This window comes from Gallinula chloropus (genome assembly GCF_964237585.1).
Source record: "Gallinula chloropus genome assembly, chromosome: 22".
NCBI lineage: Eukaryota > Metazoa > Chordata > Aves > Gruiformes > Rallidae > Gallinula > Gallinula chloropus.
In genome coordinates, this window is record NC_140107.1 from 1,496,401 (window position 1) to 1,568,004 (window position 71,604).

The following is a 71,604-nucleotide window of genomic DNA, read 5'->3' on the forward strand; positions in this document are numbered from 1 at the left end:
TGAAGCTCAGTCCCCACCCCAGCAGAGGTCAGCTTCCATTACCCTGTGCCGGAAAGTGGAGGCTGCATTTTCAATATTTATTTATGAGCCTGAGGTCCTACAGGACAGTAGAGGGACAGTGAGCTTCCCATCTGTTTGTACAAAGACAGTCCATGGGTGACAACCAATGGGACCCTTGGCCTAACATGGATGTGCCTGTCATGGAGCTTGAGACCCACACACCTTTAACATAGGTCAGCTTGGGATACAAAGACCTGGCTCTAGTTTAAGTGGAGTTCCTGGAGTCTAAATGGAGCTGAAATGGAATTCCAGGGGTGTAGATGGAGGCCCCAAACTTTGACAGTTGCTCACTACTCGGTTGTCAGCCTCAGTCCTGCAGGATCACAGGCTGTCCAAGGAAAACATGTTAAGGGAGAGCCAGCACAGACCAAGCTCACGCTTTACCTGCATTTCCCAAGCACTTCTACGCCCGTCCAGTTTGCCAAATAGGATCATCCTATGACCAAAGTCTGGAATCTGGTGAAAAAGAAAGTAAGGAACACTGATGGAAGCGCATAGATCAAGGCATTCTTTTGCCTAAAGCCAAAATAGAAAGAGTCTCTCTTTGCTGGATGTAGAGGGGTTTCCCTTGAGGGAACTGCTGATGCTTGCACATCTCTGCTTGGGGCCCATCCCCGCTTCTCTTGCAGACTACACAGGTTCTCTCTCGGGACAGAAATCTGCAAAAAGACAAAAGAGCAGACAAGGGTTTGCACTGTTTAGCTACCTTCTGTTGGAGGACAAGGTGGGATGAGGGGCATTCCTGCTTCTCTGGCACTATGTGTTGCTGAAAATGCTGAAGCCGGAATCGCCAGACTGAGATGTGTGTCCTGGGTTTGGCCAACACAGAGTTAATTTTTTACCAGACACTGGGATGGGATGCAGCCAGGACAGATGACCCACTCTACTGTGTCATCTGCACCCTCCAGCTGGGTGTCATTCGTGAACTTGCAGAGGGTGCACTTGATCCCACTGTCCGTGTCACTGACAAGGATGTTGAACAGGGGGACACTGTTCAGAGGGCACAGGATGGTCCAGAGGTAAGATTCACTCCAGGGTTCATGGCAGGGCACTTGCTTGGATCTGTTTGCATGGAGATAATTTAGCTTTACTCAGTCTGGCAAAGGCACCATTTGTAATAATAAAGGGACCTCCCAGCCAGTCTCTTGGACAGGCATCTCACCCAGTGTGTCTACTTGTCACAGAAAGACAAGTCCCAAGAACCACTGAACCAGGAAGATATTCCAGTGTCATGTCCTGGTTCTTGCCCAGCACCTCATCCCTGGTCTCATCAACTGTTCTCTTTCCTCTCTTCTTCTGCAGCCTGTGACATGCCTGCAGAGCTGCCACTTGCTCTGTTAGTATAAATAATGGTGGATGGTTGAGAGCCCAACCGACTGGGGGCAAAAGGGGAGAGCAGAGAAGGAAGGAAAATGTCTGCTACTCATGTGGTGGTTTAGCCCTGGCTGGAGGCCAGATTCCCACCAAAGTCCCTCTATCACTCCCCTTTTCAGTTGGACAGGAGAGAAAATAGATATTGAGAGACTCAGGAGTGGACATAAGGGCAGGGAGAGATCATTCCTCAACCAGTGTCATGGGCAGAACAGACTCAACACAGAATAAAGGACAGAAAACTCTAATTTATTACTCAGCCCCACACCCCCAGTGACACCAGAGAAGTGTGACCAGATCTGAAAGCACCTCTCCCCACCCCTTCCTTCCTAGCAGACTTCTCTCTAGTCATGGTTTCACTCCCTTCTTGCCCCCATTGTGGCACAGGGAGGGGCAGGGACTGGGAAATGGGGGCTTTGTCCACTTCCTTGCAAGCTGGTTTCCTTCTTGGCTGGGGGCTGGGAGGCATTCATTCCACACCCCCTCCCCCTGCTGCACCGTGGGGTCCCACCCACGGCAGACAGTCCTTCAGCAACTTCCCCAATGTGAGTCCTTTCCCACAGGGCTCCAGCTCTTCCCCAGCTGCCACAGCGTGGGTCACTGCTCTGGGTGCAGTCACCAGTCACAGTGTATGTCAGTCCCAGTCCTCCACGGGGTCACCAGCCTCCCCCCAGCAAACCTGTTCTGAGCAAATCTCTCCCTTGCTCAGCTCTGTGTCTCTGTCTCTCTCCACGGGCTGCAGGTGCTGGCAGGGACTTGCTCCAACGTGGGTCACAGCATCTCCTCTGTGTCTCTCCCTGCTCCAGCGTGGGGCCTCTCCAGGGGCTGCAGGTGGGGTCTGGGCCTTTTCCATGGGCTGGGAGGAGACATCTGCTCCACCATGGGTTTCTCCAGGGAGTGCTGAAACATCTTTCTCTCGGGCACATGGGATGCCTCCTTCCCCCACCTCACCAGTCTTGGTGCCTGCACAGCTCCTCACATCTTCTCACTCCCTTCTCTGGGGCAAAATGCAGCCTGGGACTGGTTGATGTTTACTCTCTGGTTCCTGCACAGAGCTTCTGGCTGCTTCCTGCAAAAGACACCCCTGCAGCCCCTCCTTCTCCACCAGGACCCAGCCACACAAAGCTGCCACAGCTCGTTTTGCATGAGGAAATATTTAAAAGTAGCAGCTTTTAGATGTTACCTCAACACTGTACCTTGTCATATGTGTGATTAGAGCAGAGCCTCCTGGAGAACAAAGGGTTCTTTTCTCCCCTGCTCTCCTCCCATCATTTGAAGCTCAGAAACCATTTTTGGCACCAGCAGCAACCCAGCCAGGACAGTTTCAGTTTCTCTGAATGCAATCTGCCTGCTGTTGGCTACAAACACTTGCTTCATTTGTTTGCACACTTGTCCTGACTTCTGGGCCATGATCATCAGCAGGGTGAGCTATGCTTTGGAGAGACTGCCAGGGTCAGATGAAGCCCCTACAAAAATATTCTGCCACTTCATGCTGCTGTGATACTTTGCTCAACCTCCAATCGCCAATCAGAGAGATCCAGGTCAGTATTAGCATGTGCACATCTGCTTGACCTGCAGAGGTGTTGCTGCAAATAGCAGTTTAGTCTCTTGCTGACTGTGCCAATTTGCTGCAAACTGAGTTTACACAGATTGGACATGGCAGCCATTGAAGATTTAGTAACACGATGATGTGAACTCACCAGGTGAAGTTGTGTGATATTTAGTGACACCCAATAATCAGCCCATTCCAAAAAGTGATTCAGCACAATTTGTTTTCATCTAAAATTTGTGACTGAGTTAAAGATTCAAAACTGATGAGGTGCAGATGAGAGTCATGACACAGGTTTCCAAATCCAATCCCATGCTCATAAACACACACAGACACACACAGATGCAGCCACAGACACAGAGGTTAAACCACGATCAAGAATTGTCTGTCTTCACCAGTTGTGGTGAACTACTCACTGCTTCCTTCATCAGCAGCTGTGGGCAGATGATCTTTGAACCCTTTTCCTTTGTTGGCATCTCTCAGCAGCAAACCTTTCAGTCCTCCTGAAATCTGCCCTGAGAGGTGTCTCAGCTCAGAGCAGATGCTGGGTCACAGCTCATTGCAACCCCAGCCAGCTCAAAGGGTATCACGTGGGATCACTATTTATAGGACTGTGAGATGATTCACTTTCTCAGTGTTTAGTGGCTTTTTTTCTGTTTGGGCCATAATTCCTGGGCTCCATCAGGAGAGGAGTGGCCAGCAGGGACAGGGAGGTGATTGTCCCTCTCTGCTCTGCCCTCCTGAGGCCCCATATGGAGTCCTGTGTCCAGATCTGGGGCCCCCAATACAAGAAGGATGTGGAACTGTTGGAGAGGGGTCAGAGAATCCACAAGGATGATTAGAGAGCTGGAGCACCTGCCCTACAAAGAGAAGCTGAGGGAACTGGGCTTGTTCAGCCTGGAGAAGAGAAGGCTGTGGGGGGACCTCATTGCAGCCTTCCAGTCCCTGAAGGGAGCTTCTAGGCAGGAGGGGATTCGACTTTTTAAAAGAGCAGATAATGGCAGGACAAGGGGGAATGGACTAAAGCTAAAGGAGGGAAGGTTTAGATTAGATATTAGGGGGAAGTTTTTTACAGAAAGAGTGGTGAGGTGCTGGAACAGGCTGCCCAGAGAGGTAGTGGATTCCCCGTCCCAGGAGGTGTTCAAGGCCAGGTTGGATGGGGCCCTGGGCAGCCTTGTGTAGCTCCAGGCCTGGAGGTTGGTGTCCCTGCCTGTGGCAGGGGGGTTGTAGCTCTGTGACCCTTGGGGTCCCTTCCAACCCAGACCATTCTATGATTCTATGATTCTATGATTCTTGTCAGGTAATTCTGGGGGGAGGGGAGCTGCACCACCACAGGAGTACAAGTTCAAGTGGAAGGGCAACATGCAGGCAACCTTATCATGGACTATCTCTGACCACAGTGGTGTTTAAAAACCTTGTTTAATGTAGGCAGCCATGTGACTTACCCCAAGAGATCCAGTCAGGTATAAAGAGGATTCTAGTGGCTCTTGGGCTGCCTGTGGGTGTCCAAGAGATCTGCTTCAGCTTACAGGAGACTCACACTTCTGCAGCAGCTTCGTGCTTGAGGCAGGAAAATCTCTAAAGCAAGGAAAAGAAGGAGGAAAAGATCTTGGCCCAGACAAACAGCACAGAATGTTTCACCTTTGTATTTCTCATGCAGAGACAGTGGATGTCCACTGCAGGCAGTGATGGGGGCCTGCTGCATCACACAAGGGAACATTCTGCTCCACAAAACCCTTGGGATGAAGTTGCTCTTGAGGAAATGGAAGAAATCACTGATCCAGTTGTCCCTCTTCTGGCTTCTCAGGGGAGCTGGGAGACGTGAGGGCCTTTCTGAAAGGAGAAGCAGAGTTGTCCATGTGACCTGTGTCACCTGTGACACTAGAGCATCCGCTGCTTTCTTAGCTGAGGACACCTTTGTTGCTTATTTTCTGTGGCTTCATTGATTGTGCACCCCATGATTAAAAATAACCCAAACCCTTCCTGGACAGGGCTCTGGGAGGACTGTTTTGCTCACAGCACAACCAGAGACAAACAAACTCTTTCCCTTTCAGGCAGCACTGCTCACAAGCTGCTGAGCAGAGCTCATTCTCACTGCTGTGGTTTTCCTGCCCCACCCCCACAGCTTGCACAAATACAGCAAAGGAGAGAGGAACCATCTGCAAGGTGCTCCTTCCCCTCGCCCCTCCATCCCCTGCCCAAAAGACATGTTAGCACGTGAAAGGAGAAATGGCCTGGCTCATCACCCTGAGAAACATCTTCTACTCCAGTGACCACAAATACATGGGTAGGAGACATCTCATGTGGGGGAGACCAGTACCCTTCTGGGTGTGCATTGAGGGACAGCCTGGGGCACTTCTCCTGTCACTAGAGGTTTTCATTTGAGAAGCTGAGTCAAGCCCCTGGTGTCCTTATCATGAGCAGTACCACCACAGAGGACTAAGGTTAGGATTAAAGCACCTTTTTCCCATTTAGGTTAAACCACACCTTCTCAACAGATTTATTTTGGGGGTTGTTGTCCCCTCCCATCATGTTCCCCCTATTAGCTCTGCACTGGGGACAGGAGAAAGATTCTGCTCGTTGTTAATTGCATCAGAATGGCTTTTCCCTTTCGTTCTCAGGACGCTTAGAGTTGTAGAGTCATGAAAGTAGGAAAAAACCTTTAAGACCATCAATGCCAACGGTTACCTCTACAACACCTTAACCACTGACCCATCACCCAAAGCACCTCATCTACCTGTTTTTTTGAACACCCCCAGGGACAGAGACTGCACCACTTCCCTAGGTAGCCTGTTCCAAAGCTTCACCACTCTTTTGGTTAAGAATTTTTTTCTAATATCCAATATGAACTTCCCCTGCTTCTTCTTCTCACCAGTGAGAAGAGGCCAGTGATTGCAGCAGGACCTCCATTAATAGCTTGAGCAGCTGGATGGGTTCACCACCTGTCTGAAACCTCCCACAAAGGTTCACCCTGGTTTGGTGTAATGGCTGCATGCCCCTCAAAGTGGTACAGCTGTCACAATCCACGGGGTGTGTCCATAATTCCTGTGTGTCTTCAATATCACCCATGGTGCATAGCAGGGTGGGAAGGTTAGTTGAGAGTCAAGGGACGAACAATCCAAACAATCTCCCTAGGAGTCTTCCCCAGAGTGGCTTTTTCATCAGCATTTGCACTTGTGCCTGCATTGTGCTTGGCAGAACTGGGTTGATACCTCTTTTGGGGGAGTGCACTTGTGTTTGTGCTGCAGAGAGACAGGAACTTCTTTGTTGTTTTTCTGCAGACAAACCAGCAGCACAAGGGAAGAACCTCAAGACAACAAGACAGCACCACATTTTTGGAGAGCAGGGATCTCTACTAAGACTGTTTCATACATCAAAAAGCACCAGCTAAATGTGGGCAAAGGACATGGGGAACACAAATCACCCCCAGTCACTGTTCAGAGAAACTTTGATATATGGTAGTCTGAGGCAGTCTGAGCAGGAAATGATGTTTCATTGTGAATTTGATAACGAGAAGAAACATGGAGTACAAAGTCCTGGGAGAGGCAGAACCCCGAAGTTTTACTCTTTTTTTCTGCTTTTGATTCTCTCCCCCAACACACGGGTTGTGTGGTTGGTTTAGCTGCCTTCTGAGTGATTGTTCCAATCACCTTCTTGACCATCATGTATTTGGAAATGTTTTCCAGGAGGACTGTCACATTCCCAGGCACTGCAGGGATGCTTTCTGGTCTGACTGGTCTCCTTCATGGAGATGTCTCCATTTCACATCTCCCCAAAACATTGCTAATATCATAGCATTAAGGCAGCTTAGAAATACTTCTGTCTCTATTTCAAAGAAGAAACAGCTCTGGAAAGTGATACTAACAGGCAAGTACTGTTTCAGGTCAGCTTTGTCACCATCCCAGATGTGGAACAGAGGAGAGAGCTCTCGTTTGCTGTGGCTGTGCTTACAGCCATCCATCTCTCAGGGAACAACTTCATATGCTGTCCTTCCATTCCTGAGGATATGTCTGCATATGATAAGAAGTGCTCAAGCTAAGGGTCATGGTCTTCTGAGAAGAACTCATTTTACCTCCAAAAGAGCCACAGGTGCCTTGCCACTCTGCACTTGAGGAATCCACCCCCTTCCAGCCTGAGTTTCTCTTCCCTGGGGAAGATGAGAAAGCCCTAACCCAATCCAGCTCTGCCATATCTACCCTTGCCAGAGCACCAATAGCATTCCTCTGTCTGCATGGGCATTTTGCAGTGGCACAGCTGCTCACCTGCTAATGCCACAGGGTTGGAAGGTGTCAAGGCAGGCTGGGAAGCTGGATGAAATCACAGAATCACTAAATGTCTCTGTACAGAATTTTAAGCTTTTTATTTTGCTTTTCCCTTAAAAATAATGCCATGATAATACCACTTCTCTCAGCCCAGCTTCTCCCTCTCTTCTCTTATTTTGGTCTTTCCAATTTCCCCAATGCCCATTTCTCCACAGAGAAAATTAAAAAAGAAAGAGAAAGTGAATGTGTGAATGCTCCAAAGCAAAATGAATTTAGATATATTTTCTTAAAACTAAATAAACTTTTAGAGAAACTAGGGAATAAACATTAACCATCTTCATGAAATCATTAATTATGCTTTCCTAAGTATTTTCCAAACTGATAATTCACCAAAAAGTGTCATGTGCTTTGTTTCTTTTCATGGTTTGGCATCTTTCTGTGGGATGTACAGTCTCACAGTCTGAAGGTGTTTTAACAGACCATTGGTGCCATTAGTGAATATTCACAAGTTTCAGTTGTTCACCATTCTCTGGCACAGGGATAAATGTTTGCCCTTTACACTAGTACATGTTCTGATTTCAGCCAGATGCTCACTCAAGTTTGGTTTCCACAGAAAATTTTGAAGGCACCTCTCCCCTGAATGTAATGGGGGGTTGTTGGCCAGGACAGAGTCCTCCCAGGTCACATCTCTTCCACAGAGCCTCTGGACACCATTGAGGTGCAATGGAAGAAAATCACGGATGGGCATACAGAGGATATCCACACAGACAGGCAGTCTGGTGGCAAACCAGTGCAGAAATACCCTGGGTGAACATCGTTGCCAACAGATGGATTTGCCACTGGGAATGTGTCCCTGACACTGAAGAGTATCCAGCCAGCAGATGAAGGAACATACAGCTGCTGTGTGAAGTCCACGGGCTGGAGTGCTGATACTGCCACTGTGCTTAGCATTGCAGGTTGGAGATTTCATGGGCTAGGTGGGGTTTTACATGCTGCCTTCTTCCCTGGAGACTGCTGAACATCCCTACCTGCCAGAGGGGGCACGGGCAAAGCTGTGCAGCTTTGCCAGCCTGGGTATTGCTGACTGAGTGTCTCGGGTTCGTATTCACATGCTGTTGCCTTCCAGCTGTGGGCTATTTCCTTCCGCCCCCCGATTATTCAGTGTACCTGTACACCTCCTTGCCCCTGCCTGCTCAAGTCACACAGGTCAGCAAAAATTCCCAGTGCTTCCAAGCTGTGCAATGCAGCAGGTCAGATCAGATGTTAGGAAAAAAAAAATCACTGGAGGAGTTGTCAGGGCCTGGAACAGGCTGCTCAGGGATGGGGTTGAGTCACCATCCCTGCGTGTGTTTAAGAAAAAGGTAGATCAGGTACTTAGGGATATGGTTTAGCATAGGATGGGAATGGTTGGACTCAATGATCTTAAAGGTCTTTTCCAACCTAGTCATTCTGGGATTCTGTGATTCTGTGATTCTGTGAAGGTTTTGCAGAGGGAGACCACTGTCCAAAAGTGCCCTGTACCCCAATGATTCCCCCCACCCCACCCTATATGACACAATACATCACTTCCTCACTATAAGCCAGTGGGCCACATGGCACCTGCTTTTCAATGAATGTGATACTTTAATTCTAAGTCACTGAGAGGTCTGTAAGGAGACAAGAACAGTTGAATCCATGTGCCACCACTCAGGAGAGAACCCAGGGATTTGGTAGTCTGACCAGCCCCATGATGCTCATGGTAGCCCTTGTGGTTTTAGGCAAGGAATCATAGGATCACAGAATGGTAGGGGTTGTAAGGGACCTCTGGAGATCATCTAGTTCAACTCTCCTGCTATAGCAGGTTCACCTAGAGCAGATTGCACAGGATCATGTACAGGTGGGTTTTGAATGAAGGAGGTTTAAACCTTACTTGTCTGAGACAGGCAGGGCTGGGATTTCAGCATGCATCTTCAAAGGCAGTTATATTTCATGGTGACATAGAGCATGCAGGAGCAACCTGCTAATGCTGTCAAGAGACTGGGGTGAGTTCCTGTACCAGAAGATGGTCTTCAGGCTTCATCCCAAGTCTGAGCCTTGTTGTGGCATGCATTGGGCTGGTGAACTGCTACATAGGTATAAGAGTACCTGATAGACATACAAGTACTCAGAATCCCTGACTGATGTACTGATGTGAATGGAGAAGAATGTGCATCTTCTCCACTGTGCTAAGGAGATGTCCTGGGATACCAGTTCACCTCCCAGATGGACTGTAGGCATACATACTTTGTTTACAAGTATCTAGAATGTCATGTGGATCTCCTGACTCACTGATGGAAAACAGCATTCCTTCATGCAAAAGAGATCAACAATATTTTGGGATAAGAGAGAGGAAAGTTTCCAGCTGGTGCCCATTTTCTACTATTTTTCAGGAAAAATTCCTGTGAAATCTTGCTCAGACTTAGAAGTCTAACTTGTGTGTGCTGCATGCCACATTGCCACAGTGGAGCAGCTTTGGTGCAGTCCCTATGCAGTGGCCATCTATGGCCACCTTTAGTGCTAGCATGGACTAGAGAGGTGTCAGGGGAAAAGCTCTCTTGTGCTGCTTTCTGCTTTCCAATGCCTCAGGCTTGGGTGATGATCCTACAGATTCAAACTACAAAAGGCATACAGAGCCAAACATCTTTTCTCTGCCTGATCCAAGAAGTAGTGGGGAGTGGAGAGGCAAACCCATCCCACAGTGTGTTTTTTTCTCAAAGACAAGTTGGCATATATGGCAGATAGAGTCTGGGATCTCAGCAAGACCATCTGAATGATTGGGCTGAGGACTGAGAGTGACAGTCAGGAAATTAGACCAAACTCTTGACTGAAGGCTGTGGATCTCTGGTAGATTTGCTTTCATGGAAATACGCTTCTCCCACTAACAAACTCTCTTGCCTTGAAGGTACCAGTGAAATATGCTTTGAGATACTGAGCCCCCAAAGGCAAGGACCCCAGCTTGCCTGCAGATCACATGGCTGGTTCTGCAAACCTACTGTCCAGTGGGTTACTCAGAATGACCTGCATCTGTCTCCAGCAAACGCAACACACCAGGACAGCAAGCAGCTCCTCAGTGTGCTGAGTCAAGTGACAGTTATGAGAGAGGAAGAGCAAGAAGTCACCTGTGAAATCCTGAATCCCCTGGTGCAGACTGAGAAGAAAGCTACTTTGTACCTCTCAAGTGAGTCACATCATCCTGAAAAGTCTCTGCTCATCGTCCTAGAGGCCAGGGAAAGAGAAGACAATAGCTGTCAGTCCAGCTAGAGGGATCCTAAACCACAATTCATTAGCTGCAGACAGGAGAGGTTACTGTGAGACATGAGAAGGGTCTTCGTGCCCTACACAACCCCCAAAATAAATCTGTTCTGCCAAGCACAATGCAGGCACAAGTGCAAATGCTGACAATAAAGCCACTCAGGAGCAGACTCCTAGGGAGATTATTTGAATTGTTATTTATCCCTTGACTTTCAATTAAACTTCCCACCCTGCTGTGCACCATGGGTGGTGCTGGAGACACAGGGGAATGATGGACAGACCCCCTGGGTTGTGACAGCTGTACCACTTTGACGGGCATGCAGTCATTACATCAAACCAGGGTGAAACTTTGTGGGAGGTTTCAGACAGGTGGTGGACCCATCCAGCTGCTCAAGATATTAATAGAGGTCCTGCTGAAATCACTGGCCTCTTCTCACTGGTGATTAGCGATAGGACCAGAGGAAATGGTTTAGTTGCAGCAGGGGAGGTTCATATTGGATATTAGAAAAAGATTCTTAACCAAAAGAGTGGTGAAGCTTTGGAACAGGCTACCCAGGGAAGTGGTGCAGTCTCTGTCCCTGGGGGTGTTCAAAAAAACAGGTAGATGAGGTGCTTTGGGTGATGGGTCAGTGGTTAAGGTGGTGTAGGGGTAACCATTGGCATTGATGGTCTTAAAGGACTTTTCCTACTTTCATGATTCTACAACTCTAAGCGTCCTGAGAACGAAAGGGAAAAGCCATTCTGATGCAATTAACAACGAGCAGAATCTTTCTCCTGTCCCCAGTGCAGAGCTAATGGGGGGAACATGATGGGAGGGGACAACAACCCCCAAAATAAATCTGTTGAGAAGGTGTGGTTTAACCTAAATGGGAAAAAGGTGCTTTAATCCTCACCTTAATCCTCTGTGGTGGTACTGCTCATGATAAGGACACCAGGGGCTTGACTCAGCTTCTCAAATGAAAACCTCTAGTGACAGGAGAAGTGCCCCAGGCTGTCCCTCAATGCACACCCAGAAGGGGACCGGTCTCCCCCACATGAGATGTCTCCTACCCATGTATTTGTGGTCACTGGAGTAGAAGATGTTTCTCAGGGTGATGAGCCAGGCCATTTCTCCTTTCAGGTGCTAACATGTCTTTTGGGCAGGGGATGGAGGGGCGAGGGGAAGGAGCACCTTGCAGATGGTTCCTCTCTCCTTTGCTGTATTTGTGCAAGCTGTGGGGGTGGGGCAGGAAAACCACAGCAGTGAGAATGAGCTCTGCTCAGCAGCTTGTGAGCAGTGCTGCCTGAAAGGGAAAGAGTTTGTTTGTCTCTGGTTGTGCTGTGAGCAAAACAGTCCTCCCAGAGCCCTGTCCAGGAAGGGTTTGGGTTATTTTTAATCATGGGGTGCACAATCAATGAAGCCACAGAAAATAAGCAACAAAGGTGTCCTCAGCTAAGAAAGCAGCGGATGCTCTAGTGTCACAGGTGAGCCATGGACAACTCTGCTTCTCCTTTCAGAAAGGCCCTCACGTCTCCCAGCTCCCCTGAGAAGCCAGAAGAGGGACAACTAGATCAGTGATTTCTTCCATTTCCTCCAGAGCAACTTCATCCCAAGGGTTTTGTGGAGCAGAATGTTCCCTTGTGTGATGCAGCAGGCCCCCATCACTGCCTGCAGGGGACATCCACTGTCTCTGCATGAGAAATACAAAGGTGAAACATTCTGTGCTGTTTGTCTGGGCCAAGATCTTTTCCTTCTTCTTTTCCTTGCTTTAGAGCTTTTCCTGCCTCAAGCATGAAGCTGCTGCAGAAATGTGAGTCTCCTGTAAGCTGAGGCAGATCTCTTGGACACCCACAGGCAGCCCAAGAGCCACTAGAATCCTCTTTATACCTGACTGGATCTCTTGGGGTAAGATTCACATGGCTGCCTACATTAAACAAGGTTTTTAAACTCCAGTGTAGTCAGAGATAGTCCATGATAAGGTTGCCTGCATGTTGCCCTTCCACTTGAACTTGGACTCCTGTGGTGGTGCAGCTCCCCTCCCCCCAGAATTACCTAACAAGGATCATAGAATCATAGAATCATAGAATGGTCTGGGTTGGAAGGGACCCCAAGGGTCACAGAGCTACAACCCCCCTGCCACATGCAGGGACACCAACCTCCAGGCCTGGATCTACACAAGGCTGCCCAGGGCCCCATCCAACCTGGCCTTGAACACCTCCCGGGACGGGGAATCCACTACCTCTCTGGGCAGCCTGTTCCAGCACCTCACCACTCTTTCTGTAAAAAACTTCCCCCTAATATCTAATCTAAACCTTCCCTCCTTTAGCTTTAGTCCATTCCCCCTTGTCCTGCCATTATCTGCTCTTTTAAAAAGTCGAATCCCCTCCTGCCTATAAGTTCCCTTCAGGGACTGGGAGGCTGCAATGAGGTCCCCCTGCAGCCTTCTCTTCTCCAGGCTGAACAAGCCCAGTTCCCTCAGCTTCTCTTTGTAGGGCAGGTGCTCCAGCCCTCTAATCATCTTTGTGGCCTCCTCTGACCCCTCTCCAACAGTTCCACATCCTTCTTGTATTGAGGGCCCCAGATCTGGACAAAGGACTCCAGATGGGGCCTCACGAGTGCAGAGTAGAGAGGGACAATCACCTCCCTGTCCCTGCTGGCCACTCCTCTCCTGATGGAGCCCAGGAATTATGGCCCAAAGAGAAAAAAAGCCACTAAACACTGAGAAAGTGAATCATCTCACAGTCCTATAAATAGTGATCCCACGTGATACCCTTTGAGCTGGCTGGGGTTGCAATGAGCTGTGACCCAGCATCTGCTCTGAGCTGAGACACCTCTCAGGGCAGATTTCAGGAGGATTGAAAGGTTGAGAGATGCCAACAAAGGAAAAGGGTTCAAAGATCATCTGCCCACAGCTGCTGATGAAGGAAGCAGTGAGTAGTTCACTACAGCTGGTGAAGACAGACAATTCTTGATCGTAGTTTAACCTCTGTGTCTGTGGCTGCATCTGTGTCTGTGTGTGTGTGTTTATGAGCATGGGATTGGATTTGGAAAACTGTGTCATGACTCTCATCTGCACCTCATCAGTTTTGAATCTTTAACTCAGTCACAAATTTTAGATGATAACAAATTGTGCTGAATCACTTTTTGGCATGGGCTGATTATTGGGTGTCACTAAATATCACACAACTTCACCTGGTGAGTTCACATCATCGTGTTACTAAATCTTCAATGGCTGCCATGTCCAATCTGTGTAAACTCAGTTTGCAGCAAATTGGCACAGTCAGCAAGAGACTAAATTGCTATTTGCAGCAACACCTCTGCAGGTCAGGCAGATATGGTGCACATGCTAATACTGACCTGGATCTCTCTTATTGGCGATTGGAGGCTGAGCAAAGTATCACAGCAGCATGAAGTGGCAGAATATTTTTGTAGGGGCTTCATCTGACCCTGGCAGTCTCTCCGTGGCAGAGCTCACCCTGCTGATGATCATGGCCCAGAAGTAACTGCAAGCATGAAAACAAATGAAGCAAGTGTTTGTAGCCAACAGCAGGCAGATTGCATTCAGAGAAACTGAAACTGTCCTGGCTGGGTTGCTGTTGGTGCCAAAAATGGTTTCTGAGCTTCAAATGATGGGAGGAGAGCAGGGCAGAAAAGAACCCTTTGTTCTCCAGGAGGCTCTGCTCTGATCACACATATGACAAGGTACAGTGTTGAGGTAACATCTAAAAGCTGCTACTTTTAAATATTTCCTCATGCAAAACGAGCTGTGGCAGCTTTGTGTGGCTGGGTCCTGGTGGAGAAGGAGGGGCTGCAGGGGTGTCTTTTGCAGGAAGCAGCCAGAAGCTCTGTGCAGGAACCAGAGAGTAAACATCAACCAGTCCCAGGCTGCATTTTGCCCCCAGAGAAGGGAGTGAGAAGATGTGAGGAGCTGTGCAGACACCAAGGCTGGTGAGGTGGGGGAAGGAGGCATCCCATGTGCCTGAGAGAAAGATGTTTCAGCACTCCCTGGAGAAACCCATGGTGGAGTGGGTGTCCCCCCACAGCCCATGGAAAAGGCCCAGACCCCACCTGCAGCCCCTGGAGAGGCCCCAGGCTGGAGCAGGGGGAGACACACAGGAGATGCTGTGACCCACGTTGGAGCAAGTCCCTGCCAGCACCTGCAGCCCGTGGAGAGAGACAGAGACACAGAGATGAGCAAGAGAGAGATTTGCTCAGAACAGGTTTGCTGGGGGAGGCTGATGACCCCGTGGAGGACTGGGACTGAGAGACACTGTGACTGATGACTGCACCCAGAGCAGGACCCACGCTGGGGCAGCTGGGGAAGAGCTGGAGCCCTGTGGGAAAGGACTCACGTTGGGGAAGTTGCTGAAGGACTGTCTGCCATGGGTGGGACCCCACGGTGCAGCAGGGGGAGGGGGTGTGGAATGAATGCCTCCCAGCCCCCAGCCAAGAAGGAAACCAGCTTGCAAGGAAGTGGCCAAAGCCCCCATTTCCCAGTCCCTGCCCCTCCCTGTGCCACAGTGGGGGCAAGAAGGGAGTCAAACCATGACTAGAGAGAAGTCTGCTAGGAAGGCAGGGGTGGGGGAAGGTGATTTCAGATCTGGTCACACTTCTCTGGTGTCACTGGGGGTGCAGGGCAGAGTAATAAATTAGAGATTTCTGTCCTTTATTCTGTGTTGAGTCTGTTCTGCCCATGACACTGGTTGAGGAATGATCTCTCCCTGCCCTTATGTCCACTCCTGAGTCTCTCAATATCTATTTTCTCTCCTGTCCAACTGAAAAGGGGAGTGACAGAGGGACTTTGGTGAGAATCTGGCCTCCAGCCAGGGCTAAACCACCACATGAGTAGCAGACACTTTCCTTCCTTCTCTGCTCTCCCCTTTTGCCCCCAGTCGGTTGGGCTCTCGACCATCCACTATTATTTATACTAACAGAGCAAGTGGCAGCTCTGCAGGCATGTCACAGGCTGCAGAAGAAGAGAGGAAAGAGAACAGTTGATGAGAAGAGGGGTGAGGTGCTGGGCAAGAACCAGGACATGACACTGGAATATCTTCCTGGTTCAGTGGTTCTTAGGACTTCTCTTTCTGTGACAAGTAGGCACACTGGGTGAGATGCACGTCCAAGAGACTGGCTGGGAGGTCCCTTTATTATTACGAATGGTGCATTTGCCAGACTGAGTAAAGCTAAATTATCTCCATGCAAACAGATCCAAGCAAGTGCCCTGCCATGAACCCTGGAGTGAATCTTACCTCTGGACCATCCTGTGCCCTCTGAACAGTGTCCCCCTGTTCAATGTCCTTGTCAGTGACACGGACAGTGGGATCAAGTGCACCCTCTGCAAGTTCACGAATGACACCCAGCTGGAGGGTGCAGTTGACACAGTAGAGTGGGTCATCTGTCCTGGCTGCATCCCATCCCAGTGTCTGGTAAAAAATTAACTCTGTGTTGGCCAAACCCAGGACACACATCTCAGTCTGGCGATTCCGGCTTCAGCATTTTCAGCAACACATAGTGCCAGAGAAGCAGGAATGCCCCTCATCCCACCTTGTCCTCCAACAGAAGGTAGCTAAACAGTGCAAACCCTTGTCTGCTCTTTTGTCTTTTTGCAGATTTCTGTCCCGAGAGAGAACCTGTGTAGTCTGCAAGAGAAGCGGGGATGGGCCCCAAGCAGAGATGTGCAAGCATCAGCAGTTCCCTCAAGGGAAACCCCTCTACATCCAGCAAAGAGAGACTCTTTCTATTTTGGCTTTAGGCAAAAGAATGCCTTGATCTATGCGCTTCCATCAGTGTTCCTTACTTTCTTTTTCACCAGATTCCAGACTTTGGTCATAGGATGATCCTATTTGGCAAACTGGACGGGCGTAGAAGTGCTTGGGAAATGCAGGTAAAGCGTGAGCTTGGTCTCTGCTGGCTCTCCCTTAACATGTTTTCCTTGGACAGCCTGTGATCCTGCAGGACTGAGGCTGACAACCGAGTAGTGAGCAACTGTCAAAGTTTGGGGCCTCCATCTACACCCCTGGAATTCCATTTCAGCTCCATTTAGACCCCAGGAACTCCACTTAAACTAGAGCCAGGTCTTTGTATCCCAAGCTGACCTATGTTAAAGGTGTGTGGGTCTCAAGCTCCATGACAGGCACATCCATGTTAGGCCAAGGGTCCCATTGGTTGTCACCCATGGACTGTCTTTGTACAAACAGATGGGAAGCTCACTGTCCCTCTACTGTCCTGTAGGACCTCAGGCTCATAAATAAATATTGAAAATGCAGCCTCCACTTTCCGGCACACGGTAACGGAAGCTGACCTCTGCTGGGGTGGGGACTGAGCTTCAAGTTCTGAACCTAGAAGCCATATGTGCCTGGTGCTGGTTATTGCTCATTTCCAACTTCCCTTCTTTTGAGCAACAGCCCAGACTTGCTTTTTTTGCTTCAAGAAAGCTGGCTACAGTAACTCAGAGAAAGCAGGTCCTTTTGAGAATAAATGGACAAGCCTAATGTATGCAGTCACCCTGTGATGGTCATACAGAGACTGACACGTGGCTTGTGCTTCGTGACATTAAGCACTTAAAAGGAGGAGTGATCCAAACCAACACAATGTTCAGGAAGGACCAGCTCATTTTGGTTCAGCCCTTTTATGAACTGAAGAAGTTTCTTCCTTCTTTCCTTATTTCTCCCTTTCTTCATTCAAAGGCAAAGCCTGGACTTTTGTGGTTTTGCCCCAGCCAGCAGCTGAACACCACACAGCCCATCTCTGGGGGAAACAGGGGATAAAACATAAGCAGACTTTGTTGGTTGGGATATGGAGAGTTTACTGGGACAGCAAAGGGAGGGAGAAAAAACTGTTACAGGACTTTATAGCAAAATACACAATGCAGTTTCTCACCAAAACACACAGCTTAGGCCATACAGCTTAGAACCACCTCAAAGCCAGACAGTCCCCGAAACACACAGCCTGGAGCCATGTGCTCCTTCGCCCATCCTTTATGCTGAGCATGACATCATAGTATGGGATGGCTCTTTGCTTAGTTTGGGTCACCTGTCCTGGGTGTGACAGCCTCCTCGTTAGCAGCATCAGAAGCTGGAAAGTCCTTGAATGCTTGACAACAGCTAAAAACATGAGAGTGTTACCAACAGTGTACTCATCCTAAATCCCAAACACAGCACGACAGCAACTACTAGAGAGAAAATTAACTCTATCCTAGCCAAAAGCAGGACAGTAGGGAAGATAGTCTAGGTAGCAGGATAGAACTGTCAGGTTTGAATACTGACATGGCAAAGATGGGACCAGAAACTCAACACTGGGGTTGAGACATGTTTCACCAGTTGGAAGGACTGAGGTGGGAGCAGGGTGGGTGCTTTCCCCAGCAAACTCAGGATGGGCAGATCAAGCATCCATGTGTTCCTGCATTGGCACCTGCTCTGGCCCTTTTGGCAATGACAGCCACCCACCTCTTCAGAACAGTGTTCCTAGCTGGGCTCAGTTGTGGGTGGTCCTGTCAGTGTAGCAGGTGGGAGATGCCCTTTGTTCAGCTGCTTGTTGTCTCACCTCCCCTGTAGCTCTAACAGCAAACTGAACAACTCCCTTTTTTTTTTTTCTGTGTTTCTGAAATCTCTATTTTCCCAGAAATTAACAAGCTGGAGAGAAGGTTTCACTTTCTGTTCCATTATCTGCTCTACACCCTCTTTCTTCTTTTCTTCAATAAGTGTCCTGAGGTTTTCCTCTAAGAAGGTCTCCAGCTCTCCTCTCTGATGCTCTTCTTCATAGTCACAGCAGAACCAGCGGGGCCACACGTAGCACACGCCATAAAGACAGGCAGCAATAGCAAGCATGAGCAGCCCTGCAACCTGGAAGAAAGAAAAAAAAAAACCAAAAAACCACACCAGAAATTAATTATTTATATTCCTAAAACCATTTTGAGGTGAGAATACTACTTTATAAGAAACCTTGCTGAAGCTGCATACTTATTTTCCAACACATTCCTTGGCTAGATGAAAACTGGTTGTAAGAGATACACTCACTGAAACAAGGAATATCATCTCTCTCTCTCAAGCAATACATTATCTTATTTCTTATTTCCATAAATCTTGCTTTGAGACCCAGCTAGAAAACAATGTCTAAACTTCCAGAATAATAATGAAGATACTCAAAGTTCCAGTTTGAGCCTCAGAAATCAGCAGGTATAGACATTGAGAATCGATGTAGGGGAGGAAGGTAATGCAAAGGTGGTAAACTTCCCAAATAATAATTGCAAATTAACATTTCACACACACAAAATAGGTAATATTAAAATACGGAAAGTTCTAGAATTCTAGCACACTTACCTGAGACATTATGAAGGATTCACTGGATAAGGCTGCTGCTGGGCTTTGGCCTGCATTTTGAGTTTTATTTCCTGAAGCCAAACAGTTTCTATACCTGCCATCACACAGCAGTATCACACACCAATCTGACTGCTGTTTTCCGATGTCACGTGGTCTGTCCAGAACCACACACACTTGTTGAGGTTGGAAGGGACTTCCAGTTAAACTTGACCTGCTCAAGCAGGACTACTGGGAGTTGTTGGCCCAGGACCTTGTCCAGATGGCTGTAGAATATCTGCAAGCATGGAAACTCCACAAGCTCTCTGGGTAACAATGTCTGTATGGCTCAGGGAGCAGTTTGGGGCTCGACGTCCTTTCAATTCCTTTCTGGCTATATGACATCTTCTTGGACAGGCACCTTTGTTGGGGAAGAGGCAACAGGCACAAGCTGCAAGATGATAAATTCCAATTAAATCTAAGGAATTATTTGGGGGTAGATTTTTACAATGAGGGAAGTCAAATAGTAGAATAAACAGAGGAAAGCCCATCTTGGAGGAATTCAAATCACCAGCATCCTCAAATAACTAGATGGCCCTTCCCAGCTGCCACTAGAAATTTAATGGCTTTCTGATAAATGCTCTGAACCCACTATTGCCATTCCCATTGGAACACAAAAAATATGACATTTTCTCATTGATTGTAGGGCCTCAATGTCAAGAATCACTAAAGAAATGGCATAGACCCTTGGCATAAGACCTTGGCAATGCAAGGTTAAAATCACAGAGATTTAGGGAATAGTGAACAAGTGTCCCACTGCAAAAGTACCTCTTGGGCTGCCAGGAGAGCACAGATTAAATTAGTTGGTGCCACACACACTGAAATTTTACCATTTGATGTACTGCTTGGGCAAATGTGGAAACACAGAGTCACAGATTCACACAGAATCACAGAATGTTAGAGGCTGGAAGGGACCTTGATAGACCACAGAGTCCACCCCTCCCACTGCAGCAGGATCACATAGATTAGCTTGCACAAGAGCATGTGCAGGAAGGTTTTGGATGACATCTGGGAAGGAGACTCCACACCTTCTCTGGGCAGTCTGTTCCAGAGCTGTCACCCTCACAGTGAGAAAGTTTTTCCTTTTGTTCACATGGAGCCTCCTGTGCTCCAAACTGCACCCATGGGAGGAGGAAAGAGAAATCACTTGCAACCCAGACTCTTTCACTAAACATCCCAAGGCCATAAAGTCTCTCTTCATAGACTACAGGATGCAGTTTCCTCTCCACCTGTCTGGAAAATCTGTAGTGAGAAACAGCCTGACAAATGCACCAGACTGAGTCACTGAAACACAGAATCGTAGGGGTTGGAAGGGACCTCGAGAGATCATTGAGTCCAACTGTCCTGCCAAAGCAGGGTCCCTAGGACAGGTCACACAGGTAGGCATCAAGATGAGTCTTGAATATCTCCAGAGAAGGAGACTCCACAACCCCCCTGGGCAGCCTGTCCCAGGGCTCTGTCACCCTCACTGTGTAAAAGTTTTTCCGCATGTTGTTGCGGAACTTCCTGTTTCCAACTTGCAGCCATTGCCCCTTGTCCTAAACTGGGGAGTTTCCTAGTAATACCCCTGGTTTGGGCTCCAGGAAGACTACAGACTTCCCTATGTAGAGGGACAACCTGGCATATTGGGCCTTCTGAGTCCTTTAGGAGTGAGTTTCCAACAACTGTTGAAATTATGTTAAAAGGACTCATTCACCTCACAGGTCACCAGTATGGCCAGTAAAGAAACCTACTAAGCAATTGTGTCTTACAGTGGACTATCAACAATTAATTGCTAATGTTATGCCTTTAACTGCTGCAGTTCCAAACATCACTCAGATGGTAAGATTAATACAGCAAGCTGCCTGTCCTTAGCTTAGAAGTTAAAGGTTATAAAGGTTAATATGCCCAACTGGTACAGTAACAACAGTGTTAACTACACCCCAAAAAACCATCCCTATGCATGCTAATCCAGAGATGGCTCAGGCAAAGTGCACTGGATTAGCAGTTGGTGCATGTCATTTTCTTTATAAACTGTCAATGAAGTAAGACAGAGCAAATGTTTTTCTTTCTTCTGTTTTCACAGGAGTTGCACGTGGCCGGATGGATTAGTTTATGCTGACCTTGAATGCATCCACAGACCATAATAGTGAGTGCTACAAGATAACAGAACTGAATACAGGCGGCTGGTGTAATTTCATCTTTAGCAAACCTATTGTATTTGGGTCTGCAGAGGCACAGAATCACTGTTTGGATTTATGATTGATACAGCAACAGCCATGCCAACTGTAACAGATGACAAACTGGCCCCAGGAATTTCTATCAATGGACCAACTCAGCCTCCCATTAGTCCAACTCCTTACACCTTCAACACTGCTCCTTACAGAATTAGGGACCTGTCCTATTCCCTCAGACAGGTGGGATTATAAATGCAGGCTAATATCTCTGCAGTTGAACCTAACTGTTCAATTCCTGAGTCCTTTTTACACAGGATGGTCAGCCTGGTTACACAGACTGATTCACACTCTCCAAAATATCCAAGAGATGTGACTAGTAATTAAGGAATGGGATTAGGAGTTTTAAACAGCATAGATTGTGAGGTACTTGATAATAAAGTAGGCACATGAATTCATTGAAACACCCTCTACAGTCTTTTAACTCTGTGAACTAACCAATGGCTTTCATCAGATATATTCTGAGTGGGGAGAAATAAAGGAGAAGGACCACCAGTTATTTACAGAGACTTAACATGGACCAGAATAATGTTTCTCTAGCGTATAACTGTATCCAAGCTCAGCTGTGGATGCCATCAGAGGAACTGCAATTAGATGGGAAGGCGAGGCAGGAAATTTGGAAAGTAATCTGGGATGAGGCAACTGAATGTAAGAGAAACTTCCAGTCCTGGTGGTATCTGGTTGATTTCACTCACAACCCTACAGACAGTAAATCCACAGCTTACTGTCCATTACTGTCCATCATAATGTGAATGGAATGTGACAAGGGTTAAGAAGACTCAGAAGAGAAGGAGAACATCCATCCCAAAAGCTGCCCACCTTCAAGGTGAAACCACCCCTCACTGAGCACGTGCTCTGAATTTCTGCTGGTCTAGACCCTTAAATGTAAAGGAAGGAAAATTTACACCCATCACAGCAGAGACACACATGGCTAGAGTCACTCAAGCTCCACCTGATACATAAAAGTAGTATAAGAGTGGCCTAAGAATGGAGGGATAACAGAAATGATACCATCACAGCAAGTCAGAAAGATACCGTCAGGAACCATCACTGAATTCTGGGACCACGGGACAGGCTGAGCCTCTCTTCCCCCACCCCCCATAGGGACACTTTGGGTGAAATTTGAACTCTTACTTATTGAAGTAAACTTAGAAATCTCTGTAAAGAGTGATTTATGTGGCCATATTTCTCAAGTAGTTTTCTGTTCTTTTATGTGCAGTTTTACCCTGTCTTGTGGTGCTCTCTTACTTGTAAGTGCTTTTATAAACAGTGGGTCATCGTTGGCAATCCAAAAGTCTCTGTACTCTGTGGCCTCAATAAACTGCCCTGTTCATTACTCTAGTCATGAGAGTTCTCCCTGAATGCAGCCAAACTCCTTCCATCTGGCCATGCTCGTTCATCAAACACAAGGAGACTGGAGGTGCCCAGAACTATTCCTGCATCTGTCATCGTGATAGTTCTGTGTGTGGAACAGGACCAGACCTGCAGTGCTGAACAGGGAGTCACTCAGAATTGGATCCCAGCTGCCCACAGCTCCTCTGACATCTGAGGACAAGCTGGAATGCAAGGTGGTTTCTCTTCTGAGAAATACCATTTCCCATTTAACGCAACAGAAAAACGTAAGAAAGAGAAACCTCACCTGGGATGTGAAATGAGATTTGCTCTTTGAGCCTGAGATGCCTTGTAGGCAGGTTAGGGGTGTCTCTGCTGTAGTGTTAATTTAGTTGTTAAAAGTCACAGTAAGAATATCAAACCATGAATTTTCCTTATTTCTGAACTCAGACTAATAATAAGCAGCTGTTCTGCCTTAGGGTAAACAAGGTGCAATACAGCAATATATGAGGAAGTGTTCTAAAACCACAGTGTAGGATTAGTTATCAGGTGGGAGATCTCTGCACTACCTGAAGGTGTTAAAAGCCAGGGCCATTTCTGATGAAAGGTCCCATCATTGCTTTCTTTTGAACCCCCCCTGCACACTGTTTCACCCTGCTGCCACTGCTCTCCCTTCACCTCTGCTGTGCAATAGCCAACTTCAACTGGGCTCCAAACTGTGTCTGTTTCATGCCCTGTGAAGGGGCACAGGCTGCACCACATCTGGTTTTCTTCTCCCAGTGCAATCACTACAGGGTGCTCCTGCAGGTCTGGCCTCTCACCCCTCATCTGCAACACACAGGTTCACAATCTGCAGCTCTGTGGGTTGATATAAAGACAGTTTAATAGAGCAGATAAAAAGTAATAAATTCTACCCGAAAGTGATGTACAGCACAATCACCCACCACCTTAAGCTGATACCTGGCAAATTCTGGAGATGAACTGCAGATGTTTCCTGAAGAAATGTTGAGCTGAGGATGACTGAGCCCATATGCCCATACTCAAGTGCAAGGGTTGTGTGTGCTTCACCCTCTGCTCCACACACCCTCCCATATGGTGGGTAGGGGGGTCTCTGGCTATCACAGGCAAGGGTGGAGTGTGAGGAGCCTTGGGGATGCTGCCCCAGGTCCTGAGTCCACAATGTTCTACACCTTTCCCTTCCTCACCCCATGTCCACTCACCAGGCAGATCGGGTTCTACAGGACCCCTTGCAGGCTGACAGCACTGTTTCACTCCATCATGATGAACCTGCTGTGTGCCATTCCCATCACTTGTCTTCACCAGTTCTTGCTGGGGAATTGCCAGGGCTCATCCCAGGAGGGCAACACCTACCTACAAGCCTTGTCCAGGACAGCATGTCCTCACCCAACCCATCCACTGTGTCCAGATCTTTCCACACACATCATAAATGTATTCTGGATGCTTTCACCAGCAGTCTGTCTGTGACTGGCACATGTGTGTACAGTGTATGACGTACAAATACATTCCTTATATTGTAATTCTAGATGTGAGCACCTGGAGTGAACACAGCTCCATCCCACTATGTAAAGCCTGACTTGTGTATACATCATCTGTGTCACACAGCTCTGGGTGTGCTCTTCTACCCACACATACTGAGGCACATTTTCTAGATACGGGTACGTAGATCATCCAGTTCCAACCCCCCAGGCATGCTCAGGTGTGTAAATGCTAATAGTAATTTCAAGGATGACGAAGCAAATCATCTCCCTGTGTGACCCATGGCCTTCAAGATTCTGTGTTGAAACCATTTGCTGTTTATTCCTCACTTGTCAATGAGAAAAGGACCACCTGTTAGACTCCATCCTTCAGCTGCTTCCTCTGCTGACCTTGAAGACCTCCATCCACAATGTTGGTGCATGAGAAAAGCGGACACCAGCATTTTTGACCTATTATGGTCAATTCTCAGAGGGGGAGATGAAAACACTCTTTGTGCTGCGGTGTCTGAGTGTCCGGAAATGCAAGCGGGGGCTCTGCAGGGGCAGCATCCGCAGTGGGGGCTGAAGAACTGCACCCGCTCATCACAGCCTCTGGCTGTGTGACAGGCACTGCCAGCCACAGCAAGGCAACAGGACCAGCCCCATGTGTGCTGAAAGCCACGGGCCAGGGACCTCTTGAACCACTGTCCCCAGCTCAGAGGAGAGCAGACACTTCTAGATAGAGGGTGTTTGGGCAACACACTAACAAATGCTGGGGCATAAGGGATGTGCCAGGATGTCTCCTCCTCACCCTTCATTCGTCCTGCTGCTTGGTGAGTTGGGGTATCCTTTCCCTTGGGGCTGAGGTATAGAGAGGTGCAAGTGGGGCAGGACAGGGCTGGTCCTGGGCAAATGGGAGGATGGGAAAAGGTGTGTGGAGCAGCCATGCAGCAATGATGGCCAGAGCTACATTGATGAGTGGGCAGAGATGCTTCCTACAGCTGTGGTGTGGCTCTGAGCAACACGTGCATAGTCCTACCACCCCTAGGAGGGTTTGTACAGTAGTAGCACGAGACTGGGCAGCTGCTGGACTGCCAGAGGATCCATCTGCAATAATAAATGCACAGACAAAAAGCTGGAGGAGTTCTCAGTTTCGGACAATGAGGAGATGCTGGATGGAGGCTCACATGAAAATGGGTTTTGTAAAACGTCACTTTTAGAGACCAGTGAGCTGTTGGATGGAGACAGAGGGTTGGGAAGGTGTTTGTCCATGAAGGACTCAGCAGGGGGGCCTGATCAGGGCACTTGGATGAGCCAGGTCGCTGCCCATCTAACCAAAACCCTCTCTGCCCCACGACACAGGTGTGGGTGTGACTGGCCAGGACATCTGCAGCTCCCCAGGTGATGTTGAACACGGGAAAGTCTGGACAAGGGAGGTGTGCAGGGATGGAAATGGGGCGGGAAGACCAATTTTCTTCTCAACTATGACACTGGCACTTGCCATCCCTGTGCCATCTCTCCAGGTGACCTCTCGGCTCCTGAGATCTCCCTGAGCACTTCCAGCGCTCAGGAGGGGGAACTGGTTTATTTTCGCTGCTCCCTTGACCGTCAGGCTCCTGCTACACAAATCATCTTCTGCAAGGATGGAGTGGTGAAGCAAAGACTGAAAGCTGAAAAGGGGCAGCAAACCTACGTTTTGCAACTGTATGTCACTGGAGAGAGTGCAGGGAACTACACCTGTGGGTACCAGCACAGGAATGATCCTCACTTGAGGAGGAGTTCAGCTCTCAGTGCTCCCCAGCACCTGGCTGTCAGAGGTGAGGCACGACACTGGGGCATGGGAAGGCACTGCTCTGGGGTCACACAGTCCCCAACTGAGAGTGGGGATGCCATTTCCCCATGACAGACTCCTGGGTGTTCCAGAGGCTAACACCAGCCTTCCCAGACACAGGAGAGTGTACTGCTCCTCTTCTGCTCCAGCAGCACAGAGAATGAGAGTGGTGGTGATGGATCTAACCCAGAGCCACAGCTGTACAGTGCATTGATGTATTTATCACAACACTTGGCACATGGTGTAATGGGGCCCCCTCACCTGCTGAGTCCGTGCAGCTCCTACGACAGCTGGGAACATTCACCCTGTCCCTTTCTCCTCCTAGGCAACGAGTCCAGCTCCAGGGGGCTAGTGATTCTCTCCTAGCACCCCATTTTCCCCTTGAATTGCAATAGGCCAAATTAATTAACTGGTACCCAGCTTGGCTCTAACAGCATCTACTCTCTCCTTCTCCCCATTACATGTACTTTACCCCTACAGCTTCTATTCCCACAGATCCCAGTCTGCAGCTCCTCAACACTTTCCAAATAGGCATCCTGCTGGGACTGTCAGCTGCCTCCCTCCTCCTCCTCACTGCAGCAAGCTACTGTGCTGTGAAGAAATGTGAGAGTTTTGAGGATGTTGTGTGTAAATCACAAGGCCAAGATCGCTTACTGGTGCAGGCTCCTGCAGTGTAAGCCAGGCTCATTCAGAGTTGCCATCTCCTTTCCCTCGTTTCCCGGGAAGCTGCACATCTCAGACCCTTCCTTTATCACTAGAGAGAAGCAAAGGTCTAAGAAAGGAGTGATTTTTTCTTCCATGATTATTGCATGTGGGTGCCAATGCAGGGACAGAGAGACCAGATGCATCCCTGCCCGATGCAGACCTTTGCTCCCAGACCTCTGGACATAAGAAGGGAGTCTTGTAGTTGGCTGGACTGTGGCAAGAAGGACACCTCCACACTCAAGCTGTCCACAGCTGCTGAGAGCTGGGGAGAAGCCAGTCTGAGAAACGGGCCTCAGAATTGCATAGGCTGAGCTCTAAAAGTGCTGCTCTGAGGGAGGTGTGGAGGTTCATCTCATCATGTTCTTGCTGCAGCCCAGAGGATATAAATCCAGGGCTGTGCAGTAACTCTGCCTTCTCACCTCCCCCTTTCCTTCCCTTGCAGGTCTCTGCAGAGAGAGATGCCAAAGGTGAGCAAGCAACCCTCCTGGAGACAGTACAGGCAAGTGATAAGAATGGGGATATCCTGTGTGCCTGTGGTCGTCCTTGCCCTGGGACAGCATGGTCTGTGTTCATGGGTGGCTTCTCCTTGGGTGCAGGCAGGAAGGATCAGTTCTTACCCTGAGCCTGAGTCCATCTATCGACAGCCTGAACACAGACACAGAATCTTTCTCCCTTCCTTGCCAGGCAGCAGCACCTTCCCAACCACAATACAACCAACTACAGTGCAACAGAGTTTTAGTATCACCTCCTCCCTCTACGTGAACTACAGAAACTTTTAGAACTCACTTTATGTGGGCTGGCTGCTCTCCAGCAAGGTCAGCAACTCTGTGCTCAGCAGTCAGCCGTGCTGCACAGCAGCACAGTCTCAGAGCTACACAGCCCCACTGGAATTGAATTCTTTTCCCCTCTATATTCTTTACCATAATTTCTGCTTCAAAGCCAAGTGCAGCAGTAGATGATGTGGGTCCATTTATTGGTGGTGGTGGGAAAACAAACTCCCGGCTAACTCTCAAAACACAGGCTCTAGCAAAGTGTGACTGCTGTGGTACGGTGTATGGGCACATATCCCCACTCTCTGTGTGCCTCAGTGAATTGCTCAGTGACTTTAATTTCCCATACAGGCACAGAAAAGTCGATCAAGGTCTTCTGCTTGGGCAGAGAGAGAAAATGGTGGACTAAAAGGTGTGGGAAATACCGCCAAACCCCAGCATCCCTGTTCTACATCCTCAGAAGGAAGGACATCACACTGCAGCCAAAACTGGGGTGAAATTAGGGGCAAAAGGGGCAGGGTATTCGGTTGATGACCCTAGAGGATCTGTTGTCCAAAGGCAGCCTGGGTTTCGTCCCTTCCCACATCAGGACATGGGGAATGTTAATTAAGCAGAATCCAGCTGGCTCTAAGAGCATCTCCTGCTCTCTCCAGCTCCCCATGACATCAACTTTTCCCAAACACTTCCTCTTCCCACAGCTTCCAAGCCTCAGCCCCTCAAGACCTTCCTCACATGCATTGAGCTGGGAATGGCATTCATCTCCATCCTTCTCTTTGTCGCTGGAGCCATCTGTTGTGCCTTGATGAAAGGTGAGTGGTTTGGGTACCTTGAGGGCAAACTGTAAGGCCAGGATCACACACTGTTGTGGGGCTGCTTCTCTCTGATCTGTGCTGGTTTAGTGCTGCCAGCTCCTTACCCCTGCTTCATGGGAAACAGAACCTCTCAGGCCTTCCCTTTATCAACTGGGGGGAACAAATATGGTGATTTGGGGAGAATTTTTTTTCCTCTAGGGTGATTGCACTGGGATGCCAGTGCAGGGAGGGAGAGACCAAATGCATCCCTGCCCCACGCTGACATTTGGCCATAGTCCCTTGGCACAAGAAAAAGGTCTCTGAGCTTGCCTGAGCCTCTCAAAAGGGGCTTGGGGTTCTGTCAAGAGAGATGACCAAGGACATGTTTGACAGAGGTAGACATGTAGAAAGGTGGTGGCCCAGTAAAGGATGTGTGTAGGGGTGGAGTCGGGAAGCCAAAAGGGGTTTACTCCCCATGTTTCACCTCCTGGAGAGCAGACCCTTCCTATCCCATATCCAGGGTGTTTTCTAAGCCTATGAGCACTAACACTGCCCTGTGCCATTCCTGTGCCATCTCTTCAGGTCACCTCCTGGCTCCTGCTCTCTTAGCATCATAGATTCGTGGAGCTGTTGACATTAGATCTTTAAAATCATCGACTCCAACTGTTAATCTAGCCCTGCCAACTCTAACCACAGAAGATGTCACTAAGCACCATATCTATGAGTGCTGACATGCCTCCAGGGTTGGTGACACAACCACTTACCTGCACAGCCTGTTCCAATGATGGGTAACATTTTCAGTGAAGAATTAGTTTCTAGCATCCACCCTAAACCTCCTCTGGCAAAACTTGAGGCCATTTCCTCCTGTTGCTTGTTACTTGGAAGAAGAGACTAACACCCCCTTGACTACGACCTCCTTTCTGAGAGCTGTCAAGACTGAAAAGGTCTCCTCTTAGCCTTGTTTTCTCAAAAGGCTAAACAACCCCAGATCACTCCAACACTCTTCTGAAGACTTGTGACCTAGGGTTTTGCTTGGGGTCTGGGGTGGTCCCAGTGCAAGGCAATGAGACTCCCAGTCTACATTTCCTTCTTACACAAGACAGTGCTCCCACCTAGAGGAGGAGTGGTTGCTGAGGAGCTCTTCCCACCATCTCCTTCTTTTGACACGTATGTTGTCCATGTTGTGACCTTTCTCTCTTGCAGGGCCATCCATGCCCCTCTGGGTCTCCATCCTGCGCTCTACCCTTACTTTCTTCCTCCTGGCCTCTGTCCCCACCATCACCCTCATCAAGAAGATATGGAGCCACTGTGCCAGCAAGACCAGACAGCCTACAGACATTCCCTACCCCATTGCCCCACTGATGGCCTCATGGTAATGGGCTCCCTGCTGTCCCCATGTCTCTTTGCCATGAGAGGAGCAAGAGCCATGCCACCCCCAGGCTCCCAGCTGGGGTCTGACCACTTAGTTTAGCTGCCCAATAGACATGCTGCCATGTTCTGCTCTCTTTCATGTGGCCCCTGTTGTCCCCACAGATGAAGGGCAAGTGAATCTCCCACCCTTCAGGGTGCATTTCACCTCCACAGATGCCCCTCCTGCTGACAGAGTTCAGAGTCTCCATTGCCAGTTCCAGCCCTGGAAGGTGATGTTTGGATGATGCCATTGGTCTGCTCAGGAACTGTTACACATGACTGAGCCCTGCTTTCCAGGGATGCCTGAGCACATTCCTGCCCATGGGACGTGGTCACTGAGTTCCTGGTTTGCTTTTCTTGTGATCATGGCTTTTGCTTTCCCTATTAAACTGCCTTTAACTCGTGGTGTGGTTTTGTGTGGCAAGGTTCTGCTGGAGTGGGATGCTGCAGTGTTGGGCTCTGCAGGAAGCTGCTAGAGGCTTCCCCTTGGTCTGACAGAGTAAATACCATCTGGGCTCAGGACCCACCTCTGACCAAGGATGAGCCAATCACTGATGGAGGTAGCACCTCTGTGACAACACACTTAACAAGGAGAAAACCCCAAACACACACACGTGGTGGCTTTTTGCCTCCAGAGGAGGGAGGGAGAAGATGTAAGAATATTTGCAGACACCAATGTCCATGAAGAAGAGGGGGAGGAGGTGCTCCAGAGATGTTGTCCCTGAAGTGGGGTCATTTCCTGCTGTGCAGTACCCCAATACACACACAGAGCAGAGGGGTTTGATGCTTCTGGTACAATCCTTCCCCAGCTTTCTCTAAACCTGGCTGCCTTTCCTCATAGGTAAACAAATGTTCCAAAAGGGCTCGTATGTCATCCAATTAGGATCCTGAGTCATCATTACAGTCTTGATAGTGCTTTACTATTAAGATTGTGAATCTGGATGATTCTGGTAAACCCTGTGGGCCTGTTTCCAGTGCAGTCAGTCAGAAGTTGTGAATGGTCCGTGAACACACACTGGGGCTCCGTTGGATCCCACAGGCTGTCTCAGGGAGCCTGGAGCACAGCTCTCTGCCTCTTAGTTCTTCCAGAAACAGAACTAGTAAATTCCTTTTCCTCCTCACCTGTGGAATCTGACTCCAGCTGTTTCAGGGCCACTACCCATAGATGAACACCTTCCTCCATGCCTTCTGACCCAGTTCTTCTCATCTCATGAAGTTTAACAAGGCCTGTCTTCAGCATGTCAACTGCACCACTCAGCTTGGTGTCATCTGCAGACTTCCTGAGGGTGAACTCAACCTCATTGTCAGTGTCATTGATGAAGACACTAAATAATAACAGTCCCAGTAGAGAACCCTGAGGGACACCACTGTAAACAGATCTCCATCTGGACATTGAGCCACTGATGACTGCTCTCTTATTTTCTGGACATGACCATCCAACCAATTCCTTATGCACTGAACAGTCCCCTCCTCAAATCCACATCTCTCCAGTTTCAAGAGAAGGATGTTGGTGGGGACTGTATCGAAGGCTTTACAGAAGTCCATATAGATCACGTTCATGGCCCTTCCTGTGTCTGTTGATGCAGTCACCCCATCATAGAAAGCCACCAGGTTGGCCAGGCAGGACCTGCCATAGTGAAGCCATGCTCACTACCTCAAATCAACTCCCTGTCTTCCATGTGCCTTGGCCTGGCTTCTAGGAGGATCTGTTCCATGATGTCCCCAGGTACACAGGGGAGGCTGACAGGTTGGCACTTCCCCAGGTCATCCTATTTACCTCAATTCCTAAGCCTCTCAATATAGATGTTTTCTCCCCTCTCCAGCAGAAAAGGGGAGAGATAAAGCAACTTTGGTGGGCATCTGGCCTCCAGCCAGGGTTAAACCACCACACTGAAGGATTATGTGTGTAGCCACGTAGCAGAGTCAGTTTGGTCATCACAGCCCCCTAAAGGACTTTGACTGAGAGAGTGAGAAGACAGTTCAACAAGATAGCTAATTAAGGCAATAGCTATCAAAATGTAAGAACTGCCACTGATGAAAGTACTCAGAACAAAAGCACAAATACCTGGTGACAGAACCTGCAGAGTGCTATCCCAGGGATTCCTCACCAATAGGTGAATTCATAGTCCTTACCAAGAAGACTCCCCTGTCTTAGGTGGAGGAGAAGGAGCATGGCCCACTGACTGCCACTGCAAGATTTCAATCTCTTATCTGCCTTCAGGGTTATTTTTATTAATATTCTTTATACCCTAAAGCTAGCTGTTCCCCTCCTGGGGAGACTGTAACATGAGTTGGTTGGAGAGTTGAGGAATACAGTCATATAGACCTATAGTGTGGATATGTTTAAGCTCATTGTCATAGACAGGCATTTCAGCTGTTGTCTTTATGTCAAGGATAATGAAGAAAAAGGCCTCCCTCTACCACATCTGGCCTGCAGGATTCTGGGTTGAAACCATTTCTCTGTTTCTTTGACATTCTTTAGCCAGAGCAGGACCATCTCCTGGCTGGGTAGACTCTGTATTTCACCTCCTTCTTGTACTGAACTTGAAGATCTCCATCCACATATTTCACACAAGACATAGGAGGACACCAGTACTTTTTACCTATTATGGTCAATTCTCACAGGGGAGATGAAAACACTCCTTGTGCTGCGGTGTCTGAGTGTCCGGAAATGCAAGCGGGGGCTCTGCAGGGGCAGCATCCGCAGTGGGGGCTGAAGAACTGCACCCGCTCATCACAGCCTCTGGCTGTGTGACAGGCACTGCCAGCCACAGCAAGGCAACAGGACCAGCCCCATGTGTGCTGAAAGCCACGGGCCAGGGAGCTCTTGATCTGCTGTCCCCAGCTCAGAGGAAACCAGGCACTTCGAGACAGAGGGTGTTTGGGCAACACACTAACAAATGCTGGGGCATTTGGGATGTGCCTGGTGGTCTCCTGCTTACCTTACCTTCCTTCTTCTGCTGCTGGTCGGTGAGTTGGGGGTTTTCTTTGCCTTGGGGCTCAGGTGTGGAGGTCTGTGAGTGGGACAGGACAGGGCAGTTCCTGGGCACAGGGGAGGATGGGGAAAATTGTATAGAGCAGCCGAGCAGCAATGAGGGGCAGATCTGCTTTGAAGAGGGGAGGGAGATGATTGCTTCCTCCAGATATGATGAATCTCTGAGTAAAAGGTTGTTTATCTCAACACCTCTAAGAGCGTCCGTGTAGTAGCATGAAACTGGGCAGCTGCTCGAGTGTTGTAGGCAGCAAGGGAAATCCCTCAGCAGTAATAAATGAACCAGAAACAAGCTTGGGTAGGTGTCACTTTTAGAGATCAAAGAAAGGCAGGATGGAGACACCTAGGTGCTTCCTCACCAAGGACTCAGCATTGGGGAGCTGGCCAGGATTACTTGGATGAGCCAGCTCTCTGCCCTCTAACATAAACCTTCTCTGTCCCATGGTGCAGGTGCTGGTGTGACAGTCCAGGACATCTGCAGCTCCCCAGGTGATGGTGAGCACAGGATGGGCTGGACAAGGGGGGTGTGCAGGCATGGAGATGGGGTGAGAAGACCAGTTTGGTCGTAAGTGTGACACTGTTGTGTACCATCCTTGTGCCATCTCTCCAGGTCAGCTCCCTGCTCCTATATTCTTTGTGAGCCCCTTCAGTCCTCAGGAGGGAGAACAGATTTATTTTCACTGCTCCATTGGCCATCAGGATCCTGCCACTGAAATCATCTTCTGCAAATATGGGGTGGAGATACAAAGACTGAAAGCTCAAGACAGGAAGCTAATGTATATTATGCAGCTGAATGTCACTGCAGAGAGTGCAGGGAACTACACCTGTGGGTACCAGCACCAGGGGAAGAAAAACAAGGTGAGAAGCTCTGCCCTCAGTGCTCCATGGCAACTGGCTGTCAGAGGTGAGAGATGACACTGGGGCATGGGAAGGCACTGCTCTGGGTCCACACAGAACCCAACTGAGTGTGGGGATGCCATGACAGACTCCTGGGTGTTTCAGAGGCTCAGACCAGCCTTTCCCAGGCAAGGGAGGGAGAGACTGGGAGTGCCTAACTGATCTAGTAGCTTTCCACACTGCTGTAACTGCAACAGTAGACAAGGGAACAGGAACAATACCATGTATGTTGGTATCTGCAAGGCCTTTGACACAGCCCCCTATAACATCCTTCTCTCTAAATTGGAGAGATCCAGATTTGATGGGTGAACAGTTCAGTGGATAGAGATTTAGCTGGGTGGTCACATGCAGAGGGTGGTCATCAATGGCTCGATGTTGACAATCGGCATTCCTCAAGGGTCTATCCTGGGACCAGTGCTGCACAATATCTTCATTAATGATATGAACAGAGGGATTGAGTGCACCTTGGTAAATCTGCTGATGACACCAAGCTGGGTGTTGCACTTAACATGCCAGAGGGATGGGATGCCATCCAGAGGGACCTGCACAGGCTGGTGAAGTGGAGCCAGCTGAACTTCATGAGGTTCAACAAAGCCAAGTGCAGGGTCCTGACCTGAACAGGGAAAGTTTTTTTTGTCTATATAGGTGTGGAAATGATGTGCTGGAAATCAGCCCTGAGGAAAAGGACCAGGGGTACTCATGGGTGAAAAGCTGAACATGAGCAAGCAATGCTCATCTGCAACCCAGAAGGCCAAGTGGATGTACAAGGGCATGTGGCAATAGGGCAAGGGGTGATTGTTTTGCACCAGACAAGGGTGGATTTCAGTTGAATATTATGAAAATTCTTCCTCAATATGAGCATGGTGGATCACTGGAACAGGTTTCTGAGATGTAGTGGAGGCCCCATCCCTGGAGATATTCCTGGTCAGGCTTGATGGGGCTCTGAGCAACCTGGTCTAGTAAAGGTGTCCCTGCTTACTGCAGGAGTTGGACTAGATGACCTTTAAAGGTCCCTTCCAACCCAATACACTCTATGATTTTGTGCTTCTACAGCCCATCTCCTGCCCCAGCAGCACAGACAATGAGAGGGCTGGTGCCAGGTGTAACCCAGAGCCCCCGCTGTGCAGTTCAGTGATTTATTCATCACGACACTTGGTACAAGGTGGATCAGGGCCCCTCAGCTGCTCAGCCTGTGCAGTACAGGCCAGAGCTGGTCACTCTCACCCTGTCCCTTTCTCCTCCCAGGCACACAGTCCAGCTCCCAGGAAGGGCCATCAGCCACCAGTGAGTGACTCCTTCCCTGTACTCCCAGCATCCCCCAGCACTGCAATGGATGAGGTTAATTAACTGGAACCCAGGTTGCCTCTAAGGGCCTCTCCTGCTCTCTCCTTCTCTCCATGACAGCAACATCTTCTGTCTCACCAACTCCTGGGCCCCAGCTCCTTGACACCCTCACCACAGGCATCGTGGTGGGAGTGTCAGCTGCCTCCCTCCTCCTGCTCACTGTAGCCAGCTACTGTGCTGTGAAGAGAGGTGAGTGGTTTGGGGCAATGGAGGGTAAAGTGCCCTCTGCTGTGGGGCTGCTGCTGTGTGACCCCGGATGGACTCGTGTTGCCAGCTCCTTCTCCCTGTGTCAGGGAAAGCTGAACCTCTCAGCCCTTTCTCACCAGAGAGGAGTCAGGGTGCTGAGAGGGGGAAGGTTCTTCCTCCAGGGTGATTGCACTGGGATTCCAGTGCAAGGAGGGAGAGCCCAAATGCTTCCCTGCCCCAGGCACAGCAGAGCTTTTCTCCCAGTCCTCTGGGAACAAGAATGGAGTCTGTGTGTTGGCCTGAGCATAGCAAGCACAGCTAATGCACACTTGTACTGCCTAAAGCTGCCAGTCTGGCAAACAGGACTCATGCTTGCATAGGCTGGGCTCAGCTACTGCTCCTGTGAGGGAGCTGTGGGGGTTCAGAACATCATCTTCATTGTACAGCCCAGAGCATGGAAAGCCAGGGCTGTGCAGCAACTCTGCCTTCCTGTCTCTCCCTTTCCTTCCCTTGCAGGGGTCTGCAGAGAGAGACGCCAAAGGTGAGTATCAATCCCTCCTGACTGCAGGGTTGGTGGAGGCCCAGTGGTAGTCCATGGCCTGGGACAACATGGACAATGTCCATGGGTGGCTTCCCTGAAATGAAGGCCAGAAGCATCAGGGCTTCCCCTGGGCCCATCACACCACGACACAGGCCCCAGATCCCTTTCCCCCTTTGTCTCCAGGCAGCAGCACGTTCCCAACCACGAGAGCAACGAACACAATGAAATACAGTGTGAGTATGGGCTGGTTGACCTCCAGCACCACCAGCACCCCTGTAACCTTCGATCAGCCATATAAAACAGTCAATAGCAGAAGACTTGCAGGACCATGAACCAAAACCACATTCCACCCTCTTCATCTCCTTCCATCCCTGTATGGCCATGCAGGCCATTCCCCAGTTCCACATGAAGTCCCAAACTTCAGTTTTCCTGAACAAGGGCAGTTTTCTCCCAGCTGTGTTACACCCCATATTTCCTGGCATGCACAGCCCAGCTTCTGCCTAGAGAAGGAACTTGACTATCTCCTTTGTCTGTCAGGGTCTTTCCCTACACACTCTGTCCCCAGGCTGCAATCCAGCCCCACTGGCATTGGCAGGGTTCCCCCTGTACATTTCCACTTCACTGTAACTTCTGCTTCAACGTCAAGTCCAGCCTTGAAAGACATGGGTCCATTTAGTGATGCTGGATTGGGAAACCCCTCCTTTCTAACTGTGAAGCTACAGGCTGCAGCAATGGGGGGGGGTGCAGTCTGTGAATCTGGGTAAGGGGAAATCTCCCCACTGTCCATGTGCCTCAGTCTTTTAGCTGGTATAGTACACAGACACAGAGCAGCCAGTCAATGGCTGTTGGGAGGGTGAAGACAGAAAATGATGCAACAAGGTGGGAAAATGCAGCCAAACCCCAGCAACCCAACTCCACACCCACAGGTCCCATGGCAGCTCACCCTGTGCCAAGAGTGGACTGTATTTCTAGGCAGCTGCAGCAGAGCAGTCAGTCTCAGCCCAGGGGATCTGCTCTCCAAAGGCAGCCTGGGGCTGTTCCTTACCACAGCAGGAAGCAAGTACTAACGTTCTGCCTTTTGCCACTCAACAGATGCCACCATTGCCCACGCTGGACATAACAGGGTGAGTTGTGGGTCAGCTACAGTGCCAAATCAGGCAGCAGGGCCAGCAGGGCTGGGATGTGTTGGATTTGGTGTGCAGTGGTGTCTTGGGCTGGGGAGGACAAGGGACTGTTTCCACTAATGGATGTTCTCAGAGAAGAAGACATTTCTTTCTGTGCCCACCTGTCTTTGTCTCTTCTCATCTCATCCCCAATTCTGATGTAAAAGGCTGACACTTTAACAACAACAATAACCAGATACTTTTCCCCACCCATTCCTCTTTGTCTTTTTGTTTTTCCACCCGTTTGTTTTCTTTGTCATGAGGAATTTCAGCCTTTTTCTGGAACTGTCAATATTGCCAGGTTTACTCTCACAAGTTACACTCACAACAACTCACACCTCAATGCCTTGTGTAACATTTGGGAATGAGATCAACCCTTGGGGAAAAAACAAGAAAGATGAAACAAGGGGCTCAGAGATCACAGATTTATTAACATGTTTCATTCTCTCTCTGCAGCCTCGTGTGCCAGAGATGAACAGCACAACGTATGCAACGCTGAGCCACTCTCACAGCCAGCCCAGGTAACGCTCCAGCATGGCCAGTGCACAGGGAGACTTGCCCACCTTGGCCCTTTGTCTCAGGCAGACAGATCCCACGCTGGTCGAATGGGGCTGGTGTCTCCAGTATGAGCTCACTTGGGATTGGCTGTTACAGGCAAGGGCAGTGTGTGGGGAGCCTTGGTCATACTTCCCCAGCACCTCAGGCAACCACGTTCTCCACCTCTCTCCACATTCTCCACCTTTCCCTTCCCAACCCCATTTCCACTCCCCAGGCAGATCAGGTTTTACAGGACCCCTTTCAGGCTCATCACCATGATCCTGCCATGTGTCATCCCCATCACTTGTCTTCACCAATTCATGCCAGGGAATTGCCAGTGCTCAGCTTGCAAGGGAAACACCTACCCACAAGCCTTGTCCAGGACAGCATGTCCTCACCCAACCCATCCACCATGCCCAGATCTTTCCACACACATCATAAATGTATTCTGGATGACCTTCAACAGAAGTCTATCTCTGACTGGCACATGTGTTTACTGTCTATGATGTAGAAATATATTCTGTATATTGTAAATCTAGATGTGAGCACGTGAAGCAGAGACATCTCCATCCCTCTGTGTAAAGCCCAGGATGTCTCATGTCACATGCTCACATGTCTCTGCTAATAGCTCTCAGTAATCATGTTGTGCTATTTCCTAAAAATCTAATAAACATCTATGAATCTGTATCCCCAATGGCACCTCTGTCTTACACTCTCAGCTAAGGAATGGGATTGAGCCAGAGAAACACAACACGATGGAGGTAGAGATATGAAGAGAGGAGAGTGACATGCAGGGATAGAACGGGGAGATGTCTCTTGTCTCAGCCCAGGTGAGATATCTACTGGACCCTAAAAGATACACATGCACACTCTGCTGCTGCCTCTCCCTTTTCATCTTGGGCCTCCTGGCTGGAGAGCTGTCAGGAAGAGAAGGACCCGGGGGTGTTGGTTGACAGCAGGCTGAATATGAGCCAGCAGTGTGCTCGGGCAGCCAAGAAGGCCAATGGCATCCTGGCTTGTATGAAAAACAGTGTGGCCAGTAGGTCTAGGGAAGTAATTGTGCCCCTGGACTGGGCATTGGTGAGGCCACACCTTGAGTACTGTGTGCAGTTCTGGGCTCCCCACCATAAAAAGGACACTGAGGTCCTGGAGTGAGTCCAGAGAAGGGCAACCAGGCTGGGGAAGGGGCTGGTGGGCAAATCATATGAGGAACAGCTGAGGGAGATGGGGATGTTTAGCCTGGAGAAGAGGAAGCTGAGGGGAGACCTTGTCACTGCCTACAACTACCTAAAGGGAGGTTGTAGAGAGGTGGGCGATGGTCTCTTCAGCCAGGGGACAGAAGACAGAACAAGGGGCAATGGCATGAAGCTGTGCCAGGCAGGGTTAGATTGGATATTAGGAAAACATTTTTTTACTGAAAGAGTTGTCAGGGCTGGAACAGGCTGCCCAGGGAGGGGCTGAGTTACCTTCCCTGGGTGTGTTCAAAAGAAGGGTAGATGAGGTACTTAGGGAACTGGTTTAGCATAGGATGGGAATGGTTGGACTTGATGATCTTCAGAGGTCTCTTCCAACCTTGTGATTCTGTGATTCTGTGACTCTGTGATTCCTTTCCTTACATTGTTAAAACACAACCCAACACTCCTTTGTTGTCCTCATTGTACCCAAAGCAGTTCATGCCACTACAGCATTAAAATACCAGGAGGGGTGTGATGCAGATCATGGTCTTGCATCTACATTTTCATCAGCTGATGGCTGCAGGTTTCCATTAATGCTGAGACCTGATCTGGGAAGAGCTTTTCAGGTTCACAAGCTGGTTGGGTTTTGATGTCCCCATCTGAGCCCTGTGTACCCAGTGTAACAGCAACAGGGTTTCTGTTCCAAGCCTGGAGATAGACAACTGTTCGCTGGGGGAATTTCACCCAACACTTCTCCTGGGATAAGGCCAAAGCAGCTCTTCTCTTTGGGATGCCACTTCTTGCTTTTATTTACAGCTCACAGATCTTCCCTGCTTTCCCCATGTCACTCTCTTCCTCTCTCAAAGTACTTGTGTGGATCTTCACAAACATCTCTCTCAAGTGTTTCAGTGGAGACAGGCAGGTTCTTGGAGTCTTTTGCAGTCTTTTGAAAGCCATATCATGGTCATGGGAAAATCCTTGCTCCATAGAGTTTTTGGAACTCAGGATCCTTCCCCAAAATACAATCACCATGGATGGGAGGGAGAGACAGCAAGGTCCCTGTGAATTCCCTGTCTTGAGTTAACTCAGAAGCTGCCTGCTTCACCTCTTGCTTTCTCCTAAATTGGCATACACTGAATTTTTGGAGAAGTTTGTTTTGGATACCTTCAAAAATAAAATAACAGCATTACCCTCCTAGTGACCATCAGAGCCACAGACCTTTCAGCTGGGCTGGCACCATGGAAGGAGGACAAGGACAGCCCCAGACAAGGTAAAAGAAGGTCTTCTAACTGAAAAGAGCTTGAACAGCCTAAAAGCCTCTGTCAAAGCTGATCTCAAATCTGCCCAGTACATCAGTGTGTGTATCTGGAGGGAGAACCTGAGTCAATGTCAAGCATCAGCAGGATGACATCCCAAACCTAGTTTGGTAGGGATGAGCCTCACGTTTCAGAGTAGATTTCAGAATGGGATTAGGACACTTTATCCTGAGTAAAAATAATAAATAAATCAATTGGAAGAGAAATTCTGAAGTAGCCTTTCAGCTCTGTTCATCAAAACCCCCAAGTTGTGGATAAAGCAAGGCAAGACCCCTTCAACACATCACAAGGACCCTCAGTCTGGGTGGTGATATTGTGTGCACGGCTCCATAAAACACCCCAGTTGCAGGTGAAGGGCAAGGAGGTCTGAATGCACAACAAATCCCACTGAGGAATCCCTCACCAGCAGAGATGCCCAAGGGCATGGTACAGGTGAGACATGCAGCCACTTTCACCCCCATCTCATCCACTCAGGGTGTCCACAGGAGCAGGTGATTGAGATGTGCTAATCTGGGTGCTCAACATCCAAAGCCTCCTATGCTTTGCTGGAAATGCTTTCCTAAATGGGGTGGAAAAGAGTAACCCTGACACCTTCATCTCCCAGTCGAGAAGGCAGCCAGCTGTGGTCACAGCCATGCAAGGAGCTGCTCCGGTGTCACCCCTTCCAGGCCCTCTGCCCCCCCACCCCTGTTTCCAGCCCTGGCTTGGGGATTTGCCCCCAAGATGTCAGTTAGAACTTTGCCACTGCTGGTGCTGCTGTTTTCAACTCTGCTCCAAGCCCAGCTCACGCCCTGCAAAGCCTCATGGGGACACACGTCTTCCTGTCAGAGCGGTTGGGTTGGTGCTGGTGCCCAGCGAGGAAACCTCATTTCTGAACAGAAGAGCTACAACCGCCTGCACAAAGCAGTGGGCTGGGCAGGTGCTGCATGGGCGACTTCTGTGCATGCAGAGCGAGCAGGAGGGGAACACACTGCTGCTGAGAGAGCAGGGGTGCAAAAGGGAGGGCTTTTTATAGAGCAAGGTCCCTGGTCAGCAAGCAGCTGCAGTGAGGAGCAGAGGCTGGGCTGTGCTCAGATGGTGCTTATCCTGGCTGAGCATTTCCTTCATGGTGAGATCCACTGTTCTCTAAGGGGAAGTCCCCAGAGGCCAGGTCATGATGACCTCTTGAGATGCCAGGAGAGTCTCCCACACTCACCTCTCTGCCTATCATTTCTTCCCTGACCCCTCTCCTTTGGAGAGGAGCTCCCACATTTCCATCTGTCTTCTCCTGGGCAGTCACACGTGCCCAGGTGCAATGCAGTTAAGAGACGGGTACATCACAAGCCCACTGTGACTGAACATATTGCCCTCTGCACATCCAGCACTGCTCCTTCTCTTCTGCACAGACAGGTGTGACCCACAGATCAATTCCCTCTGGGTAACTCCATCTTTATTAGATGCAGAGAGGCTGCTCCCATAGTCATACTCCACCAACTGGACTTGGCCACTGTGTCACTTCTACAAAAGCTCCCTGTCCAATAAACACTCCTGTGGTGACACACAATGCACTTTCTCACTGAGCTGCACATCTCAGACCGTACAGCTCAGAGCTGTCCTGAATCCAGACTGTCTGACTTATCCCTCACCAAGCCACTTGGAATCCTTTAGCATCAGACCTGGACAACCAAGGAGTCCCTGCTGACTGCAGGTTAGCCACTGTGCTGCTCATCTACACTGAGTGATGGAAGGAGGATCTGTAGAACTGCAGGCCTGTCAGTCTGACATCTGTGCCCTGGGAGATTTTGAATCTTGAGTGCCACCATGTGGCAAGTACAGAACAACCAGGGGAACAGGCCAGACAGCAGGGGGTTGTGAGAGGCAGGTGCTGCATGACTACCTTCACCATCTCCTCCTGTGGCAAGGTGACCTGCTTACCAGATGAGGGGAAGGTGCTCACCCAGCAAGGACTCAGTGCTGGTGAACTGGGCTGTTGCTGCTGTTTTCAATCCTGCCCCAAGCCCAGCTCAAGCCCTGCAAAGCACCATGGGGACACCCCCAAACCATTCTGTGATTCACTAGGGGCCCTTCACTGCCAAGATGCAGAGCTCTGAAATGGGTGAGAGGGGGCAGAGGCTGGACACAAAAGGGCAAAGGCACCTAGTGAATATGGGAGTCCAGAAGGGATGTCTTGCCCAGCAAGGAGAGGATGTAGGCCCAGTGAGATAGAGGATGGAGGTAGATGGGTGGGGAGGTGCTCTCCCAGCAAGGGCTCAGCTGTGGGATCCTGGTCAGGGGCATCTGGGTGAGCCAGGTTGCTGCTCCAGCAATTGAAATGTCTCTGCCCATGGTGCAGGTACCAGTCTGACCATCAAGGACACCTGCAGTTCCTCAGGTGTTGGAGGAGAGACTGTCCCCTCCCTGATCAAGGACTTTGCATCCCTGCCCTTGTGAATACTGTACTTTATTATCCCTGCATCACTACCTTCTCCAGATGACCTCCTGACTCCTCATCTGAGCCTTGACTTACCATCTGATCAGACTGACAACATTTCTAGACAGTTGTGTCATCATGATGGGGTGAGCAGCTACCCAAATCATCTTCTGCAGGGGTGGGGTTGAGGCACACAGCCTGAAAGCTCAGCAGAGGCAGCTGAGTTACTTGGTGCTGCTGCCCATCTCCCTGGGGAGTGCAGGAACATACACATGTGGGGATCAGGGCAGGGACAAGAGCAACTGGGTGAGGGGCCCTGCCCTCAGTGTTCCCAGCACGTGGCTGTCAGAGGTGAGACATGGCACAGCAGTGAGAGCAGAACACACAGGGCACCTGCCATCATGTGGCCCTGTTGAGGACTCATTTATGTGCAGACAGGCATGACATTGTTCTGGTGTCCTTCCCCCTGTTGAGATTCCCTCAGAGACCCTATGCACCCCACAGCCCCCCATCTGTGGGGTAGAGGGACTGGGCTGAGAGCATCCCCCAAGAGACAGGGGTGTCATTGCGGCTGGAGAACAAATGGGGATGTGGTCTCAGCCTCAGCAGCCCCCAACATGCACCCCAGCTTCTACAAAAGCCTTGTGGAGACTCAGGCCTCCCACACAAAAGCTTCCTGTCATCCACCTGAGCTCCACAGTTTGTTTCTGAGTGGGGGTGGGGGGGTGTTGCTTGCTGCCCCCTTGGGGAGCTGGGGACGTGCATCTATGGGCGACAGCCCATGCAAGAAAAAGATGGGGTAGGTCTGGCCCCAAAGATGTTTGTGGCTCCTTGTGGGACAAGGGGCAGGAGGGCTTTGCAGGAAGGATTCTGAACAGGAGGGACAAGCCAGCACAGCCTGTGCTGTCTGAGCGCCCGGAAAGGAGAGCGGGGGCTCTGATGGAGCAGTGTCCGCAGTGGGGGCTGAGTCAGACCCCCCTCTTGTCACAGCCTCTCGCTGTGGAGAGGCTCTGCTAGCCACAGAAATACAACAGGAGCAGCCCAAGGGGCACTGTAAGCCCCGGGCTCTTGAACCATTATCCCCAGGTCAGAACAAAGCTGATACTTCCAGAAGAGAGGGTGTTCCTGCAGCACCCCAAAAAATGCTGGGGCAGATGGGATGGGCCATGCTGCCTCCTCTTCACCCTGCCTTCCTCCTGCTGCTGCTGCTCGGTGAGTTGGGGGATTCCTTTGCCTTGGGGATCAGGGCTGGAGGGCACAGGGGAGCATGGGGAAAGGTGTGTGGAGCAGCCCTGCAGCAATGAGGGGCAGATGTGCTTTGAGAAGTGGACAGAGATGGTTGCTTCCTCCAGCTAGCGTGCGGCTCTGCACATCAGGCATGCTTTTAGAATAACTACAAGGGGGTCAGCTCAGGAATGAAACTCTGTAGAGGTGGCAAGTGGGCCTTTTGGGATTCAGGGACATCCATCTGGAGAAACAAACCCACCCATAACAGGCTGGGGGTGGTGTCACACAAAGAGACTGAGGATATGCAGGATGGAGATGCCTGGGTGGGAAGGTGCTAAACCAGATGGGCTTCAGCAGCGGGGACCCAGCAGAGGCTCCTGGGTGAGCTGGGTTGCTGCAACTCTAACCAAAACCCTGCCTGCCCCTGCCACGACAGAGAGAGACGGGACACAGCTTGATGCAGCAAGAGTCGATTCATTGCACAGAACCATTCCTGTTTATATGCTCTGCAGACGGCTGCTTTCTGTCAAACACACCCTGTTCCTGGGCTACATCTGATTGGTCAACGTTTTGCTGCCGCAGCAGCATCTCTATCTTCTCATGCTAATAGAACTTCCAAAACCTCGTGAGACAGCAGATAGACCTTAACAATAGAGGACACTTTTTCCTGGAGCCTGTCCCAGCAGGGGGCCGGCAACGATGCTGCCACCTTGTTTAGTTTCCCCGAGGTTCATGGCCTAAAGTCTCCATCCCTTTATCTGTTAACCTGGCAGTGCTTGAGCCTTTGTTTCTCAAGCTGCAGGCCACATCTCCCCCTTCTTGTTAAGCAAAAAGAACCTCCTTCACTGAGAGTGATATTTTCTTTTGCAAGTCTTGTCAAAAATAACACTAAGGCAAAAATAACTACAAAAAACCCCTAAGTCCTTATTTAACTAAATCTAAAAAACATCCCATAAACGAACAACCATACTGTAAAATGTAGCAAGCTAAAAACTATTAATTGGCTACACACACTGTTTGCATTGTTAATTTATCTTTTATGTCTAAAAGTTATCTGCACACCTTCTGTGTTGACCATTTATTATGGATAATAATGACACGTTCACTTACTTCCAAATACCTTCCTACAACTCCTCCTTGGTTTAAGGCAGTCCGTACCTCTGCCTTCAAGGCCGTAGAGTTTTGAAGATGTGATCACCAAATACTTCTCAGTATGAATAACTTTGCTGTTTCATAGGAAATTCAAGGATATTGCCAGGGACTATGTAATCCAAATTTGACCATTCACAATATCCATCCTGAAATTCCCCGCTCCTGAAACCAATTGTCCAATCCAAAGAATCCATTTTCTTGTATCTTTCCTGGAGCCTGTCCCAGCAGAGAGTCGGCAACGATGCTGCCACCTTGTTTAGTTTCCCCGAGGTTCATGCCCTAAAGGCTCCATCCTGTTATCTGTTAACCTGGCAGTGCTTGAGGCTTTGTTTCTCAAGCTGCATGCCACACCTCACAATCCTCTTACCTCACAAACCCCTTGCCTGAAAATCCCTTTACCTCACAATCTCCTTACCTCACAATCCCCTTACCTCACAATCCCTTTACCTCACAATCCCCTAACCTCACAATGCCCTTACCTCACAATCCCCTTGCCTCACAATCCCCCTACCTCACCATGACCCTTACCTCACAGTCCCCTTACCTCACAATCCCTTTACCTCACAATCCCCTTGCCTCACAATCACCTTACCTCACAATCCCTTTACCTCACAATCTGTCAATCAATTCTGTGACTTAATAATCCCCTGAACTCACAATGATCATACCGCACAATCCCCTTCCCTCACAATCCCCTTAACTGACAATCCTTTTACCTCAGAACCCACTTACCTCACAATCACTTTACCTCACAATCCCCTTCCCTCACAATCCCTTCATCTCACAGTCCCTTTACCCTAAAATTTCTTTACCTCACAATCCCTTTACCTCACAATCCCTTTACCTCACTATCCCATTACCTCACAATCCCCTTACCTCACAATCTATCTGTCAATCAATTCTCTGACTTCATAATCCCCTTAACTCACAATCATCATACCTGACAATCACTTTACCTCACAATCCCTTTACTTCACAATCCCCTTACCTCACAATCACCTTACCTCACAATCCCCTTACCTCACAATCCCTTTACCTCACAATTCCCTTACCTCACAATCCCTTTACCTCACAATCCCCTTTCCTCACAATCCCTTTACCTCACAATCCCTTTACCTCACAATCCCCTTGCCTCACAATCCCCTTACCTCAAAATCACTTTACCTCACAATCCCCTTTACTCACATTCTCCTTACGTCTCAATCCTTTTACCTGTCGGTAGATAGGGTCTCGCGGTCAGAAGATTTCGGGCTGTATGGAAAGTTCGGACCCCCCTGCCTCCTTGGGTAACCAATAGTAGGTAGCCGGTGAGGTAAGTGAAGGGAAGTGACATCCTATACCTGGGGTATAAAGCCCCGTGCCCCTCTCTAATAAATGCCATTTGCCGTCCACCACATTGGTGTCTGTGAGCTGATGGACCGTGCTGCCAGAGTGTGGCGCCGTTGCCGTTCCTGAACCAGGTCACCGCGCCTAAACAAAGTGGTGCCAAAACCCGGGAAACTCGCCTGCGTCAGGTGAACGGCGGCCAGAGCGGCGGGACCAGCCCGGCGGAGGGGACACCCTCGGACTCGCAAGGAGGATGGAAGCCATTGTGAAGGTCGTATTGGGATTGCGTACGCAGTGGGGTATTGAGTGTAAGGCTAAAGATTTTACTCTCGTCGTTGTGAGACTTTTACAAATCGAGGTCATTGACCAGCCAGTTGATATTCTCCACCCTGAGGTGTGGGATAAGCTTTGGCCAAGGAAACTATGTCCTCAGGTAGTGGGAAAAATCTGAAATCGTGGGGGAGGGTCGTGCAGGCACTCCAAAAAGCGATACAAGAGCAGGACGCTTGGTGGGCAGCAAAAGAATGTTTGTTGGTCACCCCAAAATTGGGAATCGGGGCGGCCACACAAACGTTGCAGCCCCCAGAGAGTGATAAGCCTGCTGAGCCCAAAGATCGAGAGGGTGATATGCCTCATAAATGTTCATTTAAAGTATCATCATTTTGTTTTCCTCCAGCCCCTGAACTACAAGGGACAGCAATATGATGTGATTTGGATTTTTCCAATTGGACAAATTCAAATTGTTAATTAATGTCTATCTAATGTTAACAGTTCTTACTGACTATTGCAAATGCAATTTGAAAATTGTTAATTGTTTGAATGTTTTGATTGTAGCTATTGAGCTCTTGTGCATACACTTTTCCTTCTTCCTTACTTTATCTCTATCCTCTATCTACCACAAAGTACCATCTCTAAGATGGCAATGTTCAGCTACGGGGTGGTGTGATGTACCGTGTCCCTCAGCAAATGCCTGTACCAGTGGATTTATGTCTCAACATTGCTGAGATATTGCATTAAGACGCTTGTAAAGGGTTAAGGAAGACTTGCTAACAGGATGGCTTGAAGTGCCATAGTGGTGACCTCCCATAAACAATCCCTCGCTTGAACGACTCTGCCTCACTGATAAAGAAGAAACATCAAAAGGGACATAAGTTTGAGTCTAACACCATATTTTAAGTAAATTACACACTCAAGGACTATGTGCTCTGTGTAAATAAAATAACTTCTTTGACAAGTTCCAGTCCCCCCCTCCTCCTTATCTGTTCATGAATTCCTTGCTTGTCTCTGATTGGTCACAAACGCAGGCAAAGCATTTCATTGTAACTAGTTCAAGCTCCCCCTTGTCCTTGCAGGTACACAAAACCTGCTGAAACCCAACTTGTAGTTTGGATCAGAGTCAAGGGGTAACTGAGTCTGTGCAAGACAGAAGGTTACGTGCGGTGATGAAGAGGAGCCATCTGACTTCATCCCCATGACCCTCAGTGACCACCACCAAACAGCAGTGCACAGGCGCAGCTGGGAGGAGTTGATGGAGATCACCTCTTGGAACTCATTTTAATAGGAAGCGGGACAGGTTATGAATATGTACAGGGGTATGAGGTCACCTAATGAATAAGTATCACTGAACTGTATATAACCAAGAACTGCCACGTTAGTGTGCACGTCCACAGTGGAGCAACCCCCCTGCACCCAGCGCTGAACCATGACAACCAGCAACTAATGGAACTCCCAACCTGATGTGAAGTCGATTCGGACTGATCGGACACCTCAGCTCCGTGGTGGTAGATATTGCAATATCTCTCTCTCGTTCTCTCTCTCACTCTGTTTCTCACTCTTCTCTCTTTCTTCCTCCATTCCCCCCCCCCCCCCCCATTCTCCTTCACATTTGTTGCAGGCCAAATAAAGTGACTTAAACCTTGACTGCGTTTTGAGTCTTAATTCTGTTCCCGAGAATTGTGAAGACCTCCTCACAATAAAGCACCTAATTGGACATCACTCAGGGGTTCAGCCCAGCCACCCCCAGCCACCCAGAGCAATCTGAGGTCGGTTGGAACGCAGGAGGGTTTAACCCCTGCCAAAGCAGTCTATCTGGTGTGGATCATGACATTCCTGACTTGAACTTCTTGAGAGGTTTCTTCACTCTCCTCTTGGTATCTGAGGTCTGTGGACTCAGAAGAAAAGACACCATGGGGCTCACTAATCATACAGAAAGACCTTACAAGCATGTCTGTTCAAGTCATTTACTTTAAAAACATTAAGACCTGGGTAACTAATTGGAGAGGTTTTATTTGAGTGATGAAAATTTCAAAGGAGTTTCAAAGTGGAGGATTTATTTCATAGGAAAAAATGTTTCTGTCATATCTCTGATCATGGAAGAAAGTTCAGCAGCATGCTTCTCCTGGTTTCGGTCAGGATGGAGTTAACTTCATTTGTGGCAGTGGATGGAATGCTGTGTTTGAGAGTTAAAATGAAAGCAGTGCTGATAACACCCTGATGTTTCTAGTTGCTGTCAGACAGTCAAGGACTTTCTCAGCTCTTCGTATTTCTCTGCTGGCCAAAGAGAGTATTCCGTGCCAATTACGTCCTGCCCAGGATATCGGGGGGCTGACGGGAGGAGGAGCAGGGGCGGCTCCGGGACATACGGTTTTGGGGGACGGTCGGGTTCTGGGACGGCTCTGGGTGGCACGGCCTGAGCTGTGGGTTTGGTGAGAAACTGCATTGTGTATCAACAGCTTCATATATTTTTGCTCTAAAGTCCTGTCAGCTGTTATATTGTATCTTTCTGTTATCTTAGTAAACTATCCTTATCCCAACCCACGGGCCTCTTAGTTTCTTAGTTTTGGGGTTATTTGCCCCTTCCTTTTACCTTCCCTTGCCTCTCACACCCCCTCTTCTCTCTTCCCCTGCTCTTTTTCTTTAAGGAGCAGGCAGTTGCGTGGTTCTTGGCCCTCAGCTGGGGTAAAACCACGACAGCATCTTAAAACATCTGCTAGCTCTTCTCTGCTCCTTTGGTGCTGAGGGCAGTTTCCTTGGGGGTCCTACTGACTAACTGGTAACCAACAGACCTAGTAATGCATCCCCTCTCGTAGGGCTGTTACCTCAGGAGTCATCTTTGATGAAACCCAGGATACTCCTGGATTGCTACCAGTCCCCACTCTTCTTTTACAAGGTACTTGAAATCCACCAGCAGGAGGAGAACCTGCATGAGTGACCCATCCTGTGAGATGTAGGTTGTCAGGAAGAAGCAGTGTCACAACCCAAGACATGAGCTTTCTGCATCAGGCTATCACCATTCAGATTCTGAGGCACAGATGAAATAAAAGCCCCTTCCCCACCCACCACTCCCCTTGTGTCCTACAAACCCTTCAGAGATAGATGCCACCTCACCTTTCTCCTCCAAGGGTTCAATGACCTCACAGGGCTAAGGGTCAAGGATCCCCCTTTACAGTTTGGGTGAGGCTCAGGGTGAGGGTTTGTGATTCTGCTTAGAGCTTCTTGGAATTGATTTCAGGGCTGCTCAGCTTTGTGACTTAGGGGATTCGGTTAGGGCTAGAAGGAAGGGCCAAGATCAAGGCTGGCATGTCAAAAGTAGGGATCAAGTGCTGTCCCTTTCATGTTCTGCTTCCTTGTCCTTCCCCACGGTCCCTTTGCTCTTGGATGAAGCTCTCGGGCATCTCAAGCACCTCACAATGTTGCTCCTCACCAACCAGCTTCCTCCAGCAGAAGTATCATCACCAGCAACTCTCCAGCAATGCCACCTTGGTTTTCATCTTCCTCTTACCCCAGACCTCATCTCCCTGGCCTTTCCTTCACAATCCCTGCCCTCATTGTAGCTCTTTGGGAATCATGAGTTACATTTTGGAGAAGGGTTGAAGATGTGGGGAGGGTGGCTTCAGCATTAGGTATGGGTTAAGCTTCAGGCATCTGGTGAGGGTTTCAACTGTGGTGTTGGCATTTAGAGTAGGGTGACAGATGAGAGCTCCAGGTTAAGAGATAGGATTATAATACACAAAAAGTTTGAGGGCAGTGCCAGGTTGGAAGAGACAGGGTGTGTAGGCACTCTGCGAGCTTCCATCCTCATGATGACCAGAGAGTAACCTCAGCTGGTGACCAAAAGCCTCCCCATTTCACTGGGCACTGGACGACCACTGGGCCCTGTGGTGTGACAGGACACATCCAAGTGGCTCCATGACACAGCATGCCTGTATCTTCTCACTCTGTCATCCTGAAGTTTCTCCCTCTGATTTCCTGCTCCAATCAGCATTCAGAGAGGCACGTGTCAATATTCTTAAGGAGTTTCATCACCCACATCCCTTAGCAGCTTCTACTAAACCTCCAGGAATCTTCCTTCCTGCCATGGCCCTCCACACGCAGTGACTTTCCCCTGGAAGCTTGTCAGTGTGCAGCCACTATCATCAGTTTATTCTTGCCTCTCAAATTCTGTATAGTTGCAGGGGGACTTTGAGGAGACATTGTCTTCTAGAAAGAGTTTTACTAATCTGATGATGTCAGCTAACACAGCACAAGTCCATTTCTTTCTCAGTTGTGACTCACTAATATTTTCAGCATCAACAAACATTTTCATTTGACTGAAAATATTCCCCAAAAAGCTCCAATTTCATTTTCTAAACATGGGCCTGGGGTCAGGGGACACAGCCAAGTAGAAGTGACCATAGGAGGCTGGGCAGGGAGTTCACTAGGGTCATGAGTTGGTGACAAGGCTCTGGGCTGGAAATTTGGCCAGGAATAAGGCCAAAGTGGGTGCTGGAGCTCTGCCAGAGAAGCCTGAGAAATTTCTTCACATTTAAAAAGATACAAGCACGTTTTCACTGACTGAATATTTCCAAACAATCAACTGTTGTTTTCCCCAAATCAGACTAAGTTAGGAGCTCTGGGGATATGCATTAAAAGTAGGAGAGGAAATAAACATCCTCCTGAGTCCTTGGGGTGTCAGGACACTGTCACACTGTGCACTGAAACTTGCCTTGTGGGTATTTCCACCTGCCCTGAGGAAATGGCCTGTGTCTCAAGGCCCCTTTTCAGCAGACTCTGCCCATGTGCCCTGTCCTTTGCTTTTGGGATTTACTCCACCCCCTTACAGTTTTTTACTCATAGTTGGGGAATGTGTTTTATTTCTTTTATAACTTTTTTCAAAATGAGGAAGAATTCTCTTTCTATTCCCAGACAGTCCTCAGGGTAAAAGGGGTGGGAATTGTGGCAAAGAGGCTGCAACATTCAGCTGCAGACTCAGTGCAGAAGCCTGCTGGAGGAAAAGAGAGCAACTCCCAAGCATCCCTTGGAGACATGGTGGGGTTGGAGAGTTGTAAAGGTGTCTAGGCAGTGTGGGAACTCATGGAGACAGCTGTTATGACCTTTCCACACCTCCTTAGGAGATCCTCTGGTTCAATTTTAGTTGGAGAAAGCTCCTGTCACTTCTGTAAATTGAAAAACTAAAAAGCCTGAAAATATTAAAACTTCTTTTTTATTTTTTTAATTAAGTGCTCATTGAAATCTTCCACTTTAAATAGAGTCCTGAAACCTCTCCAATTAGCTGTACAAGTCTTAAAACTCAGAAGAAAAGACACATAGCTCATTAGGGCTTTTTCAATTTTAATGAGCCCCGTGGTGTATTTGGTGCTGATTCCATGAACTGCAGATCCTGTGAGGAGATTGAAGCAGTCTCTCCAAGAGTTAAGGTCAGAAGAAAAAGCTGAACTGCTGTAGAGTGTTAATTGGCCCCACTGAGGCCCATTACTGAGAAAGCCTCTCTCCTCATGAATGGGTTAGAGCAGAAAATTGGAGTCTGTGATTTAAGGTAGACTAAGGCACTGTGCAGGTGGATCTGATGCTGAGTAAAGCCTTGATGTATTTTATCAAGCAGAAGAGCCAGACCCACAGAAGTGGGATTCTGCCCCCTGCACTGCCTCAGGGCTCTTCCTGGGCCAGTGTCACATGGGGTGTATGATGCAGAGTGTGGTACAAGGGTAGAAGAGCTCCCAGCATCCTGAGGGGGTGAAAGGAAGCAGTGAGGCCCCAGTTCTGTGAGATTAGTCTGTGTGGTGGTTTAGGCCTGGCTGGAGGCCAAACGCCCACCAAAGTCGGTCTATCACTCCCCTTTTTAGCTGGACAGGGGAGAAAATACATATTGAGAGGCTCAGGAGTCAAGACAAGCACAGGGAGAGATCATCCTGTGATCAACGACACGGTAAAACAGACTCAACACAGAGTGAAGGAAGGAAAACTCTCTGATTGGTGACACTGCACTACACAGACAGTGACACCAGAGTCAGATAATGAGAAGTGTGACCAGATCTTAAAGCACCTTCCCCCACCACTCCCTTCTTAGCAGACTGCAATTTAATCAGGATTTTGCTCCCTTCTCCAGTGGCAAATGCAGCTCCTTGTGTTTCTCTTTCTCCTGTATGTGATTCCCAGAGGCGCTGTGACCATCGCCAATTGCCTCGGCCTTGGTCAGCAGCAGCTCTGGCCTTGAATCGGCCAATGTTTACTCTTTGGGGCCTGCAGAGAGCTTCTGGCTGCTTCTTACAGCAGCCATTTTCTGCAGCCCCCATTCTCTCCCAGCACCCAGCTATGCAAAACTGTGACACTCCACCCCTGGCCTCTGTGAAACACATAGATGAGAATTGTTCTTTAAATCCCCATCCCAACAGCAATTCTCTACAATTATTACACTACCCAGCTCTGTTCAGCCTGTTCTGCCCATTACCTCAGCCAATTGTCCTTATCTCAAATTCCTCAAGCCCCACGTTGGGCACCAAAAAGGACTGTGGTGGTTTGACTCTGGCTAGAGGCCAAATGCCCACCAAGCCACTCACTCACTCCCCTTTTCAGCCTGAAAAAGGGAGAAAACATATATTGGGAGGCTTAGGATTCAAAATAAGGACAGAGGGATCACTTTCCAATTAGTGCAATGGGCAAAACAGACTCAACACAGAATAAAGGAAAGAAAAGGGATTTATTACTACTACAACTATGCACCCAGTAAACCAGAGTTGGGTAATGAGAAGCGTGGCCGGGTCTTAAAGCACCTTCCCCCCATAACTCCCTTCTTAGCAGAGTTAAACTTCATTCACGATTTTACTCCCCTCTCTTCTAGAGACAGTCCTCTAGAAACTTCTGCAGCATAAGTCCTCTCTGTCGGGTAGTTATCTCCTCACAACAGGCCTCAGCAGGACTCCCTTCCATGGGGTGCTGACGTTCAGGCCCAGACTCCTCCAGCCTGGTCCCCTGCAAAGTCACAAGTCCCCTGGCAAACCTGCTGTGGTGTGGATCAATCTCTTTACAGGACATAGATAAATCTGCTTCCCGTCCATATCCATGGGCTGTGAGGGGACACCCGCTCCACCATGGTCTTCTCCACGGGCTGCAGGGAAATCTCTCTTTCCAGCACCCAGAGTGCCTCATTCTTCCCCCCTTCTCCTTTGGGCCTGGCCCTGGTGTCACTCAGCTTGTTACACCTTCTCACTCCCTTCTCCGGTGGCAAAATGCACCTGCCTGCAGTTTATTTTTCTCCTATATGTGATTCACAGATGTGCTGTGACCATCTGCGATGGACTTGGCCCTGGTCAGCAGCAACTTTGGCCGTGAATTGGCTGATGTTTACAGTCTGGGGCCTGCAGAGAGCTTCTAGATGCGTCTTGCAGAAGTCATCTCAGCAGCACAGCTACGCGAAACTGCTACACCAGGGTGCCAGGCAGCTGAGGTCACAGGGCACCAGCTTCCTGGAAAATCAGTGTCCCAGGAAACCAGTGGCCCAGTAAAACCATGGCTGTAGAATAAAGAGGTCATGGAAACCAGGGCTGCCAGGAAACTGGGGTGAATGGAAAAAAGGGGCACTAGAAACGGGGTGTGAAAAAAGAGTGGTACTCGAACCAGGGAGTGTGGGAAGCCAGGAGCGCAGGTAACCTGGGTTCAAGGAAACTGGAGGTGCAGGAAACCAGGGTGAGGAGACCCCAGTGTGCCAGGAAACTGGGGTGCTGGAAAACTGGGTACACAGGAAACCAGTGACACGGAAAATCAGTGCCCTGGGAAAACAGTGGCCAGGGAAAACAGGGCCCAGGAAGCCAGGAGCTCGTGGAAACTCTGGTGCCAGGAAACCGGGGTCCTGTAAATTCAGTGACCTGGGAAACCAGAAGCATGGGAAACCTGGGTCCGGGGGAACTGGGGGCATGAGAAACCAGAGTGCTGGGAAACTAGGGGCACAGGACACCAGTGGCGTGGGACCATGGGGCGTGGGAAACTAGGGGTGCAGGAAACCGGGTTGCCGGGAAACTGGGGTGCTAGGAAACTGAGGGTGCAGGATCCAGGGTGGCCAGCCCGTGATGTGCTGGGCAACTGGGGGCATGGGAAACCAGTGTCCCGGGAAACCAGTGTCCCAGGAAACCTGTGTGCCAGGCAAATGGGGGTGCAAGAAACCACCATCCTGGAAAATCACTGCCCTGGGAAACCAGTGGCCCAGGAAATCAGGGCCCAACAAGTGCTCGTGGAAACCGTGGTGCCAGGAAAGGGGAGTCCTGTAAATTCAGTGACCTGGGAAACAAGGTGCGTGGGAAACCTGGGTGTTGGGAAACCACATGGTGTAATTATACCTCAAACAAGGTATCAAGGTCTTTCAATGTTCCTGTTGCTTTACCTAGAGGGGTATTGCTGTCTGAAACCAAGGCTGGATTGTATTGTTGTGGTAGTTATTGTAGTTGTGTTAATAATGTTGCCCTGAATTATCTCTCTGCTGCAAAGGGCCCTGCAGAGGACGATGAAAGTGATTTCTGTAGCACAGATACAAAAAGGGGGAGTTGTGGGGGACTATGACAGGCCTGTAGACCCCTTGGTTGAGAATATAGAGCTGGGCCTTGAAGATATTAAAGGGTACCCTTGAGAAAGAGGAAGTGTAGAACATCCAGAGAAGTAAATCATTTTAAGGAATTTGCTGACCACAGATAAAGGAACCTGGCAAGAGATAAACCTTGTCAGTGAAGTTAAAAATGTCAACCAGTTGCATGATAGCATCTACCTGAGAGACCATGAGCAAAAGGACACGTCTAATAGAAACATATAAAAATGAGGATACAGAAATAAATTGGGTCCTTTTTGCTTGTGCACCAGGAGACCTCTTGTATGTGTCGTTTGTCCATCTCAACAGTGACAGGGTCCAACAAGGCCAAGTGCTGGGTCCTGCACTTTGGTCACAGTAACCCCAGGTGATGCTACAGGCCTGGGGCGGAGTAGATGGAGAGCTTCTTAGAGGAGAAAAGGACCTGGGGGTGTTAGTGGAAACCTGGGGATGTTAGTGTAAAGCCAGCTGAACATGAGCCAGGAATGTGCCCAGGTGGCTAAAAAGGCCCATAGCATCCTGGCCTGGATCAGGAATAGTGTAACTGGCTTGAGCAGGGAAGGGATTTCCCATTATTCTCAGCTCTTGTGAGGCCACACCTCAAGTACTGTGTCCAGTTTTGAGCCTCTCACTACATGAAGGATGTTGAGATGCTGGAGTGTGTCTTGAGAAGGGCAATGAAACTGGTGAAGGGTTTGGAGCACAAGTCCTGTGAGGAGCAGCTTGAAGGAACTGAGGCATTTTAGTCTTAAGAGGCTGAGGGGAGACCTTATTGCTTTTGACCTACAAATGGGTGTAGAGAGGTGGGGGTTGGTTTCTTATCTGAGATAACAAGCAATAGGATGAGAAAAATCACCTGTTCAAGCAGATGGAGGCACCTGAAGGAGGGTGTGACCTCACAGGAAGCCTGTGCTGGAGCAGGTTTGCTGACAGGGCGGTGGAGGAGCCATGCTGGGGATGTCTGTTGCTGAAGGAGGACAGCCCATTAAAATGACCCACACTGGAGCAGTAGATGATGATCTGAAGCTATGTGGGAAGGATTCATGTTGGAGTTCTAGGCTACAATAATGGTCATTAAACTCTTGTCCAGAGGGGCTGACAGATTCATTCCCTGGGAGAGCCAGAAGTGCAAGAGCTGCAGCTCCCATGGGTCTGCAAAAGGCAGAGGGAGGAACTGGCTGATGGAGCTGCTGTTGGACATCTGCTGTTGACAAGTGTAGAGACCTGTCCAATGAGGAAAAGGTAGTGAAACGTTAGGGGACTCTTCTGTGAGGGAAACCTCTTCACATTGACTCTCTGTTGGACATTTGGACATGGAGCTGCTTTTGGACATCTGTTGCCTCTGGGCATGGAAAAGTGTTGCAGGAGGAAAGGAGAGAAGTAAGGAGAGGAAAACTAAAATGCTTGATTTGTCTCACATACTCCCAGGTGTACATCAGGAGCAGAAGCCTCTCCCTTGGCCAAACAGTCATTCCTGGTCTTCAGTTTTGGGTATGGGCAAAAGGGGGTGAACAACACTTACACAAATTCTCCACCAGATGAGAGTCATTGTCATGGGGAAGGGGATCTTGGAAACTTGCGTCCAACCTCAGTACTTTCCATGGGAGCTGGGACCAGCAGCTCCCAGGAAGGAGGTGCCTGTTTTGTGGCCATCAGAACTGGTGCAAGAGGGATTCCCCCTGCCCCTTCCAGCCCCAGGGCTGCAAAGCAAGGATGAAGTGCCTGGAGTGACTCACCTGACTCCCTTGCTTTCCCAGGGGGAAAGATTCTCCTCCCTGTCCCTGCCTGGGGACCCTGTCTCAACCAGAGACAAGGAAAGGTGATTCTCCTGCCCAGCTCTTCTTTTTCTTCTTTCCTTTTTCCTTTCAGGAGAAAGGACTCTGCTGGACACAAGGATTTCTCAGCAGCCGAGGGAAAGAACGTCAGAGATGAGATCATAGAGTGATCCCCATGAGGGCTGAGGCACCAGGAGGGAGCCTACAAGAACTGGTCTTCTGTTGAGCTGGGCTGGACTCGTGGGATGGAGGGAGCTCATGGTAACTGCAGCACTGCAGAGAGACAGCTCTGCCCAGGAGCAGCTCCTCTGCCAAGCACACAGGGCTGGGGACACTGCCTGGAGGCACCGAGGGGAGACCTGTGAGGCTGAGAGAGCTGATGGATGCTGAGAGCTCACTGGAGGAGAAAGGTAAAGAGACTTTGCTTTGAGCTTTCTGCTCTTGTAACTGGATGGAAGAGGGAGCTGAGCAGTTATTGATAACTTTGAAGAAGGCAGCTCAAACTCATTTCTCATTAGGTCTTCTCAGAGCATCTCCTGAGCTCTGTACACACAGTGGTTCCCTGGGGCAGTGCCCTGATGCCAGGAGGGGTCTGCAAAGTGGAGCTGAGCACAGCAAAGCTGGGATGAGGTCTGTGAGCACAGAGCAGGAGGTGACATGGGCAGAGAGAAGCAGCTGCAGGGACAGCTGCAGGCAGCAGAGACATTGTCAGGGAGGGAGAAGGAGCTGATCCCAGAAAGGGATCATGAAGGTGGGTATTTGGTACCTCCCTGACATCCCCCACGGCACAGACACTTTCCCACAGCAACTCCCTGGAATTTGCCACCCAGCACAGATTCTGAGCCCATAGTTCCAGGGTTTCAGGATGAGTCTTCTTGTTGGCAGCCTAATCCCCAGTGAGGAGAAACCCCTGAGTGCCTGTCTGTCTACCCCTGTCCTTCCAGCCTTGGCTGGAGCATTGCTTGCTGTTCCTCTCCTGACCTTGCTGCCTTTGTCCCACTATAACTTGGGGGTCTGTGTATGTCTAATTTTGATTGGGCTGGCACCGAGCTGACCCTCACTTCAGGACCTCCATCTGTAGGACTGAAGACTTTGCAGGGTCTCCTGCTGATCTGCAGGCTGCCTTCCCACCTGCCACTGCTCTCCAAGGGACTCATGTGGCCAAAGAGGAGCCCCATGCAGAAGACATCTCGACCTGTGTGTCCCTGGCTTGGAGCAGGGAGCTGAGATCCTCCTTGGGTAGGATGAGACAGTGCAGGAGGGCTTTGTATCTCTGCCCTGGGAGACCGGATTCCTCAGCTCTAAGCAGGTCCAGTTTATTTGATGGGGAGCAGCAGGGTGTTATCACAGAGCAGCTCTCCCCACTCGGCCCTCAGGGGAAGGTTTCACTGGCACTGCAGCAGCAAGGTCAGGGAGTTCTGACAGAAGAAACACTCCTCAGGTACAGTCAGGAGAAAACCAAAGCTCCAAAGCTCTGCTCTGCCCTCAGGTCAGATTAGAGTGACTGTGCTGAAAAGCTCCTTCCTATCCACAGGGGATTTAGTCTGAGATCACACCATCCTTCTATTTACTGACTGCTGCCAGGCAGGACTGAGTTCTTGAGAGCCCATAGGTGACCCTCCTCCCAGCAGTGGTACGCTCAAGCCAGCACAAAACAGACCTCCCAAAAGGGACCTGACAAAATTCTTCCTGGATACAGAGAAGAAATCTGAGGGTGTTCATTATGAATTGGAAGAGGTTTTCCTGAAGGAAGATTTCCCTAACTTCTCTCTGTTCTGTTCCTCCTTGGACAGGAAGCAGATATCCAACAGCAGCTCCATCAGCCAGTTCCTCCTCCTGCCCTTTGCAGACACACGGGAGCTGCAGCTCTTGCACTTCTGGCTCTTCCTGGGCGTCTACTTAGCTGCTATTGTGGGCAATGGCCTCATCATCATCACCATAGCCTGTGACCACCACCTCCACACCCCCATGTACTTCTTCCTCCTCAACCTCTCTCTTACTGACATTGGCTGCATCTCCACCACTGTTACCAAATCCATGGTCAATTCCTTGTGGGACACCAGGGCCATTTCCTACACAGGATGTCTGGCTCAACTCTTTTTCTTTGTATTTTTGATCTCAACAGAGTTCTGTCTCCTCACTGTCATGGCCTACGACCGCTACGTTGCCATCTGCCACCCCCTGCACTATGGGACCCTCCTGGGCAGCAGAGCTTGTGTCCACATGGCAGCAGCTGCCTGGGCCAGTGGGTTTCTCTATTCTCTGCTGCACACAGCCAATACATTTTCACTCCCCCTGTGCCATGGCAATGCTGTTGACCAATTCTTCTGTGAAATCCCCCAGATCCTCAAGCTCTCCTGCTCACATGCCTACCTCAGGGAAATTGGAGTCATTGCGTTCAGTCTCTGTTTATCGTTTGGGTGTTTTGTGTTCATTGTGGTGTCCTATGTGCAGATCTTCAGGGCTGTGCTGAGGATCCCCTCGCAGCAGGGACGGCACAAAGCCTTTTCCACCTGCCTCCCTCACCTGGCTGTTGTCTCCTTGTTTATCAGCACTGGCATCTTTGCCTACCTGAAACCTCCCTCCATGTCCTCCCTATTTATGGACCTGGTATTGGCATTTCTTTACTCAGTGGTTCCACCAGCAGTGAACCCCCTCCTCTACAGCATGAGGAACCAGGAGCTCAAGGATGCTGTGTGGAAACTCATGACTCTATGTTTCTAAGCAGCAAAAGCCATCTCATCTTCTGCTTATCACTGGCCATTTAACTCACATTAGGACTAGTGTTGTAGCTATTTTAGTTGTTTGATTTTTTCTTCTAGTATGTCTGAGCTATAATAACATGGTGCACACTCATCCCATTCCTGCTGTATTTCCTGCTCTTGTGGTTCTCAGACACCTTGTAATGATGAGCTGTGTTCTCTTTGCATCATGTCTGCCTGCAGAAGGCCACTTTATTTCCTTTTTTCTTTTTTTTCTATTACATTTATAAAAATTTAGCAAACATATATTTCTCAGCTGAATCACTTGACTACTTCAATGAAATGGCAGTGCTTTCCCAGCCTGACAGAACAGGAATTTCCAGGATTGGTACCCATGGCAGCAGAAGAAATACTCACCTTCCCTCTACCGGCATTACTGCTCGCCTGTCTGTTTCATCTCCCTCATCATTCAGGTGTTTCCACCTCTCCTGATAACATGGCCATGCCTAAGGACATCTTTTCAGAAGACTGACTGGACACATGCTTACAGATTTCCACCTCAGCTTTCTCTTTGGTCATTCAGATGCTGCTCTGCTACTTGCTTTCTGCTTTGTGCTTCAGAGAGTTAGAAAATGTCCCATCTTTCAGAAGTCTAGTGAACTGTTCTGTCAGGAGGTCAGTGTGTTGATAAGTGACCTTTCTATGTATCTGATTAAAAATGTTCTGGGAGAGAATCTCCTCTGAAAGCTGACCCCCTTCACACGCTGCTTGGCCATAGCAGGCAGCTGAGGAGAGAGATTTCATGGTTATTAAACTGGATCATGTTTAACTGCTGTTTGTTGTCAGAGAAATCTGTCTGTGCCTGTGAACACAGATGATGCCAGGAAAAGTGTTGGGAGTCCCAGGAGGCCAGTGAGGGAACTGCCGGGCTTAGGGAAGAGCAAGGTTCTTCAGACAGGGTTGGATCTGAAGAGACTGCTTTTCCTGCCTGTCCAGATCTCCTTAGGAGACCGATATCCAACCCATAATGCTGCTGTCACTTCTTCTATCAAGTGAGCCGTGACAGAAAATACCCATGAGTTGAAAAAGTTCCTCCATGGGAAATTCCTTTGAAATCTTCATCAATAAGAACCTAACTGACATCCAAGTAATTATAGAAGTCTTGAGTTTTTCTATGAAAATTACTTGAGCAAATGTGCTTGTAAGGGCTTTCTGTATATTTAATGAGCCCCATGGTGTCTTTTCTTCTGAGTCCAAAGACCTCAGATACCAAGAGGAGAGTGATGAAAGCTCTAAAGAAGTTAAGTCAGAAGTATTGCCCAAAGCACCTAGAAGCATTAACATGAACATTATTGACAAAGCCTGTGTTACCAGCACTGCTCTCACACAAACCCCCAAGCACAGCATTCCACTCTCTTTAGAAAGAAAATCCATCCTGGGTTAAACAAGGCCACCTTTGTAGAGAACGAGTGCAACACAACGTTCGGCTCACTCCTGCAGTCATAAAGTGTGGAGAATCCCATTGGTCAGTTCTGGTCATCTGGGGCTGTTCTGTCCCCTTCCAGGTACTTGTGCACTCCCAGGTGACTCATTTCTGGAGCAGAATTAGAAAAAACGCCCCTGATGCTGTGCAAGCCCTGCTCAGCAAGGAACAAACACATTTATTTAGACTTTTTTGCTTACAAATCCAAACCACAGAACTATAGGGGACACTGACATTAAAATTAATTTGACCCCATCTATTCCATAAGGTCAGAAGGAGAAGATCTCTCCTGGTTGGAAATCTTCTTGATGTGCCTGTTCATGAAATCCCAGAGTTTCTCAAGGTCTGTTTGATGTGAAGCTCCATTTTCTTAACAGTTCACATCTCCTTGCAGATGGCTCTTCAAAGTTGTGGTGCATTAAACAAAATGACAGCAAGAGGTGTCAAAGACCCTGGGACTCTATTGCTGGATGTTTAGCATCTTTGAAGATGATTATGGTAGAGATTAAATATGACATCAGGCATTTTTAGGACCATTCTCGTGGATGGGAATGGCCTGAGCTCCAAGCTTAACAGTGCTCCTAGTGTGGTACTTGGGGAAGTTTCAGGACAGGAACATCTTTCAGCCCTTGCACCTTCTGTTTTGGAGTTATTGCTGTATGTTTAGAAGTTTTGAATGTGGGTTCTGGTAGAGCCGTAAAATGACGTCAGGCCCTGTTAGTACCGTTCCCTGTCTGGCAATGCCCTGATCTCCAAGGTTACTGGGGCTGCCGCCTTTTTCTGTGGAGGTTTCAGGCCAGGAACATCTTTCATCCCACACAGCTTTTGTTTGGGATATATTGCTGGATGTTTAGTGTTTTTGAAGGTGGGTGCTGGTAGAGCCAGAAAATGACGTCAGGCACAGTTAGGATGATTCTGTTGTCTATGACAGCCCTGAGCCCCAAGGTCACTGGGCCTGCTAGTGTGCTACATTTGGACATCTCATGCCAGGAAGGTTACAGGCCCTCACAACTTTTGTTTGGGAGCTATTGCTGGATGTTTCAAAGTTTCAAAACTAGAAACGGGTTGAGCAAAAAACTGATGTCTTGCAGTGTTATCACCATTCCATTGTCTATAAAAGCCCTGAGCCCAAGTGTTACTGGGGTGTCTTTTGGGCTACCTGGGGAGTTTTCGGGCCAGGAACATCTTTCAGCTCTCTGGGAACAGTTGGATTCAATGATCTTAAGGTCTTTTCCAACCTGGTGATTCTGTGATTTATTTTAATGTTTTCAGAAATGACCAGACAACTGGACTAGAGGGTGTCTTAAGTAAATTTGCATGTGACACCAAATTGGGAGGAGCTGTTGACTCTGTTGAAGGTGGAGAAGCCTTGCAGAGACCTGGACAGATCAGAGAGCAGGACAGTCACCAACACCATGGAGTTTAACAAGGGCAAGCACCAGATCCTGCACCTGGGAAGGGGCAGCCCTGGCTACACATACAGACTGGGGGGATCAGACGCTGGAGGGATTTGGGGGTCTTGGTCGACAGCAAGTTAAACACGAGCCAGCAGTGTGCCCAGGCAGCCAGGAGGGCCAAGCGTATCCTGGGGTGCATCAAGCATGGCATTGCCAGCCGGTCCAGTGAGGGGATTGTCCAGCTCTACACAGTGCTGGTGCAGCCTCACCTCAAGTGCTGGGTGCAGTTTTGGGCTCCACAGTACAAGTGGGACATAAAAATATTGGAAAGAATCCAGAGGAGGACAATGAGGATGAAGAATCTGCAGGGGAAGTCTCATGTGGAGGGGCTGAAGTCCCTTGGTTTGTTCAGTCTGGGGAAAAGGAGGCTGAGGGGAGACCTCATTGCAGTCTGTGGCATCCTGAGGAGGGGGAGCGAAGGGGCAGGCACTGATCTCTCTTTGGTAGCCAGTGATAGAACCTGAGGGAACAGCATGAAGCTGTGACAGGGGAGGTTTAGGCTAGATATTCGGGAGAGGTTCTTTACCGTGAGAGTGGTCAGGCACTGAAACAAGCTTCCCAGGGAAGTGGCCACAGCACTGAGCTTGACCAAGTTCAAGAAGCATCTGGATGATGCCCTCAGTCCCGTGCTCTGACTTGGCTGGCCCTGTGTGGAGCCAGGAGTTGGACTGGATGATCCTTATGGGTCCCTTCCAACTCAGGAGATTCTATGATTCTATGACCATGACAGAAAGCACCACTCAGCAGTGGATCTGCACACCAGCACTTGTGGTTGCTCTCTAGATTTCCCTTCCCTTGGACCATTCAGACACCTCTCAACCATCCAGCCGCTGCTCTGAGTTTCAGGGGGTTAAACCCTTGCCTTTCTGGCAGTTGACTGACTCATTCTCTTGTCTTTAGCCAGCTTTTGAGCTGCAGTGATTTCACAGTCTCCTTCCTCTCACAAAAACATTTCTCACTTGGTTAAGCTTTGTGGCAGGTGAACCTCACTGGTGGCAGATTGCACTTGTCATAGAGTGAGGAGTGTTTGATTTAATAGTGAATCTTGTCAGGTTTCTTCTGTTGGTGGGAAAATAACTCCCTGTGTGCTGCCTGTGTGCAGCCAGTTCTCTAAGGAAAGCAGGGGAGCTGGTACAGAGGGGCTGTAATGCCCCACTGTGGAGTGCAGCAGAGAGACCTGATGTAAGGACAAGGGATGCAAGTCCCAGTTGGCTGGTGAGAGTCATGGTGGCCTTGTGGAGATGTGCAGCAAGCTTGTCCCCACTGCCTCAAAGGACCTTTTTTTGGACCAGTCCAGACCTCCTTAGGAGGCACCCTGGATCAATCTCAGTCAGAGGTTGTCACCTCTCCTCTACAGTGAAAATAATAACCTACACCCTTAAAAAGAAATCAATTTACTCTGAGCTCCCTTTGAAACAGCTTCAATGATCTGTACATCTCTTGAAGACCTGAAGATAATTACATGAAGAGAAATAGCTCGTTAGGGCTTGATTTTTATTTTTAATGAGCCCTGGGGTGCGTTTGGTGCTGAGTCCTTGAAGCTCAGGTACTGAGAGGAAATTACACAAAACCCTCCATGTCAAAAGCAGAAGCCAAAGTACCTGAAGTATTAATGAGTCCCGCTGAGAGCCATTGCTGGCTAAGTCTCCCCAGGGACTCGTTAGCACAGGTAATTGGAGGCCATGTTGGCTGGTAGGCAAAAGCAATGTACAAGCAGCTCAAATGCTGAGCAAGCCCTGGGTTGGTTTGATGAAGCATAAAGGCCAAGCCTTGACCCCCAGTCAAGGGAATACAGGTCCTGTCCCTCAGGCATTGCTCAGGCTCTTCCTGTGGCAGTGTGGGGTGTGTAATGCTGAGGGAAGAACAACAGATGAGAGTTTCTCCTCATTGTTGGCCCAAATCCCAGCTAGAAATTCATCTGTCCTCCATCTAAATAAAAGAAAGACCATGGAGACCCTCCATCTCCTATCAGATTCAGGACGAAACGTTTTTGAAAGATGAGGACAAGGCTGAGGTGCTTAATGAAATCTTTGCCACTGTCTTTAGTAATAGGAGCAGTTGTACAGAGAGAATCCAATTCCCTGAGCTAGGAGACAGGGACAGGGAGCAGAATGAGCCCACCTCAATCCAGGAGGAGATAGTCCTGCTGTACTACAGAGATGTGCACAGGTCTGTGGGGCTGAATGGGATGCAGCCAAGGGTGCTGAAATATCTGGCAAGGGGTTTTCACCAAGCCACTTTCCATCAGTCCTGGCTGACTGGATCAGTCAACGTAACCCCCTATATAAGAAGGGACAGAAGGATGATCAGGGAAATTACAGGTCTGATAGTTTGACTTCAGTACAAGAGAAGCTGGTGGAGCAGATCGTCCTGAGCAACATTATGCACTTCATGAAGAACCCCCAAGTGATCAGGCCCAGTCAGCTTGGGTTCATAAGGGCGGGTCCTGTTTGACCAACCGGATCTCCCTCTATGAGAGGGTGACCTGCTTATTGGACAAGGGAACAGCTCTGGATGTTTTCTACACTGAATTTAGCAAGGCCTTGGATACAATTTCCCACCACCTTCTCCTAGAGAATCTTGCTGCTTGTGGCTTGGAAACTGTGGTGGTTCAGCCCCAAGCAATGGCTGAGCACCACATGCTGCTCGCTCACTCCCAGAGGAGAAACAGACAGAGCCTCTGTGGGTTGGGATAAGGACAGTTTACTGACAAAAGCACCATAAAAGGGGAACAATATCAGCCCAAATTGCACTCACACCCAGTTACAGCACAGAGAGTACTTTACAAACCCAACAATAACAGAGTGCTGCACCATGCCACCGCCACACCTCCCCAGCCAGCCCCTTTGACAAGGAAATTATGTCAGAGTGCTGATTTCGGTTGGGATGGACTTAATGTCTTTTCTAATAGTGGTTTGAATGCTGTGTTTGGGAGTTGGAAGGAGAGCAGTGCTGATAACACCTGATGTTTCTGGTTGTTGCCAAGCAATCAAGGACTTTTCAGTTGTTCTTATTTCCCTACTAAGGAGAAGGAAGGGGACACAGCCAGGACAGGTGACCCGAACTGGCAAACAGTTGTTCCATGCCTATTATATCATGCCCAGCACAAAAGAGGGGGCTGGTGGGAGGAGGAGGAGGAGGCTCCAGGACGTGCAGTTTGGGGATGGTCGGGTTCCGGGAAGGCTCTGGGCTGCAGGGCCTGAGTTGTGTGGTTCAGTGAGAAACTGCATTGTGTATCACCAGTTTCATATATTTAGCTACAAAGTCCTGTTATCATTGTTATATCTCTCTTTCTGCTATTCTAGTAAAATATCCTTTACCAACCAGTGGGGTTTTGTTTCCTTGGCTTTGTTTTTTTTAGCTTTTCTTTCCCACTCCACCCTCCCTTAGTTTCCCCCCCAGCTGCCATTAGAAGAACAAGCGACTGTGTGGTGCTCAGCTCTCAGCTGGGGCAAAACCACATCTACTAAAATCCAAAACAAATCTATTCTTAAGAACATGAAAATTCTTATATTAAAGTTATATTAATTGTCTCTTAAGCTGCATCTCCATCAATCTATTCAGCATGATTACATTTCATTGAATTGACAGGACCAGCAATACAATGAAGAAGATGATCAGTTGGTTGCTGCTTAGAAACATCCAGTCAGCAGTTTCCACATGGCATCCTTGAGCTCCTGGTTCCTCATGCTGTAGATGAGGGGGTTCACTGCTGGTGGAACCACCATGTAAAGAAATACCTCTACCAGCTTCAGTGGTCTGTGAAGACAGGACAAGGGGCAATGGCTTGAAGTTGGAGCACAAGAAGTTCCACACCAAAATTAAGAAGAAATTTTACACAGTGAGGGTGACAGAGCCCTGGGCTGCTCAGGGGGCTGTGGAGTCTCTTTCTCTGGAGATATTCAAGACCTGTCTGGATGCCGACCTGTGCAATGTTTCCTAGGGACACTGCTTTTGAAGGGGGGCTTGCACTTGATGACCTCTGGAGGCCCCTTCCAACCCCTTCCAACCCCTAGACTTCTATGAATCAGTGAAGGTGTAAATAGGGAGGAGATTGAGGGCCTCTTCAGGCAGGCAAACATCGCAGTGCTGACAAACAAGGAGTCCACTCCCATGTAAAGAAGGCATGAGGAAAAGGCTTTGTGCCATTCCTACTCCAAGCGGATCCTCAGCACAGCCCTGAAGATCTGCACATAGGACACCACAATGTACACCAAACACCCAAAAGCTAAACAAGTTCTGACCACAGTTTCCCTCAGCGAGGCCTGTGAGCAAGAGATCTTGAGCATCTGGGGGTTTTCATAGAAGAACTGGTCAGCAGCATTGCCATGGCAGAGGGGGAGTGAAAATATATTTGCTGTAACAATTTATTTAATAGGGAATTAAAAATTATCTGCTGCTTTATGCTGCCAGAGAAAGGAGTGAGAATCTATAAGGAACTTTGCAGACAACAAGATCACTGATGTAGGGGGAGAAGGTCCTCCAAGCCCCATAGCAGAGATTCCCTTGCAGCCCAGATTGAAATCCAAGGTGAATGAGGCTGTTCCTCCTCAGCCCATGCTGGATGATGTGGAACAGTGATTCTACATGCAGCCTGTAGATGTCATCACGCTCAGGCAGGTGCAGACACCTGAAAGAGGCTGTGACCTCATAGGAAGCCTGTGCTGGAGCAGGTTTGCTGGCAGGGCTGTGGAGGATCCACACTAGAGCAGTCTGTTGCTGTGGGACGGCACCACATTAAAGTGACCCACCCTGGAGCAGCTGGTGGTGATCTGAAGCCATGTGGGAAGGACTCATGTTGGAGGGGTTCATGGAGGACTGTCTGCCATGGGTGGGACCCAATGCTGGAGCAAGGGGAGACTGTGAGAAGTCCTCCCATGAGGGGGAAGGAGCGGCCAAGACAATGTGTGATGAACTGACCCCAATGCCCATTCCCCATCCTCCTGTGCTGCTCAATTAGAGGAAGGAGAGAATTGGAGAGTGAAGGGGACCCTGGGAAAAACAGGGAGGGATGTGGGTGGGTGTTTTATTTTTCTTTCTCATTCATCTGCTCTCTTTGATTGGGTAATGAATTATATTGGTTTATTGAGAGTAACTCAGGAGAGTGACCTCTGCATGATCTCTCCCCGTCCTTATCTTCACCTTTTGTTATATATTCTTTCCCTTACGCAGCAGAGGAAGGAGAGCAATAGAGCAGCTTTGGTGAGCACCTGGGTCAAACCACTTCAACAAGAGGTTGAAAGGAAGAAGTACATGGGCATGTGGAGTCAATGGTCATAGGCTGCAGTAATGATCATGACACTCTTGCCCAGGAGAGCAGCCAGGTAGATGCCCAGGAAGAGCCAGAAGTGCAGGAGCTGCAGCTCCCATGTGTCTGCAAAGAGCAGGAGGAGGAACTGGCTGATGGAGCTGCTGTTGGACATCTGCTGACTCTGGGTATGGGAAAGTGTTGCAGAAGTAAAAGACAGGAGTGAGGAGAGATTTATAACAAGGAAAACTACAATCTTGAATTGTCTCACAAACTCCCAGGTGTGCATGAGGAGCAGAAGCCTCTCCCATGGGCTCCCAAAGAGTTACTCCCAGTCTTCAGTTATGGGTACAGGCGAATGAGGGTGACACACAGTTTCCATCAGATGAGGCTCACTCCCATGGAGAAGAGTACATGACAATTTCCAATGGGAGCTGGGACCAGCAGCTCCCAGACAGAAGGAGCCTATTTGTGCCACCAGAACTGTGGCAAGAGGAATACCAGCACTGGTGAGTTTGTGGCAGCCATAGGCCACAGCTGCTTCTCCTTCCAGCCCCAGGGCTGCAAATCAAGGATGAGGGGTCTGGAATGACTGTCACAGGGGGAAAGACTCACTACCTTGGGGTCCTGTCTTACATGAGAGCAAGGAAAGTTGATTGTCCTGCCCAGCTCTGGTTTGATCAGGAGAAAGGACTCTGCGGACACAAGGGTTTCTCCCCACCCAGGGAAGAGAAAGTCAGTAAAGACTCAGTGTCTTTCCAAGTAGTTTCCTTGGAGCTCCAGGGACACCTCACTGGAGACTCTGGGGAATGGAGTATGTGTCGTATTCGCCTGCTCCTCTGCTGTGAGCTGGGCTGGGCTCCAGGGGTGGAGGGAGCTCACTGCAACCCAGCAGCCCTTACAAGAGACAGCTCTGGCCAGGAGCAGCTCCTCTGCCAAGCACACAGGGCTGGGGACACTGCCTGTAGGCACCGAGGGGAGACCTGTGAGGCTGAGAGAGCTGATGGATGCTGAGAGCTCACTGGAAGAGAAATCTCCACAGCACTCTGCCTGGTATATCTGTGGGTGCAGGGCAGTGAAGTTTCTATTCCTGGAGGGATCTCCTAAAGCTGGGACATGGGGCAGTGTGTGGGGTCTGTCAGGAGGACAGGTTCTCACTAGGACCAGAAAGTGCTGCCTGGAAGGGATGCCCTTCTGCCCCATCAGAGGGACAGGGCAGGACAGCTGTCTTCTCCTGGGCATGGCTGCAGAGGTGTGAAGCAGCGTGTGCACCCAGGGGTGCCCAGGGCTGTCCTTGTGAGCAGGGTCCATGCACCCCAGGGGCTGTGTGCTGGGGCAGGGACTCTGCTGCTGACTGGTGGGCTTTCCACGGGGGTAGACAACGACCAGTGGTTTGAAGGAGTGATCCAGGGAAGAGCAGCATAAGGTCCATCTGCTGCAACAAAATGTTGCATTTGTCATCTTGTCTGCCAGCTTCAGCTGATCCTTGAGATATTCCAAAGGGAATTTCAAGAACAACACCAAGGAAGCATTTTCCTGCCAGGCAGTCTTTGTCTTTTCCTCTCCTGTGGGCTGTGCTGGATGTGGTACATTAGAACTCATTTCTCCCCTCAAGAATGTCCGCATCAGAGGATTTCCTGATCCTTGAACACACAGAGGTTCCCCGGGGCACTGCTTGATGCTTGGAAGGGTGTGCAGAGAAGAGAAGAGAAAAGGGCAGATTGGATGAGGTCTGTGAGAACAGAGAGGGAGGTGACATGGGTAAAGATAAGCACCTGCAGGGACAGCTCCAGGCATCAGAGACAATTTCAGGGAGGGAGAAAGAAGGAGCTGCTTCCAGAAATGCCCAGGCAGAGGGGATTTGGGACCTCCCTGATATTCCCTGCAGTGAAGACACTGATATTCTACAGAACTCAGGCAGGAACGAGTTCTGGGGAGGCCACAGCTGACCAGAGGGTCCCAGCAGTGTCATGTTCAAGGCAGCACAAAACAGACCTCCCAAAAAGGACCTGACAAAAGTACTCCTGAATCCAGGGAGTCAATGTAAATTGGAAGAGGTTATCCTCATAGAAGTGTTCCCTAACGTTTCATTGCATTTTCCGATTCTCACAGCTCTCCCCAATTGATGGCAGCAGATGTCCAACAGCAGCTCCATCAGCCAGTTCCTCCTCCTGCCCTTTGCAGACACACGGGAGCTGCAGCTCCTGCACTTCTGGCTCTTCCTGGGCATCTACCTGGCTGCCCTCATGGGCAATGCCATCATCATCATCACCATAGCCTGTGACCACCACCTCCACACCCCCATGTACTTCTTCCTCCTCAACCTCTCGGTTACTGACCTTGGCTGCATCTCCATTGCTGTTCCCAAATCCATGGCTAATTCCCTGTGGGACACCAGGGCCATTTCCTACGCAGGATGTGTGGCTCAAATCTTTTTCTTCCTATTTTTGTTCTCATCAGAGTACTGTCTCCTCACTGTCATGGCCTATGACCGCTACGTTGCCATCTGCCACCCCCTGCACTATGGGACCCTCCTGGGCAGCAGAGCTTGTGTCCACATGGCAGCAGCTGCCTATGGCAGTGGGTTTCTCTATTCTCTTCTGCACACGGCCAATACATTTTCACTGCCCCTCTGCCATGGCAATGCTGTTGACCAGTTCTTCTGTGAAATCCCCCAGATCCTCAAGCTCTCCTGCTCAGATGCCTACCTCAGGGAAACTGGGCTCATTGTGGTCAGTGTCTTTTTAATTTTTGGATGTTTTGGGTACATTTTTGTGTCCTATGTGCAGATCTTCAGGGCTGTGCTGAGGATCCCCTCGCAGCAGGGACGGCACAAAGCCTTTTCCACCTGCCTCCCTCACCTGGCCGTGGTCTTCCTGTTTATCAGCACTGTCGTATTTGCCCACCTGAAGCCCAACTCCATCTCCTCCCTATTTCTGGACCTGGTATTGGCATTTCTTTACTCAGTGTTTCCACCCGCAGTGAACCCCCTCATCTACAGCATGAGGAACCAGGAGCTCAAGGATGCCATGTGGAAACTGATGAATAGATTTTTCTAAGCAGCAATGAACTGCTCATCTTCTTCTGCATATCACTGACCATGAAACTCACGTTAGGACCAGTCTCTACTTAGCAGGTTTGAATTCTTTCAGTATTTTTTCCTTTTACATTGTCTAAGGTATAACAAAATTGTGCACATTCATCCTATTCCTAACACAGTATCTATAGGTCTTCTTTGCTCCAGACACCATGAAATGACAAATTATGCACATTTTGCAGCATGTCTGCCTCCAAAGGGACACAATTTTTCCTTCCTTGTTTTTTGGGTTTATTTAAACAAATTTACGAGCACCTCTTCATCTCCTGAATCACTCGTCTGCTTGTCTGGAATGGCAATGCTTTCCCACCAGGACAAAACGGGAATTGCCGGGATTGGTACCCAGGACAGCAGAAAAAGTTCTCGTTTTCCCCTGTACCTGTCTTACCACTAGTTTGTCTCTTTCACCTCACTGATCATTCAGGTGTTTCCACGTCTCCTGATGCAGCTGACTAGATGGACATATCCTTGCTGAATTCCACCTCTGCTCCTCTTTGGTCATTCAGTTGCTGCTCAGTCTCTTGTTCCTGCTTTTAGACTCTGAGAGTTGGAAAACATCCCATCTTTCAGCAGTCTAATGAACTGTTCTGTCAAGAGGTCAGTGTGTTGATAAGTGACCTTTCCATGTATCTGATTAAAACTGTTCTGGGAGAATCTCCTCTGAAAGCTGACCCCCTTCACACGCTGCTTGGCCGTAGCAGGCAACTGAGGAGAGAGATTTCATGGGTATTGAACTGTGTCATGTGTAACTGCTGTTTGTTGTCAGAGAAATCTGTCTGTGCCTGTGAGCACAGATGATGTGAGGAAAAGAGTTGGGAGTCTCAGGAGGCCAGCAAGGGAACTGCTGGTCTTGGGGAAGAGCAAGGTTCTCCAGACAGGGTTGGATCTGAAGAGACTGCTTTTCCTGCCTGTCCAGATCTCCTTAGGAGACCGATATCCATCACAGAATGCTGCTGTCACTTCTTCTATCAACTGAGCCATGCCAGAAAATACCCGTGACTGAAAAAAAGGTCCTTCAGGAAAATTCCTTTGAAATCTTCATCACTAAGGACCTAACTAACATCCAAATAGTTGTAAAAGGCTGATTTTTTAAATGAAAATGAGTTGGAGAGACATGCTTCTAAGTGCTTTCTGGATGTTAATGAACCCCATTGTGCCTTTTCTTCTGAGTCCACAGACCTCAGCTACCACACCGAGAGTGAAGAACCCTCTCAAGAAGTCCAAGTCAGGAGTAATGCCCAAAGCACCTTGAAGCATTAACAGGCCACATTGGGAACCATTACTGACAAAGGCTCCTCATGGGCTCCTTAGAACAGACAACTGGAGTCCATGAGGACAAACACAGGCTCAGC

The 71,604-nt window shown here is 49.2% G+C and overlaps 2 protein-coding genes across 2 annotated transcripts; both read left to right on the forward strand.

The window, feature by feature from the left end:
* Nucleotides 1-24,662: 24,662 nt before the first annotated feature.
* LOC311199980 (olfactory receptor 14A16-like) lies at nt 24,663-58,989 on the forward strand (the record flags this gene model as incomplete). Its single annotated transcript, XM_084274129.1, has 9 exons — nt 24,663-24,699; nt 25,390-25,605; nt 27,871-27,981; nt 29,167-29,335; nt 35,309-35,333; nt 35,521-35,608; nt 36,426-36,457; nt 36,953-37,017; nt 58,059-58,989. The coding sequence occupies 9 exons, from the start codon at nt 24,663-24,665 to the stop codon at nt 58,987-58,989; spliced, it is 1,674 nt and encodes a 557-aa protein (XP_084130255.1).
* Nucleotides 58,990-69,290: 10,301 nt separating this feature from the next.
* On the forward strand, nt 69,291-70,214 carry LOC311199981 (olfactory receptor 14A16-like; the record flags this gene model as incomplete). Its single annotated transcript, XM_084274130.1, has 1 exon — nt 69,291-70,214. One exon carries the CDS (start codon nt 69,291-69,293, stop codon nt 70,212-70,214), a length of 924 nt encoding a protein of 307 aa, XP_084130256.1.
* Between the last annotated feature and the right edge of the window lie 1,390 nt (nt 70,215-71,604).